Genomic DNA, 72,089 nt, shown 5'->3' with positions numbered 1-72,089 from the left:
AATGGGGAGCATAGCCCAATCCGAGCGTGGATACACAGGCGGGTCAACCGAAAGGTACCCGATCCGTAGCGCGGAAGCATCGCATCTCCACGCAGGCTACCAACAACAAGTAAGTGACTAGTTTGTAGCAATCGAGTACTTTGTTTCGATTTGCATTTCTTGATTTTTTGAGTTTTGCTTTTCAAGTCCTGCGGCTAAGATGCCGCGGATTACCGCATCTGGGGATGATGCTGTGGTGGCAAAGACTGTCCCTTCCACCAAAGCGGACTCGTCAAAGGGGACTGGGACTACTCAGCCACAAAATTCTGCGCCGGCTAGTAGTACCAATGTTAGTGACGCCAGGAACACTGGGGGCAGTGCTGTGATCATCAAACCACCCCCTAAGTTTGGCTTGAAAAAGCCTGCCTTGAAAAGGGCCCCTATGTAAGTTTCTTAAAACTTGTTTGTAGATCTGACTTTGTATCCAGTATAATTTAACTCTGATATGTATTTTTAGTGACGCGCTCTTGGAGGCAAGGGGGACAACTGAAGTCGATTCAGCCCCTAAGCCTATAGCACAGAAGGCCCCGAGTACTCCCGATATGGATGCTCGTGAGGCTGAGGAGATGGCGAATTCCATGAGGCGGAATTCGCCACTCCCAGATGCTGAGAGGAGTGATGAGAAGCTCCCAGAGAAGAAAGGAAGTGCGAAGCTTTCAAAAGAGGGAGGAGGCGAGAAGCTTCCTGAGGTGATCCCCATAGGTAAGCTTGTTATGCCCCTTCTCTAATTTCATTTTTTTCCTGGTTTACTGATTTCTATAACCTAAGTTTGTCCTCTAGATTCCCAGAGTTAGGGGAATACTATGGGAAGAATTGAAGAGGCGCCACGTACAGAAGCGGCTCCTGTGGTACAGGCGAGTACTTCCCTTACTTCACTGGGAAGTATCCAACCACAGGAGGAGAAGCTAAAGCTTGCTCACAAGCTTTTGACAGTAAGTAGTCGAATAATTCGAGTACTTGTGTATTTGTTAGATCGAGTAGTATATACTGATCTTTTGTCCTTACATTTTGGCAGGAGGTGTTAGAGCAGGGGAGCAGTAAACCCCAGGACAACTCAGAGCTAATCGCTCTGAGAGAGCAGGTGAAGAAGCTCTCGTCTAGGAAGGCTGCTCTCCAGGAGAAGAATAAAAAACTTTCCAAAGCCAAGAAAGGTTAGTCTCTGCTTTTGTATTGCAATCAGCTAGTTTGATTTGTCTGGTATTTATAAGTCTTTCTTTTAATCGAGTACACAGCATTCTCAAAATCATTAAAGATTGAGGAAAACTTGGTACTGGATCTAAAGATTCTTATGTACCGAAAAGCAGATGAGATCGAGAAGCTCAAGAAGATCAAGGAGGATTCTGACCAGGAGATGGCAACAGCCCTCCAACAGCTGAAGGATTTGTCAAAATCCCGGGACTTGATGCAACGGGAGCTTGAAGAGCTAAGGGATCTAAAGGATGCTGCTCAAGCTGTGGTGGACATTGTGGAGATCCCGGAGGGGAACGAAGACGAGCCGCTCACATTAGTGGGGAGGCTTCGGAAAGTTCCTAAAAGCTTTGAGAGATATGTCTCCACAACCATCCGACAGTAGTAGGACATGTACTCAGGTTGGTGAAGTCCTACTAGCCACGTACTGAACTTGATCCGCTTGGGGAGGGTACAAAGGCTGATTGCAGCGATGACCAATTTGGTCAGTACCTGGAAGAAACCTCCTCCATAGCGGATAAGATAGTGGAGACTTTGAACAAGTCCTGATCTTCCTTGAGTCTCTGTAAAATGACTGGCTTCTAGTGCCTCAAGTACTCTATATGTACAAATGTTTAAATTTGTGTATCGTCAAGTACTTGTTTATTTTCAAAGTGTTGTAAGATCATCTAATCTGTCGAGTAGTAATACTTAGGAAGTATCAAAGATAGAACTTTACAATTTCTGGCGGCATCGAGCCTACTCGATCTTGATGGTAGATACAAGGTGTTGTATCCACGGTGTTTGCCTTAAGAGGCGAAACGTACTCGAACTGGGTCGAGTATTTTGATTCTATTCAAAAAATTTAGTGCTGACCGGTTAGGATTGAATCCAATTGGATTAACCAAGTGGGAAAAGAACTTTGTGAGAGGATAGTTAGGCTGTAGCCTGATGCAGATTTCATTTGGAGGGAAATATTTGGCTTAGAGCAGTGCTCTATGAATTTGGTTGTCCAAATAAATGGGTGACTCTCATCAACTACTCGGGGTACCAAGAGAAAATGGAACACCCTATGAACTTGACGGCACGAGCAAGCGGGAAAGACTCCCTTCAAATACTCGGGGCAGCAAGTCCTTAGTGTAACACCCTCGGTTGTCCAAGCAAGCGGGAGACTCACGTCGAGTACTCAGAGAACCAGGAGCTTAGATGTTTACTTGGTCACGTAGGTAAATAGGGGACTCTCGTCAACTACTCGTGTTACCAAGAGAAAACAAAACACCCTATGAACTTGATGTCTCAAGCAAGCGGGTGAGTCTCATCAACTAACTCGAGGCAACTAGCCCTTAGTGTAACACACTCGGTGGTCCAAGCAAGCGGGAGACTCGTGTCAACTACTTGGTGTACCAAGTACTTTAATTTTTGTTATGCTTCGTGAGTTGGGGTTAATTTCCAAAGTTGACCAGTTAGGACAGACCTCGTTAGGTCACCCAAGTGGCAAAAACTTTGAAAATATCTCGAAACTTACTCGATGTAACGAGTAAGCTGTCTTCCTTTGAAGACTGGAGTCATCTTTAGAGTTGACCGGTTAGGACCAACCTCGTCAGGTTGCCCAAGTGGGAAGAACTCTAGAGATATCCACGACCTACTCGAGCTAGCAAGTAGGGTGTCCTACCCAAGGACTGGAGTAATTTCTAAAATAGACCTGTTAGGATGAACCCCGCCGGGTTAACCAAGACGAAAATATTTTAGAAATATCCAAAACCTACTCGAGCCAGCGAATAGGGTGTCCTACGCAAGGACTGGAGTAATTTCTAAGATAGACCTATTAGGATGAACCTCGTTGGATTACCCAAGGTGGAACCATTTTATAAATATCCAAAACCTACTTGAGCCAGCAAGTAGGGTGTCCTACACAAGGACTGGAGTAATTTCTAAGATAGACCTGTTAGGATGAAATCTGTCGGGTCACCCAAGATGGAACCATATTAGAAATATCCAAAATCTACTCGAGCCAGCGAGTAGGGTGTCCTACACAAGGACTGGAGTAACTTTTAAGATAGACCTGTTAGGATGAACCCCGTTGGGTTACCCAAGATGGAACTATTTTAGAAATACTCCTGGGGTAAACCATATCTTCGATGGACTACTCGATTGCTCTGTGTCGAACAAGGCTCGTGGAGTAGTGTAAGGGGCAAGGTATTAGTCACATAAGAGAGAGCAAAGTAGTCGATTTGCAAGGAAATCAACTTTATTAAGAATTGTCGTGATTACAAGATTTGTAAAATGACAGACTCTGACTCTTAAGACCTACCCCTTGCTTGTAAGTAATGGTTTTCAAAACTGAATATAGAAAATATTCGGGAGTAACTCTAGTCACAATTATAGTCGACTAGATTTTGGGTAAAGTTTCCTTTACCAAAGGTGCTCCAAGAGCTTTACGGAGTGAGTTGCACTCGAAGATCGTGTGAGAGCTCTTTAGGTGCATGAAGCACTTGCGTAAGAGCATTTTGTTGATTTTGTCACCTCCAAGAGATGTTTCTCCATGATGTTGGGTGCGGGGCTTGCCCTGAGGGAGGTTACTTGCCGGCTTGCATTTCTTGAAGGACGCAGAGGTGTGTGCTGGGATGCGATAGTTGGAAGAAGGGCTGTAAGCCTCTATTTCCTAACGCTCCTTTTTCCTTGAGATGATCACATTGCTTGCATCATGGCCAATGTTAATCACATTGCAGAGATTGCTGTTTGAGTAGTCATAGTTGTTGCTCTGCTATTCTTGAAGACGGTTGGTGACACGTTGATGCCTGAACGCCCTCTTCTGATTGAGAAGGCGACGATGCTCGTAGAGGTCATCCACCACAGGCTCTTCCTCGACTTGGACAGTTACTGTGATGGCTGGAGGAGCTGTAGGCGGGTCTTATTTGATGGAAGCCTTGACTTCTGTGACTGCAGGAGGAGTAGTTTCCATGTTGTCAGAGAGGTACTCGTCGTAGTCATCAGAATTGTAGTTGTCAAGGTTGAGACGCTCCATTGAATCATCCTCTGATTCGTGGAGTTCAGAGATGCGAACCATGAGGACTTCACGGTAGAGATCTTGGAGTTCTTGGTCCTGTTTGCTGCCCAACGGATATATCGGGGTGCTTTCCTCGAATGGGAGATCTGCTGGCTGCGGGCTAGGAGCCTTGAGAGGTTGAGGGCATGTCTCCTTCAAGCGCACTGTCCGTCCTCGTGATGTTGCATATATAACTAAGTTGGGCAAGGAGTCCTGATTAGACTTGGAGTTCTTAATGGAGTTGGATTCGACTTCCTTGCTGTGCTGGATTAGGTCATCTAGTTCATCTTCAGGGTCGTAAGAGTACTCGGAGTCGGAATCGGTTAGACCACAAATTTTGGAATATGTGTGCTTTGGGTGAGCGAGAAGCGGGATACCCATCTCTACACGAAGGGCGTTCTCATTCATCCAAAGTAACCATGAATGGGTGGGAGTCAATCCTTCTGGTTCCTTAATCCAGGGTTTGTCGAAAATTTGACTTGCTGGATTTTTTAGGAGCTTTGGATTTTCCCTTTTTTAGCTTGACTAATTCCCAGAGGGTGTAACATCCCGAAAATTGACTAAAATAAATCATGCGCTAAAATTAGGTTTCGTCGTTGAGCTCGATCCCCTTCTTGGATCATCTCCCGCCTGATCTCCTGATACCCCGAGGAACCGAGCCGATATCCAAATCTCCCGCTGTCCCATCCCTGTTTGGCCCTCGGCCTGCGCGTCACGCACGACCGACGCCACGCGTGGCCGACCGCGGCCGCGATCAGCGCCGACGCGCTCGCCCCTCTCTCTTTCTCTCTTTTCTCTCTCCCCTCCTTTTTCTTTTTCTTTTCTTTTTCCCATTTTCTTTTTCTCTTTCTCTCCTTCCCTCTCCCTTTCCTTTCTCCTACCCCGCGCACTCGGCCCCTCCCGCTCCCGGCTGTTGCCCGCACACGCCGCGCTACGCCACGGCCGCCGCTGCGCGACTCGGCCGTGCCACCCCTCCCCGCTCCCGAGCCGCACGCACACACACGCCCGAGTTCGCCCGGCCCGTTCCCCACTCACGCGCACGCCGCGACGCCGCGGCCTCCCTGTTCGCGCTCGAGCCGCGCACGCACGCACGCTCGGGCTCGCCACGGCACTGGCCCACCAGCCGCGCGCGCCGTTCCCCGGCCTGCCCTGCCCCGCTCCCCCTCGCGCGCACGCGCACACTCGGCCGCAGCCGCTTGGCGCACACGCCCGCTCCGCAGCTGCTCGGCGCACCAGCCCGAGCGCCGCGCCGCTCGCCACCGCCTTGCTCCCTGCCCCGCACTCCGCGCTCCCCCCCGCGAGCACACGGCGCGCCGAACCGCGCCGCCCGTCCCAGCTCCTGTGCGCGCGCATCGACCCGACCACGCGCACACGCCACGGCCGTCTGGCCGCGCTCGCGCGCACCTGTACCGGCCGCGCCACGCCCTGCACCCCCGTGCCCCACGCCGCTTGCAGCCCGCCGTTGACGCCCGAACAGCACCGCCTGCGCCGGTCGCCGCCTCCTCGACGGGTCACATCCCGCCTCGCCGCGCACGCCGTCGCCTGTGCACGTACGACGCCGGCGACCCTAGCACAGCACCTTCGTTGACGCCACCCAGAGCTTGCTCCCCGCTCCACCGCCGTGGCCGCCTATTTAAGGGACCGCGGAGCACCCCCCTGAGCACCACACCCACCACCACGAACCACGCCGCCACCCCACGCCCCCTCTCCTCAGCTGCAACGCCGCCGCTGCTAGCGCCTCCACCCGCCGCTGCTGGCCACCGTGGCTGGACCGCCACGCTCCACCCCGGCACAAGGTGAGGCCGGGGATCGAATCGCCTCCCCACCCTCTCTCTTTTTCCCCTGTCCCGGGCCGCCGTCGAGCCCCTGGCCGCCGGGATTGCCCGGCGCAGAGGCCTCCTCCCCCTCCTCTGTTCCACGCCGACGGGAGGAGGAAGAGGATGGCATTTTTGCCAAGAACCCCCTCCACTTTCCTCTAATCAGTAAAGAAACCCCATCCCTTTAAGCCCTTTTGCAATTAAAACCCCCCTTTTTGTTATATTCCCAAAACAAACCCCCACCATATAAACTTAATTACAAATAAAACCCTGACTCTTTTAGATTAACCCAAGAAACTTCTAAAATGCAAACCAAGCCCCTGCCTTCTTAAACTTAATTACAATTAGGTCCCTGGACCCCTGTTTAGGCCCTAAACACCCTTTTGACCTATCATTTCATGCGCCTAACAACCTCGGATCTACCCAAAACTTTACCACATCTCTTTTAATATAGTTTTGACCATACCATTAGAAGCACACCCAAAAATATCACTCCATGCCCTATATTTTATGTGTCCCCGTTTCGAGCTCGACGACAAATCTTTATTTTCTGTGTGTTGATTGTGTGTTTGTTTGTGTACGCTGTAGACCACGGAGTGAATGAAGGAGAACCCGTCAACGAGCCGTACTATGAGCAGGAGAACGAGGACTAGTTCCGTGACCCCGAGCCCGAAGGACAGGACCTCCCCGAAGGCTACGAAGACGGCAAGTTCAATCCCATCCTTTGATGCATGTTTCTGTCCTAGTTTTTATTAACACAACCCAATGGCCGGATTTATAAAATTGTATATGTTTTGCTTGCATGAAAACACGGTTGGATAGCCACCCCTTGATTTGTGATGACCATTCCTTGACCACATAGATTAATGTCTGATTTTGCTTGAACGTTAATCAATATTAGAATGCTTAGGACTTTACTCATAATACGATTTGATTTTATAAAAGAAAATGCGTGAGTATGTGGGAAGGGATAAAAGTGGTGTTTTTGAAAAGTGAGTTGGACGGGATGGACGGCATTTCTGTGTGAATTGCCGATTGGTGTGCTTATGCCTGTGTGGCAGGGCGAAGAAGGGAGATATCCATCTTGTCGTGTCTAAGGACCGAGTTGGTGTGTCATCTCACCTAACTCCACTATCGTGCAAACCACTCGACCGTTGAATGGGCAACGGCGTAGCATAAATCCCACTAGTTGGTGTGGTAGCCATCAGGAGAGCTGAGAGCAACGGGTGACTAAGGAAAAAGGGATAAGCCCCGAGTGACTTATGCCCGATTATACCTAAGTGAACGGTCAATGACCCCTTGGTGCATCCCGTGATGGCTAGTCAGGCTTAGCTATGGTGGGTAATGGCTATGTTGGGATCTACACCGACACGACGGTGTTCGAGTTGTGGTATCCTACTTGTGGGTAAAGTTGCACACCTCTGCAGAGTTAAGAATCTATTCGAATAGTCCGTGCCCACGGTATTGGGCGAGTTACGGTGTGGTCACATAACTAGTGTTTCATTGGGATGGGCTGGTGTGAGTTGTTTTGAATTTGTGTCCGGCAGATGTGCCGTGTGCTACGACGGACGGGGAGTCCGGTAGCAGTTTAAAACTTGAACTCTGTGTTACTGCAAAAACTGATTTCTAAAAGGTTTTCTATTAAATAAACCCCTGCATAAAATATCATTTTTGCTGCAAATTAAACCGTAACCTTATCCTTGATTTACCTATGCATATTATTCTAATGTAACCCCTCCGTGGGTGTGGTTGGACTTGCTGAGTACGTTTGTACTCACCCCTTTCTTACTTTTTACAGAAGAAGACCCAGACTTCGTGCCAGACGACGCTGAGTAGGGTTTTCGTTCTACACCCAACCTTGCCTGTGGAACCGGCCCTGTTCGTGATGCCTCCGCTGTCGCAGTACTCTGAGCCCGTGATAGACCCCATGTGGTTTGTCGTCTGGTGTTACGTCGTAGCTTGGTTAATTATTATTATCATCTGTATCGAGTGTCCTCCAAGGTTTGTACGGTTTTGAACCATCTGATGTAATAAATATGGCATCAGCCTCCTGGGACTGGTGCTTTGTATCACATTTAAGTCTTCTCTTATGAGGGGACGCTTCAGAGGGCATCTGTCATCTGGGGTGGATAGGCCATAGCATCCATAAACAAGTCAATGTTGTCTGACCAGTCCTCGAGATCATCAAATGGTTCGAGGTTGTCAAGGCTTTCCATGAACTGATTGAAATCCTGATCGAACAAGGGATCAGAGATATCAGTCGGTTCGGGGGTCCACTTGTGAGCAGGTTTCGGTGAAAGGTTCTTGGATTTTCCAGAAGGAGACGGTCCCATCCAAACAAGCCGGGGGTTTGCCTCTTCGGATTTCCCGCGCAACTCTACTCCCGAGTTTTGCTTCTTATTTTGAAGAGTACTTTCGGCCATGTTGATGCAGTCGATGAGCTTAGAATCTACTGGATCAATTCCTGAGAGCATATCGCCCGACCGTTTTTGTGGTGGGTTCAATGTTTCTAGATTCTGCTGTATTTTAGATGAGCCAAGAGCGGATTCTGCAAGCTTGATGCACCCCTCTATCGATCGTGAGACCCGATCTACTCCGTCGAGTAGTTCCGAGTTGACAATCTTAGGGCGTTTGACTGACTTGAGATAGCCACGTATTTTCCAAGGGTTTTGGAAAAGTGTAGATTTTCGGGATCAGAATTTGTGTCGGACTTAGCTAACTCGTTGGCTTGAGTTGGAGTCGACACGTTTTCCATGCTATTCGGGTCGAGCTCGAGCAGAGCTCGTTTTCCGTTGAGTTCTCCAACCTTGCAGGTTTCGGCGGATTGGTTGGTGGTTTTCGGTTCAGGTAGTTTGGGCGTGATGAGGTGGCTAGAGAAGCCGCCCGATCCATCAGCCATGCAGGCCCAGGAACCAAAGACGAGGGTTGTGCCTTCAGGCATGTTGTTGACGTCGCTTGATCCGGCCATCGAATTCGCTGATGAACTCGCCGAATCCCCTATCTGGCGTGCCAGCTGTCGGTGTTTTAATGCCAAGCCTGCTCAGGGATACCCTTAGCAGTAGGGTTGTAGATGGGGATCCACTGCTCTAGAACTCTATGGTACAAGAAATACAAAGATTTAGACAGGTTCGGGCCGCGAGTTGTGTAATACCCTACGTCCTGTGTGGTTGTTTGTATTACCTTAGGTGTTGATGTTGTTTTGAGGGGGTCCCTGCCCGTCCTTATATATCCATGGGGACAGGGTTACATGGAAAGTCCTAGCCAAGTGTAGTTGGAATCTTACTACAACACAATCGGGTAGTTTCCTTGTACTGCAGCTAGTTCTACGCCTATTTGGGTAGTTACAAGAGAGGTAAGGTACATCCATGAGCTATCCCTTGCCTTAGAACATTCTATGCCTATAAGCAGTCCCCCTGCCCCAGGTCTGACAGGCCGGCCTGGCACCTCTGGAGACAGTTCCCCGTCTTCGATCCAGGGGCAATGTGACACACCCACAATGCCTTTGAGTCGTAGATTGGATGTCGGTTTGATCAAGTGGATCGAAAGGCTTGCACAAGTATTAAAGGACCCACAACTCAGTGCAAACTCGTTTCTGAGTCATCAATCCACCACTCAGGCAAGATCACATGCGTACAAGTGAAACGTCAGCGCAATGGAGGGCCGAGGTGGGCTAGAGGGAGGCCGGCCGGCCTCCCCTATGCCGGCCGGCCTAGCACTGCAAGCATTGAAGCCACGCAACGAACACCGACCCCAGGAGAAGATCAGACATGTCCATGCAAAGGCGGTGGCCAGATGGCCACATCCCCAGGACGGCCGGCCTAGGGGAGGCCGGCCAGCCCCACTTTGCAGCCTCTCAGGCTCCGGCTTTGCGTGGAAGACAAGCACACCGACCTTACCTGCTTACAACTAATGCTACGGGTTTTACCGGCCAAGAACCGACCCTGGAAGACTATAAATAGAGACCCCATCCATCACTTGTAACACACACCATTGGAGCTCTTCTCTCTTCACTTTACTTTCTAGAGTAGATTAGTAGCTTGGGAGTTAGAGTCGAGTCGAGCTTGCTCGGGATTCCGGAGTCGTCGGAAGTTTGGTATAGCTCTTGTATCTTTCTTTTGACATTATAAATATAAGTTATCTTTTTTACTTTTCTGAGTCAGTTTTACTTCATGTCTTCCTTTATCTTCTCGAGTCTGAGTGTTCAGCTCGAGCGTGGAAGTTGTACCTCTAGCTTAGGCTAAGTTATCTATCTAGTAATCAGGAATCTTATCTTACGGGTTTTCTTGCCCGGACTAGAGTTACTCAAGTTAGTGCTCTAGGTTGAGGGGGATTTCTCTCAAAGGCCTCGAGAGAAATTCTAACACCGAGTGCAGACGAGGTGTCTAACCTTAGTGATAGTTAGAAAGTGTGTTCCACCCCACGGAACCGTTGTGGTAGGCGGCAGGTGGTGACAGCCCTGTCTGTCCCTTGTAGTCCACCACGTTCCGGTGTTTTCATAGCAGTAGTGTAGGTTGCCGTTCGACTCCCCTCTCATCCCTTTCTAAAGTCCTTCCCCTTCCAACCGCCGAAGTAAGCTCTGCTTTCCCGAAGACTAGTTAGGTGTTTAGTCTGATCTAGAGAGGCTAGCTCGATAGTTCAGAAGTATATCAGGTGTCTTATCTAGCTCGTTGTCCTCCCAGTTGCTTCCTCTCTAAGGAATTGAGCTTCCGTGTATCACTCAGTCATCGACTGGCCATTTATCCTATCTACCTATCTGGCTTACCCCCGTCTAGTTAGTCGATTGATTAAGCTAGTACGGTTATCACTCGATTTATGATACTCTTTACCATAGTGCTTCCCTGAGGAAAAATACGAAATCCTGAAATACTCCAAGGTGAAGTGTTACCGCGGTGATTCTGTGTGCTTATAGAATATATATTCGATTGGGCATAAGAAACACCAACAAGCATTTCTGGTGCCGTTGCCGGGGAGGCAATTGGCTAAAGGTATCGTAAATAGTTTGATAAACTTTACTAGTTTGTCACCGCTAACCTTAGCGGGCTTATCATTGCTCTCTCTATCTTTTGATTGATGCAGAGCAGTGCATGACCGGTTTTGACCTACCAAATAATTTCAATCCGAATCCAGAAAGAATTGGGAGAATTGTGAGACGCTGCGTCGTCCCACCTCTAAAAAGACTCACTTGGCCCCAAAGTTCCCCATCCACTTCAGCCTCAACCATGGCTCAGAAGACTCTTCGTCAGTTCTCTGCCCCGTCCAGTAGCCACAACCCTACTAGATTGCACCAAAACCAAGCCGGCGATGACGACTTTGAGCTGAAGACTGGACTACTAAACATGGTCCAGGCAAGTCCGTTCTGTGGAAATGCATCCGAGGATGCCAACGCCCATCTCCAAAACTTCCTGGAGGTGAGCAACACCATCAACCCCAAGGGAACTACATTGGATATCATCCGCCTTCGGCTGTTTCTGTTCTCACTGCTTGGGAAGGCCAAGACATGGTTTTACTCCAACAAGGAAGCTTTCACTACATGGGAAGCTTGTTCAAATGCATTCCTAGCTAAGTACTTTCCAGTGGGCAAGACCAATGTCCTCCGGAACAGGATCACCAAAATTCAGCAATTACCGGATGAGACTATCCCAGAAGTCTAGGAACATCTCCAAGAATACATGCAAGCATGCCAACACCACGGCATAGAAGAATGGCTGATTATTCAGAACTTCTTCCATGGTCTGAATCAGCAAGATCAGGACCACATCGACGCAGCAGCAGGTGGTTCTTTCCTTTCTCTCGACGTTGCGAGAGCAAAGACGCTAATTGACAAGATAGCTTCGAACCAAAGTTGGAAAGGTGAAAGGCAGCCAGCCCGTCCTAGAGGCGTGCATCAAATCAACAGTGTCAACATGTTGGCTGCCAAGATGGATCTTCTCATAAAGAAGCTGGGAAGTTCGATCATCCCAAGAGGCACCGGGTCGCAGCCACTGTTGCGGGTGGTGCTGCTCCGCCCTTACGCCATCTGCGAGTGGGCGTCGATCGCGAGAGAAGACGCTAGCCCCCGGGGCGTCCAGCCACAGCCCCCGTAGGGAGTCGACGACGGAATTGGCACTGTCGGTGTCGAGAGAACAGTTGGAGGAGCAAATGCGCTCCTGACCACCCTCCATGTTGACGATGAAGCGCAGGCCACCAAAGAGAATGAGTGCGCTCGGGACCCAATCTCCGGCGATGATGACCATCTGCCACCTGGTGGAAAAAATGAACGAAACACGTAAAGTCCCCTACCTGACGCGCCAACTGTCGGTGTTTTTAGCACCGGCTAGTGATTATTCGTGGATGTGCGTTGAGGGGCGGATGGTAGTGTAGGAAGACAAAAGGATTTATACTGGTTCAGGCCACCGGGAGGCGTAATACCGTACGTCCAGTTCGTGTTGCTAGTGTATCTTGCACTAGTTTGTAGTCAGGGGTTACAAACGGTCAAGAGAGGGATGGGCATCCCAAGTCTCTAAGATCGGTGAGAAGATGGAATGTTTGTGGTTCTCATCTGGTCAGGGCAGCTGCTGGCGAGAAGCTGCTTAGAGCTCTGCCTGCCTCTTTCCCAGCGGCGAGAGTGTGCGTGTGTGTTCCGGTCTCGGTCCCTGGCTCGTGTGTTCTCTCCAGGTCTGATCCCCTCCGCGGGGGGGGGGGGGGGGGGGCTGTTTTCTACCCTTTATAAGATAGGGAGAGAGCAGTGTACAATCTTAGAGAGAGAGATTCAGATAGGAGATAGAAGTCCGCGTGGCCCCTCTTTCATCATCCGGGTCTCCGTTGGCCGCTGTGGGCCCTCTTGGCCCTGCTGTCGCCGCCCTCCGCCTCCGCGGCCGGATCCTCCAGACCCCGCAGTCTGGGCAGCGGGATACGTGCTGATATCTTGGTTCTGGTGTAGCACGCCTGGCCCCTACCCTATGTCCTACTATGCCGTAAGACGGAACGGGAAGGGGCGCTCCACTGTGCACTATGGCGGTGCAAGTGGCGCCAGAGCACGTCTGGTCGCTTGTCCGCCTGCACTACTGTTAGACCCGTTCGGCAGGGTCGTGGTGGGCCCCGGCTATAGGCCGGGTGCGTTTCCTCCTCTGTCCATTTCGTCCACCTGACGAGGCGGGCTCACTCGATAGGTCAGGCGGGAGGCGCGCCTCTTCCTTAGGTCGGGCGGAAGGGGTCCGCCCCTTTGGTCGGATGAGGCGGAAAGCCCTCCACATAGGTCGGGGCTTAATCGATGGCGCTATTACGCTGGCTGATGGAATGACTTAGCCCTTAACCCTTAATCTTCGGCTATCCGGTATATTTATACCCGACAGCGGAATGATAAAATAATCAATAATTCGTAGAAACTTAGAAGCATCATTGGTCTAACACTCTAAATAGACTCAACTTGTCTCTTCACTGCCCAACTATGCACAGGCTGCTTTATCTTTGGTCCACCTTAGTTAATTATATTGATTCTTTTAACTACATCTTCGAGGGAATGACACTACGAATGTATACTCGCAACTCGACCTTTAGCGTTGCTAAATATCGTAGAAATCTTTTTAGCGGATGTTTATTACTGCTAAATCTTGTAAAAAATCCCTTTAGTAGATATAGTGTACAAATATTATATAACGTAGCGTGGTAGATCTCTTAAAAAACTAATAGCGGACTATAGCAGGCTATTAACAGGCTATTTTGTACATTGCTCATCTCCTCCCCTTACAAAACCACATGGAGCCAGTGGAGCGGCTCCATCTCGTCTATGCTACAGTGGCGGAGCATTGGAGCTGGAGCCAATGAAGCTCCACCAAATAAAGGAGGCCTCTCCACGCACCTTGCGCCGCTCCACCCCCTCTCATCTAGCACCGCCCCATCCCCTATACCATATGAAGCTACAATATTGAAGGTCATTTGTCAATAGAGCTTGATGCTCATGTTTGGTGGCTTATTACAGATTGGTTTACAAATGTAATTGTGATGTAGACGAGAGAACTTTTAGCTTCATGTTGCAAGCGGAACCTCATGGCGTAATATGGAGTTTGGGCATTGTACCTACAAGCCATTGTTACAGGAAGAGCCGAGAAGAGATCTTGAGTAGTTGGACTGAATGATGTTGCATGATTTTAGCAAATGTATGTGAGCTCGGTCCTGTTGTTTTTCAAGTCCATGTCCTGTATGGGCTCTCTTATATGAAAAACCAATTTTGTTCTCTTTGTTTTTATAGTCCATTGTTATTTGATTGCATAAAGTTGAAGGTACATACTGCAAAAAGATAAAAGTTAATATTTTCGAAGTGTTATGTGTAAGTAAATATGCTGCAATTTGCTATAGAAATTAATTCTCCACACTGCTTCAGTCCTGGAGAATGGTTCAGCAAAGTAGGGTTGTGTACTTGTGTGTGCAATTTGTTTGAGCACTGATAATATCATAAATATAAAAGCCTCCAAGCAAATGCAATGGAAGTAATTTTTGCTGCTCTACCGATACAACCACTCTGTTTGGCTGGCTTGTCAGTCAATCAGGCAATAATACTTTTCTCTCACAATAAATCAATACCAGTCACCTGCCACCAGCCAGCCAGCAGTATTTTTTTTTACAATAAGGTCATGTTTAGTTCCCAAAAAAAATTCTGCAATACTCCTCACATCGAATCTTCGAATACATACATGGAACATTAAATACAGTTGGAAAAAATAACTAATTACATAGTTTAATTATAAATAACGAAACGAATCTTTTAAGTCTAATTAGTTCATAATTGGACTTGAATTGCCAAATAATAACGAAAGTACTACAGTATTAAAATCTAAAAAATTTCGTGAACTAAATATGATCTAAATCAGCATCAGCCGCCCACTACAATCAGTCGATAGTATCCGTTCAGACTCGTGACACATGAATGGAGCAACGGTGATACAGATCGGAGATGAATTCTTGGATTCAAGTTTTATAAATTATAGCAGAACGAATGAAGTCAAAGATTACGGCCGGTGTGATTTCCTTGCCGGAGAAGGGCGCCTATCGTGGGGCCAACCCACCACTAGTGGAGGGCGCCAGGGCGGTGAGTCCCTCGGCGGCCAGCGACTGCACGACGAGGCTCTGCCACCTGGGTAGCGTAAACACTTCCATGCGGCGCTGGGTGTCTGCCATGGACGAACCCCTCCGGCGCTTCGTGCGTGATATCTTGGATCTATTGGCGCGGCAAGGAAAAAGAAGCTCGTTTATAACAAAATGTCCGCTTTTAAGAGCAACGATTTATAATAATAGCTCCTTTCTTCCTAAACTATTAGTTATTTTAATCTTTTATATATATTTTTCTCTCGAATACACAGAAGAGTTGCGTATCATTATATTAAAAAAAAGACGAAACATTTAGCTTACAACCGCAGAACAGAGCTAGCTCACGCCGACACGATAGGACATACAACGCTTCTTGAGCAAGAAACAGACGTGGCCAGTCATGTGAGTGATGTTACAACAGATCTCATAGAAGATGATTTTGAAGAGGATGCTTACTTTGTTTAAGTTGGCATTTGTTTGAAATTCACACTATTCATGTATATATGATACGAGCGTCAAAGGATAGCAATGGAGCATTGGTTGACATTAGCATCACAAGGGAACATGTCGTCAGAGCATATTGGTTGCAGCTACCTTTGTAGATGAAAGATTCTCTAGTTCTTGGTATTAATGTATTTTTCATTGTCTGTACTTATTACGTCTTGGAATTTAGGTTTTGTGGAACGCAATGGTGTCTCTTAGTTATCTCAATTTAAAAATTTTAATGCTCTATGTATCGTGATGTATGGTCCATGAGCCTGTGATAAATATATGGTCTTGTGTAGTATGAACGCAGCAGACAACGCATGCACACAAGAGCTAAAAGCAAGCAGCGCATGTACACAGGAGACGTGGAGGTGCTGACCTATTGGGTCAACTGGTTCCACTGGTTTTAGGATTGAGATCTTATCGGGCCAACCCAGAACCAATTAACAGATAAATGGGTAGTATGGGTTAGTGTTTGGGTCAACCAAAGCCAACCCACTTGCAACCTGAGTAGCCACCATAGCCGCCCATCCAGTGACTACGTATGTTTGAGACAACCACAGGAAACAGCTTCCTGCAGCTCCATCAGGCGTCAATGCCCCAGGATAGGGCAGGAGCCCCAGGAATAGCCTCAAAATGTGAGTCAGCCAAGCTTGCTTGGTGTCAATTGTGAATTTGTGATCGGCGCATCTTCCTGCACCATGTCGAAACGACGCATGAAGATTACCTCAGCCCGCTTAGAAGAAGCTACGGCCAGTGGGTGGTTAACAAGATGTTCACGCTTCGCTTTGGCAGTGCAGGTTTGCCATCCGCCTGCTGCAGAACAGAGGAGGCCCGCCTCACGCACTGGCTTGGGTGCCAATGGGGTGGCGATCTTGCACTAGACGTCCTTCATGAACACTGGTAGTTTGGCAGCCTCCTGGATTGGCCTCCACGTCTTCAGGATTTTATTAGATATACAGCTTTTACTATACATCTAGATATAATCACTCTATTCAGCTGTCTGTGGTTGGTAACTCATGCTGATTTGTTGTAAGAGAAAAGTACTGCTAGGTGATTAGTGGCTGGTGGCTGATGCTGATTTGATGTGAGAGAAAGACACTGCTGACTGGCTGGCTGGCTGACAAGCTGAACAGAGTGAATATATATCCAGATGTATAATAAAAAGCATGCATAGAGGACAATCACCTATGCCCCTTAAACACCTTAATAAACCGTAATAAACCTCAACCAAATAACATTTTAGTTCTTGGACACAGGACCAACAGTGCTAGCTGCCTTTCTGCGGAGTCTCCTAAATCCTAAGGACAATCTCAGTGGGAGTGTTATAAAAGTGTCATGGGCATTAAATTTGCTAACATGTACCAATAGTATGAGGAGAGAGCAGAGAGGAGTGTCATGAAATATGAGAAAATATAAAGAAATCATATGAAGATAACTTATGAACAAATATACGAAAAGAATTTGTAGCATAAATTCAAAATAGAAAATAAGAAATACGCTGTGTTACGCTTTCTAATAAAGCTGGACGATTTCCCTTTGGTCGTAATAGAAAATAAGAAATGCAAAATTAAAATGTTAGGATAAAAAATCCTTTTTAAAGAAAAATGTTGAAACAAAATTTGACAAAAAAAATATTGAACAAAGGATCGTAGACATACGCAGCTCCTGTGCATGAAACTCGACACCACTGTCTCGGTGCAAGAGCCGCTTTCTCACGGTTGGATCTGCAAAGAAAATGAGACAATTATGAGAAAGAATCGAATGGCACCGAGATAATAAACATGCAGCGCTGCACTTTGGATACTAAGAAAAAACAGGTGGGCCCCCGCAAGCAGCGCCAACCAGCGAGCGAGTTTGTTGCCGTTCATCCACGGGAGTGACAAATTCTTAATGTGGATCTTTTTTTATGAATGCTTCTTAATGTGGATCTGTGAGTTAGTCAATGTCCAATATGGACTTATAAAGCGACCGAAAAGATAAGAAATCAAGATAAGAGATCTGACACGCGGCAAGGCTAACGGTCAGGGGAGAAGCGTGAACAAAATGCCACCGGGGTCAGCCGGATTCTTGTTGAAGTTTAAACGGGGTCCAACACGATGAATATCTGTTTGGGTATAAAGGATCTCGTGGAAGTCATCAGTGACTCAGGGTCAGCCGACGCCACCACGCAGCTCCGCCCTGGGCTGACCAAATGGATTTGGCCATTTGGGCGCACCTCCAACGGAGCCTCTGTTCCCTCCCGAGTAACTCTGCAAATGGGTTGAATTGAAATAGTTTTAATGGATTAAGTTTTGATATGAAATATGTTTAGGTGGGTTCAACTAGATTGTATTAGGTAATAGAACGGGACGGAGCGAGTTCTAAGTAAATACGGGTTGGGGTGGACGTGTAGGCTAAAATAGATACTTTATGCAAAATAATAAAATTATATATAAATGTAGGTCCCGCATTAAGAGCCAGAGTGCCTTTGGAAATAAAATCTCACATTCACACTATAAAATTTAATCGAAATTGATTGAAATTTATTGAAGATACTCAGTATGACTAACAGCTACTCTGTGCAAAGTAGTGTGGCTAGAATTATAGGCGACCCCACATTAAGAGCCGGATCCTAGAAATAAAAACTCGCGTTTACACTATAAAATTTTATCGAAATTGACCGAAATTTAATGGAGATGACTCAGTATGACTAGCAGCAACTCTGTGGAAAGCAGTATGACTAGAATTACACGTGAGCCCCACTTCAAAAGTCAGACCCTGAAAATGAAATCTCGCGTTCATATTATAAAATTTTATCGAAATTGATCAAAATTTGTTTAAGATGACTCAATATGACTGACAGCTACTCTGTGCAAAATAGGATGTCAAGACCTGCATTATAAATTTTTTTAAAAAACGAATTCTTATTAGATTGTAATCATAGTTTGGCTAATAATTTATTACATTATGAACTGAAATATTTGGTGTGAATTGCCGCGTGGTGGTGGTGGTGATTTGGAGTGGTGGAGTAATATTAATTTGTCTAGTTTGGTTTCGAACACGGGCCTACTGCAATTGCCGACTCCCGAGGCTTTTTAAAACTCGACCTCGATCAATGACAATGTAGCGAAAATGGCCTCTCATGCCATATTTCAATATATTGTTTTGGCGATTGATGACACACACAACACTTGGACTAATATGATTGTTGAGATGAATCATTCTCAGGCTTTTAGGTTCAAGTGATGACAAAGAGAAAATAGGCAAACTTGGGCCGAAGGGCCGCCCCTACGGGGGTTCCGACGCTTGGCCCGAAGGGCCGCCCCTACGGCTCTTCGGATCAGGAGCACCGGAAGAACCGATGCCTAAGCATCGGTGCATCCGACGCTTGTCGGAAGAACCGACGCTATAGTGTTTGGTGCAGAAGGGAATCGAAGCCAAGTCAGCCTATAGGCACCGGTTGAACCGACGGTCCAAGAAAGGGCATCGGTGCATTGGGCGTACTGTGTACCAGAGACGATGTCAAGTGCCCAGGAGAAGTTTCTTCAGCACCGGTTCAACCGACGGTGCATCGGAGCATTGCGTCGATGCATTGACGTCAGCAGAAGAGAAGAAGGCCAATGGCCGTTTGAGTGCTGTGAGTGACCGGTTTAACCGACGGCAAAGCATCGGTTCAACCGGTGGTAACTGTGTCAGCTGTTAGGAGCTCAACGGCTACTTCGTGACTTAGAGTGATCGGATGAGCCGACGCTACCCATACCAGAGGCATCAGTTCATCCGATGATACGCAGTTTTCTGTTGACCGTTGGAGCAACGGCTACAAGACTTGGTGGCCTATATATATGCCTTACCCCGGCCATTTGAAGTTTGCTGGAGTTGCTGAACATCCCACACACACTCAAGAACATCTCCAAGCCTTCCAAGAGCATCAAGATCATATCCTTAGTGTTAGCACTAGCTTTGCGAGTGTATAGTGCTAAGTTAACTCTTAGTGAGTGAAATTGCAAGGCTTTGAGCCTTTGTGCTGTGGTTCTCTAGTGAACCAAACCAAGAGCTTGGTGCGCCGGCACCTTGGAGTTTGAAGGCTCGCCGGCAACGTCATCAACCCTCCGACTTGGTGTGAAGCGGCGACGACAACCTTTGTGCGGGGACGTGGAGACCCCATCCTTTGTGGAGAAGCTCCTTAGTGGAACCCGGGGCCAAGGTGACCGTGATTGTGTTCACGGAAGAGACTTGGTGGCCGAGTAGCAATACTCTTAGTGAGTGCTACAACAACGTGGATGTAGGTGTGCCTTTGTGGCTAACCGAACCACGGGATAAACACCCGCGTCAAGAGTTTGCTATCTCCTATCCCGCTCTTTAAGCTTCCGCATTTCATACTAACTATTTGTATGCATTTACTTTCATAGAATAGTTTCTTGATAGGAAAGACTATAGGTTGCTAAACTCTTTTGGGATAGGGGTTTCACACTAGAACAAGCTAGTTGCACATTTAGATAGCTTGTTTTAGTTTAAAGTTTTGTGCAAACTAGTTGGAGCCAAAGGTCTAAGTTTTTATTAGTGCCTAATTCACCACCTCCCCCTCTTAAGTTAGAGCACCCGATCACTTTCAGACAACACTGCACAGCCCAGCCCAGCACCTTCCCATCTCTCTTCCGCTGCCGATATGAGCTCGAACCCTGCTAGGGTGATTCCAATCGACGGAGCCCCCTACCTCTCGGGCCGTCTCTCCCAGCACCACCGCGGCGGACAAAGCGGCCTCTCGTTGCTCGGCGGTGTTCTCGTCCTCTCCTTCATCACCGTCAACGCCGGCATGGCGATGTACCGATCACTGGGTGACGTCGGTGGCATCATGTTCGTTGCTTCGGCCTACTTGAGCATCGTCGCGCTGTTTGTCTGCGTCGCGCTCTTCGTGCAACCGCCGCCCCGCCCGGAGTTGTCGCCGGGGAGGAGCAAGCTCAAGGCAGCAGTCTGGTTAGTATCCACCTCGCTGACATTCCAGTTCGTCTACGAGATCATGGGGACGACGAAACCGACGTTGAACGTGGCGGTCCTGCTTTGGACGATGCCCGCAGTTACCGGAGTCGCCGTGTTCTACGTCTTCCTGCACAAAGACAGGTGAGAATGAAGAACACACACGTGCTGCATGCTCTTCTTTTCCCTTATTACGAGCTATGCGAGCTCTGGCATCACGAAATTATCATCTGAGGTACGATGATGGCGACCTTTGGCCGAGAAGAGCACCGTGAGCGCCGTCTTGAGCAGGCGAAGAGCAGGAGCAGGTTGAGGTAGGAGAAGGCGACGAAGGCGCGGCGACCTCGGCAGAGAAGAGCACCGTGAACGCCGTCGTGAGAGCACACGGCCACTTCGAGCTGGGGCCTGATTGCGGGTTGCGGAACTCCGGTTCCCAGCCTCGACGTCCATGGACGAGACCGCGTTGATGAGGGAACAAGCCTAGGTCGTCTTCTCTAGGAAAAACTGACGAACGGACTCACCATCGCGTCCCCTTGCGAAGTTGCGATACATAGCTAGAAACTATATGCCGGATAGTTCTTTTTTTTATTTATACAAAACTGTTATGCCAACATTTCTTTCTACTATGACATAGTCAGCATGTTTTGTCATTTGGATTGGCTTGGCAATTCTTCATCAAACTAATGCTCAAACGATCCATTATACTATTTGCTTGTGACTCATACTTATTGAACTATCTTGGGTTTTATATATAATTGCAGTTTTAATGCACCTGAAGAAGAAATGTTGCGGGTGTAACGGATCAAGAGCAAGCAGATGGAGCATATATATGTTGGCATGTCATCGTATCGTATGTACGCGTGGAAATTAATAAAGGCCTACTCTCGACGTGTTGTGTAATATGATATATTTATCTCGAAAGACCACGAGCATATTATCAGACGAGGTTTCCTTAATTCTTCTCCACAGTATTGTCATGCATATTAATATATTATTTTTTGTACTTTCTCTATCTTGCGTAATCGTTGACTACTTGACTAGGGAAAACAATGTCCTGTCCTGCGTGCTTTCTCTGTCCAGCGTAAACGTTCAACCATCAAGGCTAACTCTCGCCCTTCGCCGCTCTAGTCCCTCTTCCTCCCCATCGTCCTCGACTCCACCTGTTGTTTCGCGTGCTTTGCTACGGCACCACGCTCTTACCCGACGCTCCAAGGACCGTAACCCGACCTCGCAGCCTCGTGTGGTGCGAGACTCGGAGAAGTCACTTCGGCTGCGGTGGACCTGGGCATCTGCGGAGGTGCGTGGCCTCGGCTTCCTGTGGTATCGGCGTGAGTTTTCTCCTCCCCGTTGACTCTGCTCTCGCTGCTGGATCTGGGCGCCCGAATCGCCTCACTGAATCTGTGGGTTCGTGCAAAACATCAACAAGGGCATCGATGCATAGACCTTCTCCAGTCCAGGTAAGTACAGACTTATTCAGTTCTGTGTGGGTGCTTCTTCAGGTTCCCTAGTTGTGACCACGGCCTTCATGAGCTTATGAAGATGGAATCGTCGAGGCTCTAGTGGCAGCCTCAGGTGCACCACGATGAAGCACCTTGCACGCCTCATATTTTCTACTCATGCCCAGCTAATTGTCGTCTCAGAGAAAAGAAATTCAAACATCACTGCATGCACCACAATTAGTAAACCATTTTGGTGTCGATGCTAGTTTTGTGGTTCCATCGATAGGCCTCTCATCAGGAGGCCTTTGGGTCATGTGGAACGACATGGATGTTACTAGCCACTATTTTGTTCTAGCTTCGGTTCTACAGAGGTCCAGTAATGTTACTTTCAATCTAACTTGCATGTATGGAGATCCTCACAACAAGCACACTAGCTCCATTTGGCAGGAGCTAACTCTTTTGTTATGCAAAATCACGATCGACCTACCTTTTGTATGGGGGATTTCAATGATATTATGCATCCTAATGAGAGGTGAGGACCCTATCCCCCTAGGTAATCTCGTAACCGCGCGTAGCTTTTATGTTCTTGTTAAACTATGTGGTTTCATAGATCTTGGTTATAATGGCCCTGCTTACGCTAGATAAACGCTTTACTACAACCCAACCTTTGAACGTTTTGATAGATGTCTTGCAAATCCAGATTGGTGTCAAGTTTTCCCCAATACAGTGGTGTATCATCTCCCCATGTTGTACAGTGAGTACAGTCATTATGCTCCAATCCTTTCAGTCACGAACTCAAACACTCCCAAACCAAAACGAAAATTTAGATTTCAGAACTGGTGGATCACTGAGGATGATTTCCATGAGAGTGTGGCACATGCATGGGCACATATAAGCACAAGACCTGTCCGCCAACGCACACAAAAGCTAGTAGCCACTTACCTCAAAGTTTGGATAAAAAAAGGCCATTGAACCAACAGCTTGCTGATGTTGAGCAAGAGATTCTACAAATCCTGCAAGCACCACCAAACGTAGCCAATCACTCCAAAGAGCAATCATATTAGCCCGGCTGTATAATGCCTTGTTAGATAAAAATAAAAGCAGTGATTATTATAGACAGTAAAAAAAACACGGGGCAACTGAAGGTGACCAGAACACAAAGTTTTTTCAGCTAACATGCACAAAGAGAAGGCAGAAGAACATGATCCTTTTCATTCCCGACAGGCAAAACAATACAATTTCCAATCCTGAGGAAATTGCTCGTAAAATCATCAGCTACTTTTCACATCTTTTTTATTATTCTCTTCTGCCATATAGCCAACGAGTACTTTGCGCGCACTGTGGCGCGCCCTCATTTTTTTAATAAGATAAGCAAAGATTATGAGCATTTATACGTAATAAGCGTCTTAAGCTGTAGTAGTATGAACTTTTTGTGGTGGTCCAAATATGCATGCTTATACATTAAATTTACACTGAAACAATTATGTACAATGGCACTCAAGGTAGTATCTATGTTTTTAGAAAGGGTGAGATGCACATCAGCTTACCTCTTTTCCTCCCTTACTTGCACAACAAAGAATTAACAGACATAAGATACACTGCAATCACACAATAATAAAAAATTTCCTATTTTAGAAAGAGATAAAACAATTTAAATGTATGTATATGGGATGCATCTCAAAATAACATATCCATTGCTTCAGCATGTTGGCTCTACTTCAGTTGACCCATCGAAGTTTACCTAAAGCATGCACATGACGTTCTGTTGACGAACCAGTTGGAGTGCATGCACCAGCCATCATGGGGAAAAATTGTTGTTCATAATTCTCGAGTAAAGTAGTACAACGGCAGAATCATAAGTAACAGATTCATCTTGGAAATCAGCAGTTGCACTGATATTCTAAAATCCGAACACAAACACATCGATGACATATACTTTGCAAGATTGATAGAATGTTAAGCTACATTCCAGCAATAAAATGTGACATGGTCACTGGATCAGGATGAAATCAACGAATTATTTATTTGAGCTATATGAAAAGAGCAATGTAGATAATAGTTAACTGTTTTTTTCAAATGCCCTTTTTTTATGTAGCTAGATCAGAGTAGCATGTCAGCAGCTGTGGACAGATCAAAAGAGGTCGGTGTAGGCACATTTTAAATAATTTGCAATTTATTGGCTAGGATATATAGGTTTAACACAACATTTTGTAAATACAAAACAATATTAATTTTACACAGGTTGACACTTTCACCTTCTCATTGCTGGACTCGACAGGATTACTTCTTGCACCACCGTGTAGATCCTTTTCAAATGGCAACCTCTGCATTTGTATAGGAAAAAATGACATATATATCAAACCCAATTTACTTTGGTGATTGTAATAACAATAAGGAAACCATATTAATAATTCAAGGATATGTTGTTGTACAATAATTTCTTACAGAGAGGATTGACCTCTTTATTGGAGATAATCCATGCTTGTGTGTGAACACATGTACTAGCTGACCTGCACACACTGGAGTGGAAATATGAGGTGCTGCACTTATTTCACTTTGGAAATCAGAATAACCGAGTGAACATAAGTTTTTAAAGAATAAGTATTATATTGTGAAGATGACGCAGCCTTTGCTCTATTTTGAAATAAATGGCAGCTTTCTTGGTCAATTGACCAAACAGGTTGTGATCATTGTCCGTACATGTGAGAAATTTACATATCTAATCAATCGATGAACCTACTTACTATTCTCTGAAGGTTAACAGAAACAGCTGAAACTTTGTAGCACATGAGTCAAGACCGGTGAATTTACTCTTATAGGTAAACACATTTTTCAGAACATTTGATATCACTATTGCAGAGGTGCCATGAAAAGCTTGAGAGCTGTAAAGAATCTTTATCGAAGAGCACTTAAATTAGCAGAGCCTAAACTTACCTTGAAAGAGTCCATTCTGATGCCCATTGACTTTAAAACACTGGACTATAAAGATAGTAAGGGCAGCAGAGGTATGTAAGGATTGTGTCGATTGGCAATGTATCTTGTATATGTAGTTTAGTGGACTAAATTCTTCAAGATAAGCCACGCAACCTGCAAAAACCAAATCAATCATTCAAGGTTTAAATTAATATAAAATTTGCATATAGATGTACAAAATTTAGAGTACATCACTCATACAGTTGTGGAGGTAGTATAATAAAAATTGCAAGAAGCAATAGATCCATCAAATAAATTGTCAGATGAAAGCAATAATTGTTCTCAGGTAAAGAAATGGAATATGTATTTTCTATACTATTTTATATTAAATAATACATTAGAATCAATTAAACCAGAAAGTAAATCATAGAAGCATAAGTCGTCGTATAGGTGGCACACAGTTAGAGATGAATTGGTAATAGAATCAGGGAAATATTTTTTTCCTAAAAATGGGTTCTTCTCCTAGCCTAAGGGTGCGATGCTGCAAAACCTGAACACTACAAGAGTAGTTTCATAACTGTCTCGGCTATTGTTTTGGTACACTATACACATCCGAAAACACTACTTGTATCGTAGTGCATCAGGGAGGTACAGATTATGCTAACTGAAGTAAATAAGAATGAATGAAGTGGTGGGCAAAAAAAACAAAAGAAGAAAACAATGAGCAGGAACTAAATACAATCTTGTTGGCAGGATTTATATTATAATAGAAAGGGTGAGTACAGCAATGCTATAACTGATATATCTCATTAGGCAGTTCCATCAATGTTTCGAGTGAAGCAAGGAAAAACTTTGGCTTAGCAGCTTCATTTCCCAGAAAAGGTCAGGAGGGCCATGGACTCTGCATGTAGCCATTACACCCTAAAATTGAAATATTCATTCTAGGAGTATCGTACAAACTGTATAGGAACAGTAAATATTCAGTCAAAAAATAGATTAGAAAGAAGATAGATGCTGTTATGCAGAAAGCAATATGTCTTAACCATATAAGTGTTAAGAATCAGAGCTTTCAGAAACAGCTCCTTAAATTACATCATCACAAGCACATGGTAAAAACTACCAGCAAAAATATGCAAGCTAGGAGCATTTATATCAGTATCAGCTATAGCAGAAAGAAGGTTTATATTATAATAGAAAGGGTGAGTGCAGCAATCACTTTGCACACTACTGATTTATCTGCAATCTCTCTATCCACCTTGCATTGCTACTTTTGTGCCTCAAGCTGTCAAGCACAAAGACATCTGAAATCAAGAGAACTATGCAAATGAAGGGAATGTGGTTACTGGTATTAGTTAGCAAAAAGTTTTAAAAACAGCTGAAACAAGAACATATGTACCCAACCTTTTGTTTAGGCAATACGTCAAGCAGTTGTAATGCATCAGGACTTAAGCATAAAGAAGAGCATGGAAAGCTCTCTCTCCATTGAAGCCACATCGTGCAAGTGCCCTTTGTCCACTGCGGCTCTGGAATAAGATCCTGTTCATCACCAAGTTGAGCACCTTCGGCGACCAAATTGAACCAAAATCAACAAAAGCGGATTACAGACCCATAAAATCGAACTGCAGATTCACAATATTGAACTATAGACCAACCGAATCTGTATATGTGTGCGTCAAATGGGGGGGGAGTCCGAGCGTGAGAGGGAGAGGTAGAGCAAACCAGTGAGCGGACGGATCGAGGGAAAATGGAGCCGCGCGGACGATGCACAGGAGGCCATGCGGGGGGAGTGGGACATCGAGTAGTCGTGACACCGGCGGCCGTCACCAGGGTTTCGTGGAGCACAGCATCAGGCGTGAAAACTACGGGAGCAGGCAGCGCCGCAGCAACGCCGGTGGCCACCAGCGGGGCCCGTTCGCGCGGTGCAACGGCCGGTGCCGGACACCGCCAGGGCACGCGCTTGGCACCACACCGCAGCCCGTGGCGCGTCGTTGCCCGCCATCGTCTGGCGCGGTGAGGCGGCGGCACGGGGATGCGGTAGCGGCGGGAAGGAGGAGAAAGCCGGTGGAGAGAGAAGGTCGCGCGAGCGCCACGCTGCTCGAGAGCACCGAGGAGGAGAGGGAAAGGAGGACGAGGGCCCGCACGGCGCGAGCAGTGCCGGCGCCGAGCTCGGTTACCCTTGGCGGCGGCGGGGAGGAGGCGGTGGGAAGGAGGAGGAGAAGCCGGGGACGGGGATGGCGAGGAGGAGGAGGGGTGTGTCGGTGGCGGGGAGGAGGAAGAGGGTGGATGGGACGGCGGTGGGGAGGAGGAGAGGGGAAAATGGGACAGCGGTGGGAAGGAGGAGGAGGAGGCGGGGTTGAGGCGGCGGCGGGAAGGAGGAGAGCCGTGAGATGCGCATCGTGCGGGTCAAATCATTTTCGCTGTCGTGGACGAATGGGAGGCCGAGAAAGCGTGGGCCTTTAACATATAGAAAAGCCATACCTTGCACTATGAGGTCACCATTACCAATGTGTTCACAAATTATGTTCCAACTATAGATGAATGTTTTCAGATTATCAAAGATCTGAAATTAAATGCAGCTCCAGGACCTTTTTTTTAGATTATGGTAAGTTCCGGCCTTAATGACTACAGCCAAAGACAAAAGCACAGCACGCAGGCTGTCATAGCAAAGCTAGTATCCGAACTCTGAAGCTACTAACTGATCTGACTCAAAAGAAACCAGAGCAAACCGAAAGATTACATATCAAGCCTGCTCCTAAAATTCCAACCGCCTTCTTCCAATCGTTGGCACAAATTTTTCAGCGACTTCATCGTTTTCTCTTCAGATAGTTGAGACTAGAACCACGCCCAATATGTCCCTCTGAAGATGACTTGTAGAAACGAGTTAGGATACAATTTCTGAAAAGCAGCCTCATTTCGACATAGCCAAGGAGCCTAGCATATAGCAGAAACCCCAATTACCATTTGTTTTTTAAGTTTTGCAGAACCCCAATTACCATTTGTTTTTCAAGTTTTGCAGGATATCCATTGAGCCAAGATCCCAACATATTTGTAATGCTAACAGGTGGAGTAATACCAAAAGTGTAGTGAACAGCCTGCCACACAAACTTTGCTAGATGACATTCAAAAAATAAATGTTGAATGATTTCATCACAGTTGTAGAAGCAGCATTTTCTATCTCCTTTCCATTTTTTATTAAATTATAATTTGTGAGGATCACCCCTTTCTTGAGATACCACAAAAAAATCTTAATTTTCAGTGGTACTCTCAACTCTAGGAAGCACAATTAGCAGGCACACTATTCTCTTGCATGAGACTCATGTACATTGACTTAACTGAGAATCTAGAACTCTGATTCACTTTCCAAACAAATTGATCTTCTGTTTTCCCTAAATTCACATGAGCTACTATAGAAATCAGAACGTTCCATTGCCTTAGTCTATCACCTATTAAGGTTCTTCTAAAATCAATGTTCAAAGGAATTCTGGAGAACACTGAAGGAATTGTTTGGTTCCTTTTTATTACCATATTATATAACCCAGGGTATTGCTTCATCAGGGGCTCATGCCCTACTCACCATTCCTCCCAAAATCTTACCTGTTTTCCATTTTTAACCAAAAACTTTCCTCTGGCCAGTAGAAATTCTTTCATTTCCATTAGGCCAGACCAGAAATGTGAATCTCCAGGTTTTTTAACTGTCTGTATCAGAGGTTTGTTGTTGAAGTATTTCTTTTTAAGTACTTTTTGCCATATTCCATTCTCATTTATAAGTTGAATCAACCATTTACTCAAAAAACAGATATTCTAAGCATCTAGGTTAGTGATCCCCATTCCCCCTACACATTTTGGTGTACATAATACACTACATTTGGCTAACCTTTACTTCTTTTTATGCTCATCACTCTGCCAAAAGAATCTTGATCTATAATGATCTAGCTTCTTAAGAATACTCTTAGGTATCCTAAAGAATGAGAGCATAAACATTGGTAAACTAGATAAAATAGAGTTTATGAGCACTAGTTGTCCTCCTACTAAGAAAGTTTCCCCTTCCAGCTGCTCAGCCTTTTCTGAAACCTTTCTTCAATCTGACCCCAATCTGTGTTGGTTATCCTTGAATGGCTCATTGGGATTCCTAGGTGTTTAAAAGGAAGGGTTCTTTCCTTGCAACCAAACATTTGTACTTAGTCTGCTACCTCACTCCTAGCATCCCCAAACAAAATAATTCACTTTTAAGGCCAGATAATTCCTCAATGGCACACATAAATAATTTTAGGTTCTTGGCCTGCTCCATACCATTCTCTAAGAAGATAATTGTTTTATCTGCATATTGCAAGATGACAGACCTCCATCAATTAAATGTGGTACCAGTCCATCTATTTGACCGTTTTCCCTTGCTCTTGATACCAACACAGCCAACATAGGAGCCACTATATTCAATAAGAGGTCTGACCGGTCCAGCCGTATTTGGCTGTACCATTTGCGATGGTGATGTTTGCCCTGCAAAATAGTTTGTCGGCATGCCATATAGTGGTTCTTGAGTAGATTCTGGCTTAGCCGATGAACTAGCAGTTTGGAAAGCACAATTATCATCTACAGATTTGCCTTTTTTTTCATGACATCCAATTGACCCTTTAAACTATTAAGCAAATCATTCGGGGGCTTATATATATCAGCAACCTTCTGATCCACAATAGATGATACTTGGCTGAGCAAGTCGGAACATGAAGTGCTTACATTGTTTATTACCTTGACTTGCTTATTATTGAGCATGAAAGAGGGCATCACGAAGTCTTGGACCCTCGTGACCTAGCTTTGCTGATCTTTCTTGAATCCCATCAAGAATTGTGCCTTGAAGTGCTCCCTGACCACCAAGTAATCATGACGCTCCTCCTCGCTGAGTTCCTCGATAGATGTGGAGATGTTGCCTTCGTCGAGGTCGGTGATGACGCCCATCTTTTCTAGGGAGTAGATTAAATCGGTTTTGAATAACCAGATTAATTGTTCTCTAGCGGAGTCACCAAAAAGTGTGTTGATGCAAAATCTGGTCACACACTCGAATGCGCTAGAACGCGCGTTGATCGTTGACATGATCTTCACAAACGAGTTCACTGCGCACAGATCGGTCAGACCGGTTAGAGCAACCGGACAGACCGGTTCTACAGAGAACACCGCAAAAACCTAAAACTTCGAGCACGGGAGGGACCCCGTCGGAGCTCGTGGATCTAGGGTTGCTCTGAGGTCGGCAGGCCACTCAGAACATCCTCGAACGCCGTAGAGACGAGTGAAGAACAGTAGATGGGGTTGGAAAAGTTAGGGTTTGGAGATAAAAAGTAAGGTACGAGTTGTTGAGTCGATTGGGATTACCCTTAATCGGCCGTGGCCCTTCAGATATATAGGGTAGGGAGGTCTGTATCCGTTAGGAGTCGAAATCCTATCAAATCTCGTATCAAAATACAACTCCTAACTCGGATTGGGCCTTCCGGACCGGTCTGACCGCCCTGGACCGGACCGGTTCGGTGACCGGACTGGACCGGTTCGGAGACCTGTCAGACCGGGGTGCAGGTCTTCCGGGAAGCATAACTTTCTCATCCGGACTCCAAATTGGACGTTCTTTATATACATTTCGATCGTCTCAACGAGATCTACGTAATGGTGCAATCCAAATGGCAATTCGGCAAACTTATCTAGATCGGTCTGACCAGTTTATATAAGAGGTCTGACCAGTCTTCCCAGATTATCCAAAAAACCTGAATCGTGCCAATTTTTGGTATCAACAGTAATTACCTAGTAGCTCATTTTGCTGATGTGTACAATCTTTACCGCTGGCTACTCTTGGTCCTTGTTTTTCTAGGAAGCAGTGGGGTACGGTGGTTTTCCTTTTCGCCCACATGAACACCTCTGCACGCAATGAGTTATGTCAACAGGAATCCATGAAACATATATATCACTATTACTTTTTTTCGCTTGTCATTGTTCATAGTTTATTCGTAAAATATATACATGTACACCACTGTCGTTGTCTATCAGTATTCGTCCTACAAAAAAAAAATTGGACCAGCGTTACTCCCATTTGCTAAGATGGAGCGAGTAATTTTTTCAACAAAATTATTATTCCTTTGTGCCATGCGCAGATCTATTTTAAAGTGGCGAGGAAAACTCTATAATTTGGACCGCTCGATGAAAAAAAAAACATGACCCGCTGATGTGAACACGGAAAATCAGCTGAATTTTGTGTGTTGAGATGAGACCTGAATCCCGAGGATATGTGACTTCCAATTAACGGTGCCGAAAATGATTCTTTTACCAGTTTTTTTGTTAAGGAAGAATGGAGACGACATCGTATAAGAAAATCTTGTTTTGAATGAAGGGATTCATATAATCCTTGAATTCAAACAGGACCGAGGTGCTAGTATGGTATTAAACACTGGATCCCACACAGTGAGTTATAGTTTAATGAAAATTGAAAGACTAGACCGAATGTTGTGAAGGATATGATGAGTCCGGACAAGGTAGCCATGCGCACACACACACACAGAGAGAGATGACAGACATAAAGAGTTCAGATAATGTAGTAGTTTAGTTTGTCCAAGTAAATTACTAGGACAATCTTTTATTATCTGTTGCTCCCCTAATGATTTTAGCCATTTTAGGTCCCTGGTCACCTAGGACTAACTATTTAGACTGCTAAAATTTAGGTGACTTTTGATGGAAGACCAGGTGGAGACAGGGCCGTCCCGCAAAATATATGGGCCCTGTGCCAAATTTCAATTTAGGCCCTAACTATAGAAATAATATAACTAAGGTTTATTTTATAGCCACTTCAATCAAATAGTTTAATATAATGATTGTGTATGTTGCTTAATTGAATCCATTTGTTCAACGTCTTATGTTAGATAGGCTACTTTTTAAGCTAAAAGAATCTCAAAATCTAAATTTCGGAGTGAGATGAAGATTCTTTAATAATAAACCTACAGCTCCTTTCTGAGATTTAGTCCGCTCCTCTACTATTTTCTTATTTTTACTCTTTTTCTGGAGTAATATTTCCTAATGCGACTAATTAAATACTGGTGAAAAGTATAAAAAAGGTCAAATTAACATGGCCATTTCAAGAAGAAAACCATACTTTACAGTCATATCCATTCTGTACTAGTACGGAGGCCCTGGGATGCTATTGCTCTTGATGGGCCCGATCTAATACAATCTGATCCCTTTGGATTAAATGAGATGTTGGACCAAGACGTAAGAAACAAAAAATAGAGGAAGACTATGCCTAGAGCTCACGCGCATACACACGCACACAAAAAAAAATGCTAGATTGGATTGGCGACGATTTATGGTCCACAGGTCCAGGTGATCTTCTATGGGTGAACTCAGGGATTAATTAGGGGGGAGAATTAGCCGCACGGCTGTTGATCTAAAGCAGATTGTTATGCTGCAGGAAAAACTGGAAGAGATTTAGGAAGAGGAAGGAAAGTTATCAAATGCTAAGGTTGTAGAGTACTAGCACTAGTAGTTTTTTTTTGAGAAACAGCACTAATAGTTAGCACATAGTTTAATTTGGGGGCCCCATATTTTTGGGGGCCCTGTGCAGGTGCACCGGTTGCACGCCCTTGGGGACGGGCCTGGGTGGAGAAGGTCGGGCCGGAGGAGGCTGGGGTGGCGCTATGCGGTGGGTGGGGATTGACGCCCGTGCGGGCGAGCAGGAGGTGTGGCATGCGTGCGGGAGGATGGGGATCAGAGGAGAAGATAGAGGTGGAGTATTTCACGTTTAGCCGGTTGATTTTAGTTCGAACTAGGTGAATTTTATGGATTAATGGATTAATTTTAGCTGGAATGAAACTAATCTTTAATCCACTTTTTTGAATTGCCTAATGGACTAAACATTAGATCTGCAATATATTGAAATAGAAATTCCCCTATGTTGTCGTAATCATCGTCGAATGCGCGGCTTGGATGTTAGCAAGGCCCGCATGGACAGGACAGGGGACCATAGGCCGGCAAGGAAACTACGAGGAAAGCAACATCCAAGTCAGAAAGTTGATAGTCTTCGCTTGCCTGCTGAAAAATAGTGAACACAAAAGTGGAAAGCTCGATCAGCTGATAGTATAAGGGTCTACGTGGGACCGTGGTCTGCAGAAGCGGGTTGCATATAAGCGGAACGCGGCTCTCCCCTTGCTTCTCGTGTTTTAGTTGCTCCCAATTCATTTGCTCGCTTATTGCGTTGAGTGTGGCTGTCGAGCGCGCGTCCACTGTAGGCCGTTTGGCGGGATTTTCTTACCTTTTTCGCTGAAACACATCACAAACGTCATCCCAAACAGGACCTAAGCTGAGGCTGATGGTGGAAGTTGGATGATTAAGGAAGGAAAGCAAGCTAGGTGGTGCGTGGGACACTATTGTACTACAGTAGCTCCGATGTCTACTATGGATACGTACTATCAGCGCGTCATGAGCACGAGAATTAATTCCTGGCACACGTATCACGGTGAGCCGCGTGGCGTACTGGCGTGTAGCGTCTGGTCACATGAAAATGGGCTGCCTGCCGGCCCATCAGACTAAGTGGGCCAGTCTAAAGATGTGAAGAAGGAAATGAAAAATCTTTTAATTTTTACTGATGGATGCAATTTTACGCGACGAATCTAATGAGTTTATTTAATCTATAATTAGCTACAGTAATGCTATAGGAACCATCCTCTAATTATACAGTTAAAGGTCTCATTAGATTCGTCTCGCAAAGTAGCGTATGGGTTGTGGAGTTACTTTTGTAAACTGCTTTTATTTAATACTCCTAATTAATGATCAAAATTTGCTACAGTATCATATGCTACAAAACCAAACAACGCCCTAATCGAACACAGGCACAGCCAAACAGTCCAAACCAGCAGCTAGGCACGTTTAGTTTCCAAAAAGTTTTGGGCACAAATTTTTGAAAACTTTTACAAAACTAATTAGGAGTATTAAACATAAACTAATTATAAAACTAAGGAATAAGTCCAATTTACCCTCTGAATTTGTCAAGAAGTCTGGAATACCCCCTCAAACTACAAAACCAGGCATCATACACCTCTCAACTCTCAAAACCGGGCAAATTACCCCCTTGGCTGGTTTTAGGGTGGTTTCGTTGATGTGGCGGTGGGCCCCACATGTCTGCCTCTCGACCTCTCCTCCCCTACCTCCCTCTCTCTCCCCGCAACGTCGCCGCCTCCCTCTCTGCTTGCTGGTGGGGGGCCGCAGCAGCTCGTCCCCACCCACCCCTGCACCTGCCACCCCCGCCGCCGCCAACCGCCACTGCTGCCGCCCCTATAGCCTCCAGCAGCGCGGCGGAGGTGCGAGTGCAGAGGAGGCGGAGGGCTCCGGGCTCCGGCGGAGCGGAGGCGCCGCGTGCGGCGGCCGGAATGCGGTGGAGGCGCGAGCGCAGGGGGGCGGAGGGCTCCGGGCTCCGACGGGGCGGAGGCGCGACGTGCGGTTGTCGATCCGCGGTGGAGGTGCGCGCAGGGAACAGAGGGCCATCGAGCTCGCTAGCCCCCTCATGTTGCGGCGCCCATGGTGTGAGGCGAGCAGAGGAGCAGAGGCGCCCATGGATGCCGCACTGCGCGGCCGAGCAAGCTCCCGGGGCACCACAGCAAGCTGTCGTGCTAGCCGCCGGTCCACCGCGCCGCGCGAGCCGCCGGGCTGCTGAGGAGGAGGGTGGCTGGCCAGCCATCGTGAGAAGAAGAGCAGAAGTGGAAGGTGGCTGGCGGCGTTGTGGGGAGCGAGAGAGAGAGCTGCTGTGCCCCCACCCCCCCCCCTGAGAGAGGAGGCGGCGGCGTTGCGGGGAGAAGAGGGAGGTAGGAGAGGAGAGGTGGAAAGAGAAAGAGAAAGAGAAAGAAGAGACTGACATATTGGGCCCGCAGGCTGACATGTGGGGTCTGCCACTATGTTAGCAAAACCACCCTGAAAACCAGCCAAGTGGTATTTTGCCCGGTTTTGAGAGTTGAGGGGTGTATGATGCCTGGTTTTATAGTTTGAGGGGGTATTTCAGACTTCTTGACAAGTTCAGGGGGTAAATTGGACTTATTCCTAAAACTAATTACACGGATGGACGGAAAATCGCGAGATAAATCTATTAAGACTAATTAATTCATCATTAGAAGTTATTTACTGTAGCACGATATTGTCTAATCATTTCGTAATTAGATTCATTACATTCGTCTCGCGATTTCACCCAATGGTTATGAAATAAGTTTTGTCAATTATCTATATTTAATATTTAATATTTTTAATTAGTGGTTAAACTTTCAAAGTTCGAAGTTATTGTAGTGTAGAAAAAAAATTTGGAGCTAGACAGGCCTAACTCTCGCCACCGTTTTTAGCGAGGTGGGGCTAGTTTGGGCGGTCGTCATCCATGATGACGACGGCGGCCATCCCGTGGTGCCGTGAAGTGGAGTGCGGGACAACGTGATGGACTGATGGTGATTCCTCCGATGACACACCGAGCCACCAAACGAAAAGGACACGCAAGGAAGCTTCCAGGAAGTTTCATGGAAGCTGCAACCTTGTCATTCTGCAATTTCCAGGAAGCACAAGAAGTCAAGAACCTCCCTCCTATAAAGCTTGGACTAGCGGGATTGTGAATCCAAAAACGCGCGCGAGGACACGCATTCAGACTAGCACAACCGTGTGACGCACCGTCGTCACACGCCCTCACCAGCGCGGTCTTCTGGTCGATGGACGACGCGCAGCAGGCTCGGCAGGACGCCGAGGCTCCGGCTGATGACCCTGGCGCGGCGGCGGAGCCCCTGCTGGCTGCTGGGCGCGGGCGGCGCCGCCGGTGGAGCGTGCCGTGGCTCACCGTCGTTGGGTTCGCGTTCCTCACGTTCAACAGTGGCATGGCCATCTACCGGTCCGGCGGCGAGCGCTGGGCGGTCGCCTTCGTGGCCTTCTCGTACCTGGACCTGGTCCTGCTCTTCGGCTGCCTCCGGCTGTACGAGACCGCGGAGCCCGGCTCCGCCAGGAGGCCCCGGCTCAAAGTGGCCGTGTGGACGCTCACGACGGCGCTCACGGTGCTCTTCTCGGCCAAGGTCGCCGCCGTCATGCCCGCCGCCGTGGCCGTGGTGGTCTGGGTAATGGCGTTCGCCACTATCGCCGGAGGCTTCTATGCTTTCTTCCTATACAGCGACAAGCATGGAGATATATAGTTCGTCGCCGTGTGTTTTCTTTTACGATTTACTCGCTCTGTTTTAAATTATTAGTCACTAGTGCATAACGTGCGCTATCGCGCGCGGACCTGTAAACTCTGTATCACTCCTTGTAAGACAATTTATATCTAAGTTCAATCATTGTGTCAATAGCATCACATTAACAAGCTGCAGCACAATTATGAATTTCGATTGCAAAGAAGAGTGGCATTAGCATCAAATAGTTAGCTAAGTAGTAGTTTCTTAGCATAGTTTACAACACGGTGAAATAGGATGTCCTTATGCTAAAGCAATTTTGGAGTCCTAAGAACATTAATTATTCGACACGTGCGAACATTAACATCAGGTTCCTCACTTGCATAGTGATCCTCTTGGAGCTAATACGACACTAATAATTTACATCGATGAGTATTAACATTGATAGGAACAACTGAATCCAACAGCAAACTTCCGGTAGCGGGCATCCCCAACATCTTCAAAAGATGACCATTTTCGTCAGCCTGTAAAAAGGTACACGAAATTGACTGTTAGAACAATGGCCAGTTTAGGAAAACAAGGGTAGCAGAGATGGAGTAAACATTTACTTTGGTTGAGATTTTGCAACTCAGAGTTGGCAGAGGAAATTTCGGATCATTAGGCAAATAGGTAGACTTCATGGCAGCTGGTGACCATGTTTAGCATCAGCATGGTATACTATGGGAAATGCTGGTTACATAATCTGGCATACTATGGGAAATGTTGGTTACATGGTAATCTTAGTTTTTGAATATGGGGTCCCCCATGCCATTATAAGGAGGTGATGGTTGCTCCTATCATCTGGTTTCTTCCTGCATGAATGAAGTTTCACTAAAATGATCAAGTGCTGAAGAATCATGAGTAAGTCAACAGTTCAGGTGATCAACTCAATTACTTTGGATAGCTACCACCATCATGCACCAGCAAGTGGTAGCTAGGAAATCCCAATTCTTTGTGGATTGTGCCTATTTGTTTGAAATGTGATCTTCTGTAGTAATATTGGTTGCAGTCTTTTTTTTTGGCCATTAATATGTAGAAACAAAATTTAGGCGAAATACATCACGTATAGAAAAAATATTTTTTGCTGATAACTTTGTCCTTTGGATGGTTCGGGGAAAATAGTTATTATCACATATTTTGGTAGTAAAGTTGGGAAAATATTATTACCTCAAAAAATTGTTCCAAGATTGATTCCTATCCTTCAGGTTTTGTCGTCAGCATTCTAGATTGAAAACATGGTGATACCACCATGGTCCTTAGGAATCTTTGTGAAATTCAGAGCAAAATAGGATAACAATTCAGTTTCATGGCAAGGAAAGCAAAGAAACATTTTTAGACATCAATTACTATGAGTTCATGAATTAGAAGATATGAGAATGTATGGAAGGACCTAAATAAACCACAGGACATCTTTTCCAATCTAAAATTGAGAAGATGTGAGTTTCGGGAACAACAATTGAAATGCTAAATTTAATTATTGCAAAAACAAAATTCGCACGCTGCATAGTGTTTTTTTTTTGGATATTGGCAAAACATAAATAGTCCAAGAGTTCTAGTTGCATAGAAGGACTGTGTGTTTAATTCGGGACTCTTGACTGGTCAAGGTTAATTGCCTGGATGATTCAGAACAACAAAGGACTAATTTTACCTGTGCAGCATCTGCTTCTACAGGCTTTCCAATTTATGGGGCTTTAAGATGCAAAAAACGACAGCCGCTTCTAAAGGCTCTCCAATTTAGCCTTCTGCACGAAAGCATGACCAATGCTCCATGCTAATAACACATCCTGAGAAGCACAATAGGACTAGGTAATTGCAAAAGATAGAAAAAGTCCAACATAGGCCAGGTATGCTGGCACCTTGCTATAGTTCCTGCTGGGTCATTGTCCTTTAGTCCCATAGTTGCTATAGTTACATTTTTTTTTTGTTGAGAATCTCAATTAAATTTGTAGCAGCAATCATAGTTGCAAAAATCAAATACAGGGACAGTGAATGTATGTAAAAGTTCAGATAATATGATAATTTAAATATGACTGACAAACCACTTTTCCTTTGAACTAATGTCTAGGTACTTGCAGAGTATAGAAGAATCAAACCAAAGATCAGAGCAAAGAGATATTGCAAGCTAATTGTAGTTCAATTAGATTTGTACTACATATCAGAAAGGTTGCAATAACAACTAACTTAACTGGTATAATAATGTTTCAGTTGTCAGGTTAACACAGAAATTAAATTTTTTGCTTAGCTTCGGCTAGTAACTTTAATTGTGAGATGGAGCTCATTCTGATTATGCCTGTGAGTCTTATAGGAAACAGTCTATTCATTTTAGTATGACAGTAGTTCAGTGTTAACCGTGAGGTTGTTGCTGGATGGAAAGGGAAGCTTCAACTGATTTGTTTACTGAACAAATTTCATTCCCTAATGATGCATCAGCATGGGTAATGTTGGTGGCCTTCTGTAGAAACACTGTTTGGGTATGAGAAAAAAAACGAAATATCCCTTTTGCATTTGCGTAGAAACATCAAGGTCAATCAAATACCTGACTGAAATACAAGCAACTTTCCACCAGTGGACTTCATAGCTAGAAAACTTGGCTGCACACAACATGATGGTTAGAATAAACTGGTCTAATGAAACAGACAAAAGTAACAAAATAATGACGACGATAAAAATTTACAACCAGATTATACTTTAACCACAATCATATAGCTTACTTTGTGAGTAAATGCGTACTAAACTGGTGAAGTAGATGAAATGTCAGTGCAGCCGTTAAACACTGTATGGTCTGAAAACAAATAGTTGTAAAAAAAATAAAGCGTGGGTGCCCATCTCGTCATGAACTATTCTTCCCTGCAATTTACCACCGAAATTAGATGAACATGTATGCAAGGTTGTTTTTCTTTTTGACACAAGGAGAGGGTCGATGGAAGGATTTCTGTAAATACTAAAACAGCTAACATTATTACCTTGTTGCTCTCAGCACTGAAGAATGACAGTTCTTCTATTCCCTCATTCGATCACAGTGCCATCACTTCATAAGACAGACTTCTAATAATGTCTGGTATCCTTCGAAATCATATGACTTTGTGCAGTTGACAGTTATGCCATCTGCTTACTTCATAAATAGCTCGCATTCACTCTTAAAAAAAAAAGGAGTTTCCATTCTTTTGTTCTCCACAATGTTGTTATAATTAAGATCAGACAACCATGACAAGATTGCTAAATTTTATTACAGAAGGAATATTGTAGTATATGTCAACTTTTGACAAGATAGCAGCAAATAAACCAGTTATTTGCTAGGGCCATAAACAGAGGAGCTCAAAAGAGCTCCTGTCCATGGCTGCCGGCGGCACTGGCCGGCCAGCCGGCCGGCGTTCTGGGGCGTGGGAGACTGCAGATAGGGGGGAAAGAGAGAAGGACCAACTCATCTGGGGCATCCCTAGCGGCGGAGGACCACGGGGTCGGGCGGAATCGGAGCCGGCAGCAGCGGCGCCGGTCTGCTCCGTGGCGGGGGCACACCGGTGGCCGATTGAGCTGTCTCGCCGCGCGGCGGCCTAGTGGCGTCCCGCTGTGGGCAGCCTCGCGCGTGCGCCGTCCCGCCGAGGCCGTGCAAGCCGGGGCGCAGCTAGGAAGCGCGGCGAGGGGGCGCGGCAGGGAGGCACGCCCAGCGGAGCTGTCGAGCAAAGTGAGGAGGACAGAGGAAGGAGGCCGTGGAGCTCGAGCTCCAGATCCGCCGCCGGAGAGTGCCGGTCGGAGCAGGAGGCGCGTCCGGAGGAGCAGGGCGTGGCTGGAAGGAGGAGGACCGCGGATCCGGCCGCCGCCGCCGCCGGGCTTTTCCTCCTACCGTGCCGCCAAGAGCAACAGCCGGGGAGGCACCAGTCGGGGCCGAGCTCCACCCGGCGCGCCGCGGGTGAGGTCGGGCCGCCGTTGGAGGCCGGCCGCGCCAAGAACCGTTGCTGAGCTCCGCCTCGCCGCACGGAGGGCAGCGGCGGTGCGGGACGGAGGACCGGTGGCGATGGCGGCAGCGCGTGGTGGAGGGGACGGGCGGCGGCAGTGCGGGGATGGGGGGAGGGGAGGATTAGTGGCGACGCGATGGACGAGCGTGAGGATCCAACCTCATCTTTCTCTGGTCTAGTCAGTAGGAAGTTTCCCGAGCACGTCAAGTTTCCCGAGCATCGGTGTGAAATAGAGAAAGATGAAGACAGCATTGAAAAAAACTGAAACAGCAGTGGGAAAGTGGGAAAGGAGCTCACGGAGACAGACGAGACGGTGGGTCAGCGAGAGCTATAAGCGCCGTAGATGCTTGATTAGATGGTAGTCTGAATTCGGGACGACGTGGATACCGTGGTCTTGCCCGAAATCCAGCTCATTTGTTATATAGAAATTTTGTTTTTTTAGGTACATAGATTCTGTTATGTATCTAGATATATATTATATCTAGGTGTATAACAAAATTTATATATTTAGAAAAACTAAAATAATTAATAATTTGAGATGGAGAAAATAGTATGCATCACGTGCCTACGGTCATGTGTATGTTAGTGTGCCCCGTCCGAAATAAATTGGATTCAGTCCAGTGCCCAAACTTACCCATAATGGATAAGTGGAAACCCAGAACTGTCAACTCTCCACTTGTGCATTTGATATTTCCCCTAAAAATAACACCCAATGTACATTAAGCTTAACCAAGAGCCAAGAGCCATTAGCCGGCATATAAAATGTCTGAAATTGTCTACATGACAACCACAATACATATTACTTCTAAAATTAGTTAGTTTAACAAAATTATAGGTAAACAGATGTTATTTTCGGGTGCAGAATCCAAATACCTAGGGCTTCATCAGGTTCCAAGGACGTGCCTTCAAAATTGCTACATTCAAGTTACTTTGTGACCGGGAAGAAATAAGATGCAGTACCGTGCTCACAAAAAAAATATATATTGGTCGACCTCTCGAACATGGAGATCTGACCTATGAGAAACTTAAAAGAGTTAATTCTCTGTATGGCATCCAAAAATTAGATTCATCCCTTATGTGCCATTGAAAATATAGTCATCCCTTCAATGCCATTGGTTTCTAATTTTCCATCCCTTCTATACCATTCCGTTAGTCTCAGCCGTTAGTTGTGCCTCACGCTACTGTGAGCCTGCGCATCAATGGGGCGATGCCATCTTCTCTAACCAATCCGGCCACCTCCCTGCTTGTGCTTCGCCATGGCCGGCCGTGCAAAGCCGTCTGGGACGAGCTGACGCGTGGAGGGCCAGGTGGCCAGCCAGCCATGGCGTGCGAGCTAGCTGGCCTCGCCGTGGTCTCGGCCGCCGGCCTGCGCAGCGCTCCCACAGGCCGCCGCCCCCGATGCCCGCCGTGCTTGCGCAGCACCCCCGCCCACCCACCGTGCCTGCACTACCTCGACACTCGCCGACGCTCGAGGAGAGGGACGAGCAAGAGAAAAGGGGCTCGATCCCTGGAATCCCCCGCTCGCGGCCCTCCTCCCGGTGCTCCTCCTCCCCTTCGCCTTCGCCTCCATCCACCTCCGCACCACCTCCGCCTTCTTCCTTGTCTGGATCTGCGGCTTCAAGCTCCCCCTCCTCACCACCGGCCACGGGCCACTCCCCGCTCCTCCTTGCCGCCGGCCACGGGCCGCTCCTCTCCGCACCATCTCCGCGTTCTTCCTCATCTGGATCTGCGGCTTCAAGCTCCTCCTCCTCACCGCCAACCAAGGGCCACTCCCCGCTCCTCCTCGCCGCCGGCCACGGGCCCCTCCTCCTCCTCGCCGCCAGGCACGGGCCCCTCCTCCTCCTCGCCACCGGCCACGGGCCTCTCCATCCCCTTGCGCACCCTCTCCTGAAGCCCCGGTCGCCGGAGCTCCGGCAAGGGGAGCAAGCCGCCGCCGCCCAAGGTCCTGTGCAGGTGCAGCCATAGCCCATGGTGTCAGGACTTTTGCGCCTAAGCCCTCGCAAAAAATGTGAAATCCAAACTCAAGAACATCTGTGTCTTGGCGCTTTTGTAGAAAACTCTCTAGGAAGAAGTAAAATGCGAGAGATAGACAACATCAGGCACACCTAACGGTTGAAATTGACGGAATAGCATAGAAGGGATGAAAAATTAGAAATCAATGGCATTAAAGGGATGGCTATATTTCCAATGGCATATAAGCGATGGATCTAATTTTTTGATGGCATATAAGGAATTCTCTCAAACTTAAATGTTGCCTCCACAAAGTAGAACGAACACTGAGTTGTTCAAGTAGAACACAGAGTTGAACAAGTGGCTGCTTATATGGTACTTGTCGTGGAAGAGCCTGAGGCTCCAAGCCTCAAATGAGACGGAGCAAACAAACCTGTCCATAGTGTTGTTCGCATGTACCATGGTATGGAGTTATGCGATTGCAGGTTTCGTTGTTGAAAAAATAGACTCTAATGATCTCAATTCACACAGGACGCGCGCATTAGGTTGTGTGGCTAAGCTATCAAAGGCCTTCGTAAAGTGACTGTCCGTTCACATCGCTTCTTGTGGTAGGGGCAAAGACAGAGTCAGAGATGCTCTGCTAAGAACAAAATCTGAACTTCCGGTCGGTCCGTGGCAATCTAATCTTCATCTATCCAGGGTCCCCAACTTCTGAACTTCATCTCGCCATTTTCCGTAGCCACTCTGCTTCGCCTTGCCACGCCGCCGCGCTCCCCCTGTCCCCGGTAGCTATCTTGTTGCCCTGTCCTAGCCAACCGCCGTTTGTTACGTTACTTCCTCAGCCACCGGTGCTGTGCTGCCCTTGTCTAGCAGCTCTAGTCTACCTCTAACCTCCCGGGATCCCATTGGAGGTGCTAGTCCCCACCGGCAGCCCGGGACTAAAAATGGTAGAGTTTTCCGGTTGCCTGGTGCCTAGGAGAAGTGAGAAGCCGCGGCCAGGCCGCCGGCGCTTTCACCCCGGGGGCGGAGCTACACATGACCAGGCGACCCCGATGAATGTGTGAAAATTCAGTAGAAATTACTTACTGGTCAATACTGTTTTCTAAAGGCATGCGATAGGAAAGACCGTACCCCGTCGTCCCCATTTTCGGCTGGCTTCTTCCCTTCAGCCGGTACCTGAGCAGCGAGCCGGGCTTCCCGCTCTCGTACCGCCTGAGGCAGGCGGAGAAGAAGAGATCAAGGGAGGTGGGGGCGTGAGAGACATGGAAATTCTTAGGCCGCCGCCAGCTGCGGCAGCAGGACGGAAAGGGGGCGTTCAACGGCGAGCTCACGAACCAATCAAGACGCCACGAATTGCATCGCCCCGGGAGCGATATGCTCTGTCTGTCGCGCACGCGTTTGTTTGGTTGGACTCGCGATGACGCCTGTGGAGGGCCTTATTTATAGCGGCGGCCTCGCCTCGACGGAGCAACCGCGAAACTTCCTGGAAGCTGCCTGCGCCCCCATCTCCGTCTCTCGCCTGGGGATGGAGTGTGGACACCCGGTTCCGTAACTTCCGTTTCGATGCTACGACGTCGAACAAGCAATTTCTTCCGGATGATGATGACGACGACGACAAAAATTAACCCTTTTTTTTGTCAAACACGATGCCGACAAAAGAGCTGCGGCAAGTGGTTCAACGCTTCGGGCCTTGTACACCTCGCTCTAGTTTTTGCGGAAAAGTACGTTTGAGAAAATTATTTATATGGCCCTACAAAAAGTTGGTCTTAAATTTTTGGCTCCTTTCAACTTTCGTTTGCTTTTTTAGCCTACTTTCAACTTTCGTTTGCTTTCTTGGCCCTTCCGTCGACTCCCGTCAGTGGCTTCGTTAGCTGCCACCCGGCCCGACGAGTCAGCGTCAGGAGGTGGAAGAGGCCCGGCCGAGCCTCCGCCTCGCCCTCGCCGCACGTCGTGCCGCGCCAGCCCTCCGCGCTCGGCGTCCCCATCCTTCCCTGGTGGCTGGTGCCTCGCCTGCCTCCTGCTGTGCTGCAGCTGCCGCCGCCGCACACTACCGATGGCGCCGCTGCCTTTTTGCCGTGGTGCCCCACATCTCCCGTGCGCGCTCCGCCACCGAAAGCTGCAGTGGGGCCGCCCGCGCCGCTCGCGCGCGAGCACCTTGGCCGCGGTCACGCCGCCTCGCGCCCGGGCCAGCCGTGGCTGGAGCCCCTCCCCGCCGGCCTTCTTCCCCGCAGGGAGCTCCACCCCGTCCCCAAATTCTCCCTACACAAGCCAAATCGATCCAATTCCTTCCACCCACACGAGCTCCGCAGCCCCCTCTGCAGTTTCCCCCTCTCAGCTAGCCACACCCCTCGCCAGAGTAGCCCCTCCTCGAGCCGCTCTCAACCTCCCATCTGGGTGCACGAGACCAAGGCGCCTCGGGCTGTCCCGCGCCGAGCTCCGGCCACCGGCGAGTTCGCCTAGTCGCCCTCGTGTTTCCCCGCCCCCTCCTCGTAGCTGAGAAGCCCCACCCCAGCCGGCCCCCAAGCTCCCTGCCTCCCCTGTCTAGAGGTAGAAGGGCCTGGTTGTATGAATGTTTTCCGCCCAGGGGTGTAAATGTAAGATCCAGGGATTCTTTTGTTAGATTCAACGGCTGGCGCGTGGAACCGAGGTGGCAGTAACGGAAGATCCTGACAGCAGTCGACGGAAGGGCCAAGAAAGCAAATAAAAGTTGAAAGTACGCCAAGAAAGCAAATGACAGTTGAAAAAGGGACCAAGAATCTAAGACCAACTTTTTGTAGGGCCAAATAAATAATTTTCTCTTGTTCATTCTCTTCCTCTATTATGGGGCCGTTTAGTTGCAAACACAAAAAATTTTGGTTGTCACGTCAACCGTTTGATCAGATGTCGGGAGGGTTTTTCGGACACTAATTAAAAAACTAATTACAGAACTCACTTGGAAACCACGAGACGAATCTTTTGAGGCCTTTGACCGTATCATTAGCACATGTGGGTTACTGTAGCACTTATGGCTAATCATACACTAATTAGACTTAAAAGATTCGTCTCGTCGTGTACATCCAAACTGTGTAATTAGTTTTGTTATTTAATTACATTTAGTGCTTCATATATGTGTTTAAAAGAGAGGTGAAAATTTTTGGGTGGAAATTTTAGAAACTAAACGGGCTCTATGTGCCGGTATCTCGTGCTAGTCCCGTGGGTTCCTGCGTGTGCGTGAGGTGTGAACTGAGAGCGATGGGCACTGAAAACTGACAAGATCAGTCGAACTCTGAACCTGCGATCGTGGCTTGCTTTGACCGTTCGCGCTTCATGTTTGCTTTCTTCTTGAGGAAGTTTGGGCGGCCGAGAGGATAAGGGCGCATGTAGTTCTCAATTTTTTTTGGAAAATTACTGTAGCACTTTTTAATCCAAGATTAGAAGAACTAAATATAATCTAATTATAAAACTAATTATACGGATGGACGGGAAATCGCGAGACGAATCTTAACCCTAATTAATCCATCATTAGAGATTGTTTATTGTAGCACGACATTATCTAATCATTGCATAATTAGGTTCATTAGATTCGTCTCGTGATTTTGCCCGATGGTTGTGAAATGTGTTTTTGTCAATTATCTACATTTAATACTCTAAATTAATGATCAAATGTTACAAACGCGTGAAATTTTTGAAGGCTCTAAGATTTGCACCAAACTGTACGATTCGACCAACCAAACCAGGGATGGATGCAATGCAAGTTTACTTTTGCTCCGGGTCCATCTAATCCGGACTTCAAAATGGGAAAAAGTAAAAATAAAGATGGATTAACTACTCTATATAATCCACTGATTAGCCATTGGTAAATCGCTTAGGCTGTGTTTAGATAAAAAAACTCCCCTCCAATTCCAAACTTTTCATCACATCAACATCACATCCAAATATTAAATATAGCAAATAACGCATGTATGGAGCATTAAATGTAGGTAAATAAAAAAACTATGTAACTAATTACATAGTTTTGATGTACACGACGAGACGAATCTTTTGAGCCTAGTTAGGTCATGGTAGGACAACAATTACCACAAATAAACAAAAAATACTACAGTATACTACAATATGTGATGTGACTTTTCACATCTACTTTTTACACTCTTTTTACGGAACTAAACACACCCTTAGATTTTTTTCCCCTTCCACGATTGGACACCTCTACGATTAGAAATACAGCCGGCTGGGCTGCTGCTTGCTAGCTGCAGCCAGCTGACCGAGACTTCCCGGGGCCGGGAGTCAGCGCGAAGCTTCCCGGAAGCTCCCACATCCCACGCACCATTGCGCTGCGCCTCGGCCGGTGGCGGTGGGGTATAAAAATGGCCGGGAGTCGCCCATACCCTGCCACATCATTTGGGTGGAGAGCTCCGATCCGCTTCCCCTCCGTACCCCGGTAGTAGGTGGCGCCTCGTCTATTTGCCTGGTGATGACTACTAGCATTCCCCCTCTCCTAGATATCTTCCTACGTTCGACATGTTGGAGCTGGAGGTTGGAGCTGGAGTGGTATAAAAAAAAATACTATTATCTGACTGGTGGCTAGTGCTGGAGCGATGTGAGAGAAAAATACTGTAGAGTTGGAGGCTGGAACTGGAGCAATATGTTTAAGCCATTTTGTATTTTATAAGGGGGAAGATCATACTCCATACAATGCCCACAATAGCACTGGATGGATAATGAAACTCTAGAGATTAAACAAGTCAATTAGCCACATGAAAACCTAATTCGAAGATTGTGCTTCCCAAGCGTAGCTAGACCTTGTTCGGCTGGCTAAGTACTGTAGCAGCTGATTTTGAGAGAGAATATATACTGCAGCGGCTGTTTACAGTAGCGGAGTGGCCACTGTTTTTTGAAAACTACGGTACTGTAGCGAATGGTTACTGTAGCTCCGCCAGCCGCGCGCCAGCAAGCCGAACACGGTACTAGTGTACAACCAGTGGCTAAACCTAGTTTGGTAGAGAACGGCCGTGCGCAGCTTGTGATGCGGACTGCAGAGGATGGGCACAATTTTACTTTATTCTTTGATGTCAAAACTTGGATTTACAACCAGCGATCAAATCAAATAATAACATTCTCTTCTTCCGTTCCTGTAAAAAAGATAGCATTCCGGGGCAAAAACCATACCCAGACAAGTTTTCTGTGTCTCAGATTTCAGTACAAGAACCTGAACTACAGAGCAGCAGCGGCAAAAAAAAAAAAAAAGAGCAGCAGCGGCAGCAGAAGAGAGGCGGCATGGACGAAGAAGGGGCATCCCTATATGTCTCACGGAAGATAGTTAAGCGATGCATCGCACGGCCCACGATGGCCCATCTGCTCTATGCTGTGTTTCGTTGGCCCATGTGGAAACTAACACCTCAGCAGAATAAGGAGCGAGAGGGGGCAGCAGCCCATGGACAAATCACGGATAGCACAGACATGTCACAGCGTAGCAAAGGTGGCAAGTATTTTTCATTTAAACTATACCAATACTATTTTTCTAAATATCTTGCGACCTAGTATACGTGGAACAATCAATCAGATTTAGTTCAACAAATCCAATAAACTCATTCAACATTTTATGTTGAGATGGTGAAGTTGTATATAAAAAATGTTGAATTTATATATTCTAAATGTTTATTTTAATTTTTTTTAAATGTATACATATGATATTTTATTTTGTTGCATTAATTCTAAACAGCACGATGGTTCAATCGGAATAAAAAACGGACTTACGGTTTGAGAGAAAAATACATTTTAAGGTAGCAAATCAATTAAACCTCCACCCGACCAACCATATCGCGACAACTGTCACCCTACGTTGAAACAATGCACTCCTCTCTTCCGCTGCAGGAATCACAACCATTCATTTTTATTCTGCACGAATCTTAAAGCGGAAGTTCAATAGCAAAACTAAATTCCGGTTTTCCGACAAAGAAGCCCCCCTCCTCGAGCAGCCCGTGGCCCAGCCAGCAGCGCCCGGGTACAGCCCATCGCTGCTCACGATCGTGGGCTCCGCCTTCCTCGCCTTCAACGCTGCCACGGCCGTCTACTCGGCCCACAGGGGCCTGGGAGCCATCGCCTTCGCGGCCTTCTCCTTCCTGGACCTCCTCCTCATCTACTGCCTGCGCCTGCACGAGACGGCGGCGCCGCCCCGCCGGGAGCACCTCAAGGTGGCGGTGTGGCTGCTCGCCACCATGCTCACCTTCGCCTTCTGGCCGTTGCTGGACTTCTGGTTCCCGATCGTGGCAAACGCGCCTGAGAATTCGAGCGTGGCTTCTCAGAATCACTCCTCGTGCGCTCCGTATCTGCCATCAGTCCCATGACCATTCATGTCCCTGAAGATCTTTGTTTCATCAGAGAGGAGACGCGTGCAGCTACAGCAGATATTAGTAGTAGTAGTTATCTCTATAGGTGACTAGGTTAATTTTGCTGTTCATTTGTATGTTTGTGTTGTGTCGGCTGGCTCCCTCTAGTTTCGGCTCAAGGCTCAATCCAAGCTGTCCTCCAACAGCAATGGCAATTTGGGCCTTTGATCTGACGAGTAGCTAGCTAATGAGCCGTCTATATCTCCTTTAATTTTGTCATGTAGAAGTATTACCTCTTTTTTGTCACTATTCAGATTCATTCAGGAAATAGTGTGATGACAAAGAAAAAGAGGTAAAATCCCTTCCTCGCAAAAAAAAAGTACTACCGCTACATAAACAGTAATGCACGGGAATCCATGACTCACCGTTTGCATTGCCATATCCATGATTTGGGTTCGTAATTAATTTGAAGGCTTTTTTATTATTGTTGTTTATAAAAACGTACAGTACTTGGAAAAAGTTAAATGATGGCGGGATTATATCGATGCCCAATTTGTCTTTATACATTGACGAGTACAGAAAGTAGTACCAGCAATAGCGTGGAAGCAACAAGTAAAGGCCTGAAACGTCAAGGCAATCCTCGTCTCGTCTTTGGACAGGTGCGAGCTGCAGTAGACGTACGATCATTTAAAACAAAAGCTGCAGTAGACGAACAACAAAAGTGAAGGTTAAAAGCAGAGGCTGTGTTTTTTTCAAAGAATCTTACTATTTCTATTTCGGAGTACTAAATAAAATTTATTTATAAATTTTTTTATATAAATGAGTTGTAAATTGCAAGACGAATCTAATGAGCCTACTTAATCCATGATTAATTCATAATTAGCGGAGAGTTACTGTATCATTACTGTTGCAAATCATGAATTAAGTAGACTCATTAGATTCGTCTCGCGATTTACAACACATCCATATAAAAAGTTTTATAAATAGACTTCATTTAGTAATAGATCTAGAGGGTTTGACACAGGCAGGCTACAGAAGAGTGGGCCCACCTGTAATAGGTATCAGCCTGTCAGGTGTGTTCCCGTGAATGAGGCTCTGTCAGAACGGGACATTAGAAACGGAGCAATGTGAAGTCCAGCGAGTGGAATTTTTATGCGTGTTTATAAGCTTTTGGCCGCACCCACGCCAGTGTCCCCACACCGCAGCTCCGGCTCACGAGAGCATATGCACGAGAGCTGTTGCTTCCCGGAAGTTCTCAAAAAATCCCCCGCCCCTTAAATTCCAAATTTTCCATCGCATCGACATCGCATCGAAATATTAAATATAGCAAATGACGCATGCCTGGAGCATTAAATGTAGGTAAATAAAAAACTAATTGCATAGTTTTGATGTACACGACGAGACAAATCTTTTGAGTCTAGTTAGGTCATAATAGGACAACAATTACCACAAACAAACGAAAAATACTACAGTGTCAGATATGGCTTTTCGCGTTCTCTTTTTACCACCTTTTCGCGGAGTGCAACTTCGCTGCGGGCTCAGTCGTTATCGGGCGAATATTCCGACGATCAAAGTCTTCCTCGCCGCTTGCTATAAAATGTCGATTCGCCATTGCTGCCCGGGCATGCATGCAGCGCACACTGCACACTACTACATCCATATCCCAAGCAAGCACGAGATCTGTCGTCCACGCGGCCGATGCTGGCATCCGCGACGCCTGCCGCCGCGCCCGTCGCGCGAGAGCAGAGATGGGCGCCCCGGGAGCCGCCGGCCTGCGGTACCGCCGCCGGGACAGGGAGCGGGAGCGGGAGCGGGAGCTTACCGTGGCTGGCTGGCGACGGCCGCCGGGTTCGGCTGCCTCACGTTCAGCTTCGGGATGGCCCTGCACCGCTCGCGCGGCGACCCCGTCGCCGCCGCGTACGCCGACCTCGCCCTGCTCCTCTACTGCCTCAGGGTGTACGAGCGCGCGGGGCCCGGGTCGGCGCGCAGGGGCCGGCTAAAGCTCGCCGTGTGGCTGCTCACCGCCGCGCTCACGCTCCTCTTCTCGTGCAAGGTCGCCGCCGTCGTGCCGCCCGCAGCCGCCGCGCTCGTCTGGGTCGTGGGGCTCGCCACGGTCGCCGGAGGCTTCGCCGAGCTCTTCTGCTTCTAGCGCGCGGGCCAAGGATTACATTACCGGCGATACAACATGTATCAGTGAGCTCCGGTAACGATAATCGGTTGAAAATCGGTAAAAAATCGCCAAAACCGATTGATAAAGGGACCCAAATTAAAAAAAAACGAAAATCGACAATTTATCGTCGATAATCGATGCAAGCCGAATGATTTATCGCTTCACCTACTGAAAATATGTTTTGGCAGTGGAAAAAATATAAAAGTTTGATAGCATTTAATTTTTTAGGTTATGTATTGTATTATATTAGATAAATTACACATATATGCACAATTTTGCATATGGAATTGCCTAAAAAATAAACATGTTTACATATTTTACTCATGAAATTGCATAACACATGAATTTGCACATATATACAAACCATAAAGTGTATAGTCCATATAAACAAACGAGTGCATAAAGTAAAGATATGCACCTTGTTTTCCTATTTAACATAGCATATTGTACAACAATAAATTTTTCTCCAGGACTAATATCTAAAACTGTAGCATAGATTTTAGATCTGTGATACAACCAACCATCCAAGGAATATTGTATACCAATGTAGTATATTTGGCCAAATCGGTGAGTAGAAATACAAAAGAAGCTGACCTGAACTGAAAATCATCCGATACAAATCGATAATCAACAATTTACCTCGATTATCGACGGGTTAGTGGATGGTAACGGGTAGTTAGATAAAAATATTTTTCCCTAAGCAAACAATTGTTGCTTTCAACATGTGACAACACTCTGGAATTAAGAGAATGTCTAGTTTTTTTATAAAAATAAGTTCTCTACTTTTTATGAATTTTTTTAAAATTTTGAATTTTCCATTGAAATCCACCGAAATTCCAGTCGGTTTACGTTTTCAGGTAGCATCGATAATAATAAATTTCACCGATAATCGCGATTATCGAGCGGTTTTGTATTCCATGCGCGGGGCACGGAATGGCCGTCGCCGACGACATGTTAATTGCGCGCACCGTCGATCCTCAACGTTCACACACCAAGGTCCAAGGGTGTGCGGTGCCATCTCTCCCTGAATTCTGGCGCGGTCGACGGAGACGGCCCTCACGACCTTGCGGTCGACAGAGCTGCCGCCGCTGCCACCGGCTTCACTCAGCTACGACTGTGGCAATAAGCCCGCGGCGACATTTTTTTTGCAATAAAGAAGTACTATGTGGCATCTGACGTGTCATTGCAGCACGGAACATTATTATTTCTCATAAGCATCTTGCACTCTCCTGATTGTGGTAATCGTGTCCTTTTTAGTGCTCTTTCTTGAAAATAGTATGTATGCTGTCAATAACATCCTTTTCTGTAAGGGACACTTTTAGTTGAGATTAAGTTACCTTTCTGTTTGTGAGGGAAGCTTAATTACTCGTGTGTGTGGGGGGGGGGGGGGGGGTACGTGTTTAAGTTGTTAAAGTATAAAAAAGGATTTCCATGGAACTTGTGGTTTAACTTAGAATTATAAGACTACTCCCCAACCAATGTATGACTTGTTTTTGCCATGTAACCTCACGGAACTTTTTCCATCCACAAATTATTATGCTAAAAAACAATACACTCTAGAATTTGTTTGAAGTTTACGTGCCAATGCATCATACTATTATTAATAAACGACACGTGAGCAACAAGACACTCTCATCCCAGTGTTCCTCACGTGTCACCAATACGTTCTTACACAATTTACCTGTAAATCTATTTGAGCCTCAGATCTTAAAATAGATGGTAAAGGAAAAGAAAAGAAAGCAAATATATATTAGAAGCTCCTAAAATACCAAAATGTCATATACACGTACGGGACGCACCTAGGGCACTTCAAACGGGGCCTCCTATGTATCTTCTGTAGGATATATAGTTTGCTAAGAATCGCAAGGCCCATTAACGGCTCATCAATACCAAGGGCCTTGATCTCAGCAGCAGCGGCGGTAGGTAGGGTCATGACGGTATGTTCTAATTACCCTAGCTATTAGCTAATTATGCACTAAGATGTGCAACGCTGTGAATTTCAAGTTCATCAAGAGTATAGTGAAGATTCCAGAAAAAATAATTCAACATTTTCATTGTACTATTTTAGAATTTTTCACATAAAAATCGAACTAATATATTTAAAGTGTTGAATAATGTACTCAGCATTTTCAAATACTGGAATCAACATTTTCTCAAATTTACTTCAATAATTCAGATAAACTGTAGATCAATATTTTGTGTAGAATTGTTGAAGCAATTCATCCAAAATGTTGAAGTATTATTCAAAATATTGAAATAGTACATAGCAAATGTTGATTTTACTTGTATTGGATCTTATTTTGTTGCATTAATTTCAAACCACATGTAGTTCAAAAGAATTTCAAAATCAAGTAGCAGTTTATGCAAAAATCGTATTTCAAGTTTGAAACTCTAATTAGATCTTCATCCACCTCCTACAATTGGCTGCTGACAGCTGTGCACCTATGCTGTGAGCCCCGCTTCGGCTCCCACTGCAACTCGCAATCTCAGTTGCACGAATCTCCAACAATAAAAGGTGTAAAAGAAAAAAAATCCCAGAAGATAGATAGGTTTTCTGCTTCAAGCTGCTAGAAGAGAAATGACGGAGCTTAGATGTCCCAAGGTCCACTGTAATTTATAACCGAGCTTGGACAACCACTTTAAGGCTCTGTTTGGATGTTGACATTGGAAGCCTTGGCATTGAATTGAGTTCAATACTAAATCAGGCCAAGTATTGAAATGAGTTCAATACAAAGCAATCGTTTGGATATACATGACATTCGTAGATGGAATTGGACTGGGAGTGAATGCCAATTCATGTTTGCATGTGCTTATGCAAAACTGAGCATTGACCATCCTCGTCCTCTCTCCACTGCTCCTTCTCGTGCCGGATTCCGCTTCCGTGGCGGCGTGGGCGCCGGCGGGAAGCTGACACGCTTGCCACCGCTGGCGGAGCTGGGTGAAGTAGGGGGTACGGGGGAGCAGAGCAGGACACAGCGGAGGGGCGTGGTGGAGTGGAGCGGCGCACTGAGGGGTGGAGCAGAGCAGCAAGGAGGAGGGGGCAGCGCCAGCGAGGAAGAAGGAGAAGGAGGCCACGCCGGCAAGGAAGGAGGAGGAGGGGGCCACGACGGCGATGAAAGAGGGGGGGGGGGTGCGCATAGACGAGGTAGGAGGAGGAGGAGGCTGTGCCGGCAAGGAAGGAGGAGGAGGGGGTACGGCCACGGCCAGTGAAGGAGGAGGGCCGAGGGGCGCGGCGGAGTGAGGGATGCGGGAAAGCAGAGTGTCGGAGGGAGGGGTGCATGGACCAGAGCGGCGGAGGAGGGAGGAGCACGGCGGAGCGAGCGGCGTGGGTTGCAAAGCGGTGGAGGAACGCGGGGGAAGAAGAAGAGCGTGAATGCCTCCCAATAAAGAGGGGTATGGGTCGGAATCGAGGGAGGAACTGGCTCAGTACCAAGCGGTATTGGAGGAGGTTTCTAATGCTAATTCTAAAGACATCCAAACAGCTGATATTTAGTCCCCACAATACCAATCCCAAATTCTAACTTTCAATGTCTACATCCAAACGCTACCTAAGGCCCATTAGAGTACTTGTTGGACACATTCGAGGGAGTCAACGACAACCCGAGTTTTATTATATTTACTTTTTATGAAAGATAGTATAGACGCAGACGCTCTCATATACTCCGGTCTGAAAATTATTATTATTATTATTATTATTATTATTATTATTATTGTTGTTGTTGTTGTTGTTGTTGTTGTTGTTGTTGTTGTTGTTGTTGTTGTTGTTGTTGTTGTTGTTGTTGTTGTTGTTGTTGTTGTTGTTGTTGTTGTCCAGACCCGGCGGCCCGGCACCAACGAGTGATGATGCTACGTGGTCCCTAACCCTAGATGGTTGATGTAAGAGGCAACACAGGAACGCACGGGTTTATCCTGGTTCCGGCCGCGGGGCCGTACGTCCAGCAAGGGTGTGCGAGTGCACTGTATTATCTTGCATCGGAGTGCCTGTAGTAGGGGGTTACAAGCAAGACGAGAGAGGGAGGGAAGGTCCCAAGTCTCTGCTAGTGATGATTGAGGCGAATGACAATGTGTTCTACAAGTTGCGTTCAATGTGAGCGATAAGGAGCCCGCCTCCTCCTTTTATAGACACAAGGAGGGGCGGTGTACAAGTACGGGGGTTCAGGAGTCATCGCTTTCTCCCCGAATCGGGGGTGAGCAGTGGTCAATCACTGTGGGAAGTACACTGTGACGCACTGGAGAGTAAGGTGCCGGACGTGGCAGTTGTCGAACTCTCGTCGGGCCCTGACTCTGGCGATCTGGGGCGCCTGTCGAACTCTCGTCGGGCTAGGCTTCGAACCCCTGATTAGTAAGGCCACGGAATAAAGTTCCTTCGACCGTAAAGAACCCCCGGAGGGAATATTCCGTCACAATCCGCGCGCGGGGTGGAGTCATGGGTCGTGCGCGGGTCTCCCACTGATCGTGGGCTATGTGGCCCGACGCGTGCGGTGCGGCCGTGCGGGAGCGCCTTTTCAGACGGCTGCCTCGGGTAGACGGAGCGGCGTGGGCGGCGACTGGCCGATGGGACGGCGCTACAGTGCCGCTGCGCCCCATCGGTTACCGCACCGCGGTAATTACTACGTGTGCGCATGGGGAGTTTTTCAGACGTGGGGCCCAGCTATCAGCGACGGCGAAACCTACCGCATTTAATGTGGCGGATCCGGGGCCGCTGCTGAGAATCTGCCCGGCGCAGCGATAAAAGAGAAAGAGAGGGGGTCGGTTCGGCTTACCTTGCCATTGCCTTTGCTTCCCCTTCTTTCTCGACCTCCCCTGCATCAGAGCCTAGAGCCAAGAAGCTAGAGGAAGAAGACAAAGAGGAGAAGCGCGCGCACCTTCCCCTTCGTTCGAGCCCACTCTTCGTGTTTCCCTTCGGCCGAATCGATGGTGCAGCTTGCGGATCCGGCATCGTGGGGATGGTCCACGGCCGACGCGACGTTCCTGGAGTCACTGGTCACCGATGGGCTCCTGCCACCAAACGCCGCCCCGTCGCGGCTGGTGTGGATCGCTCCGAAGGCGGAGGAGAGGGAGCCGAAGCCCCCGAGTGGCTACGTCGTGAGTCTCGCACGGCTACATGAGCGGGGATTCGACGTTCCCGCCGGCCAGTTCATCCGTGCGCTCTGCTATCACTACAAGGTAGAGCTGCACAACTTCGCCCCCAACTCCATCTTGCAGGCGGCGGTCTTCGTCACCGTTTGTGAGGGCTACTTGGGGGTGGAGGCACACTGGGAGCTGTGGCAGCACCTATTCCGTGGGGAGCTCTACATCGAGCATGTCCAAGGCCATCCGAGGAGAGCTGCCTGCGCCAGTGGCCTCACGCTTCAAATGTGCAAGAAGAGGGGGAGTCCGTACATCCCCTGCAAGATGACAACGAACAACACCGGGTGGAGCCGAGGGTGGTTCTACCTGCACAACAATGACGAGCGGCTTCCAACATTCGCCGACAAGATCCTGCGGGAGAAGTGGGACGAATGGGGGGAGGGGGGTGTCACCCCCCGAGCAGCAGGCCAAGCTGACGGTGTTCACCGATGCGCTGCGGCACCTGGCGAAGAAGGGGCTGACGGCGGCCGCAGTCATCGTAAATTTCCACCGGCAGAGGGTGCTCCCCCTCATGGAGAGGAGGCTGGCGATCTTCCAGCTGACCAAGGAGGCCCCAGTCGAGGGTTCGCGGATGGCGATCAGGTCGCTTTCCCGAGACGCCGCCTCCCAGAGGGCGAAGAGCGCAGTGGCTAACTTCCCCTCCGACCCCTCTGATATCTGGAGGATCAAGATGCGCCCCAAGGAGGGGTACATCAGTCTGGTGAGTTTGACTTTCGATTTTTGTGAGTTTTGCGTTGTTTCCCCTTCCCCTTCCTTATCCCTATCGCGTTCGCAGGGACTAACCCGCATCGAGTATGTGTCCAAGCCCCCGCTGCTTGAGATCCGCAAAAGAAACCGCCTGCACGCAGAGGAGGAGAAGAAGAGGAAGGACGAGGCGAAGGCGATCGCCTGCAGGAAGAGGCTGTGGAAGGAGAACCATGAGAAGGAGAACATGAAGAGGGGGCAGGAGGATCTCCCACCGCTGCCCACTCCCGAGTCCACCCCGAAGCAGAGCTCCTCGTCCGGCAGGGTGGACTTCTCGGAGTCCAATGACTTCGAGGTGGTGACGACCGGAAGCCCTCCGCCGGTCCAGCAATGGGCCGGCGTCGAGGCCTCAGCGTCGGTGGTGGGCGAGAAGGAACCCGCACTGGCGACGCATGAGAAGGCGCCTGCGACGAGGGCGGACAGGAGGTCGCCCACGCTGGCGGCGAGCAGATGTCTGCATCCACGATTCCGGAGGGCGGCTGGACGTCCGCGGCGAGCACGGAGACCCTGAGGTACAGACTGGCCCGAGGGCGACACCCCTAGGCCAGTCATTGGGGAGCGGCAGAGTGCCACAAGGCCTGAGGAGCGACTCGGGCAAGCGCAAGCTCGGCGGCCTGTTGGGGTGAGTAATACTAATCTCACTTTTCATGTCCATCGTTCGTTCCCTCGGCCTTCGCTGATCTTAGCTTTCTCCCCTGTTCGGCCCAGTCATAAGGCCGCTACCCGGGACATGGCCCCACTCGCGCCGTCCAAGACCCTCAAGTCGGGGGAAAGTGCTACGCCACACTCGGCGGCACAGCCCTCGACCGGAGGACCCCAGGTGCTAGAGGAGGCCGCCGCGAAGCTCCGGGAGGCACTGGCCCGGGGATCCCAGGGGTTCCGGGTGCAGATGGGCACGAGCGATGCCGGCCTGAGCAGCACTGTAGTGTCTGCTCTGACGGGCACCGAAGAGGAGGCCGGCCGGGGCAGCACGGAGGGTGCTGCCCGGCCGGATGCTGAAGACAAAACCGACCGAGGCGGCACAGAAGATGTCGCCCGGCCGGAAGCTGCGGACGATTCCGGTCGAGGCGACGCAGATGACGCCGCCCGGCCAGGAGCTGGAGGAGGAGAGACTAGCAGGGACGCGTCGGAGCGCCCCGCCTGCCAGACAGAGGGGGAGGTCCTAGCCCCCGAGCCCACGAGGGCTGGGGTCGAGGGTGCCGTGGCAGCGGCAGCAGCGCAGTCGGCGCCGGAGAATGTGGTGCCGATCGTGGAGATGCCGATAGAGGAGATGCCAGAGATGAGGGCACCGGGGCAGCTTGGGGAACCGAGAGGGGTCGACCTGGATGCTGTACTCGGTGCCGCCGGCATCGCCTCCACTTCCGAGGGTGGCTTCGGCGCCGGATCATCCGAGGCAGCCCCCATGAGTGTCGATTGGGCGATGATCCAGTCCGGGGCCCCCTTGGATTTCGTCCGCAACGAGCAGGAGGAGGAGGCGGTCTGGAAGGCGCAGTACGAGGTCGGCTCTGAGATCCAAGCCGCCCTCACTCATGCCCTCCAGCTTCATCAGACGACAGACTTCAACATCTGCTGCGTAAGTGCCTTTTCCCGAGACTCGTTCGCTTCCGATCATGTTTATGCGTCTTTTGCTCATGTTCTTCCGTTCGCAGCGGCTGAGGCAGATTTCGCGTGACAAGAGCGCCGATCTGGCCCAGCAATACTCCAAGGTGCACTGGCTCGAGCAGTGCAACACCAGTCTGGTTGCATGGCTAGGCGAATTCAACACCCTAGTGGCCGACCTGGGGGCGCGGGACTGACGGAGGTAGATCTATGTACCTCCCTGCCGAGTGGGGTCCCCGAACCTGGAGACTACCTTTCTCGGTGACTCGACTACAACTACTCGGCGCGCGGGACTCGGCCGTGCACGGAAAGGATTCTCAGAGGATCAGGACGAGAGGCTCCAACTAGAGATCCGGATATCTAGGGATCTTAACCGACCTCCTTCCTTGTAAAACAACCCGAGTATATCATTCCTTGTTCCCCTACACCTCCTGGTCTATATAAAGGAGACATAGGCTGACCCATAGACTCTCTCCACATTTCGCAGCATCCTGCAAACCCTAATATAACCCCAAACACAGAACGTAGGGTATTACGCTCATTGCGGGCCGAACCTGTCTAAGTCCCTGCATCTTCGTGTTATCATCGAGCTCTTGGTCCTGAGATCCCCATCCTAAAACTCTACAACCGGGTACACCCCTGGCGGACTAGCCGGAATAACAATCTGACAGTTGGCGTGCCAGGTAGGGGACTCAGGGCTCACGTGTCGAGTTCAATGGTAGCCAACACCGGCGTCGTCTTCTCCGCCAGCATCACCGCCCAGATAGAGGTGACGGTCGGCTTCTCATGTACCTTCGAAAGCTTCTCGGAGGCTACGGTTCTGTTGTCAGTCGAAACCCACCTGCGAGCAGCGATGGGCAACACGAAGAGCCGGGAGGTTGCCGGGGCGCTGGCAGGCACTGCTCCCTCGTCGACGGCCCGCAATTCCGTCACGCGCCCGGAGGATGTGTGAAAGCCGGGCGTGCCACATGACCTATACCCGATCAGGAGGGTGCAGACGTGCTCCTAACAGTTTCCTGCGTACAAAGACATTTGTAAATGTAAGTCCGAGCCGTGGTCGGCTCCCCGGGACGACTCTTGCATCGGCTTTAAAGAGCCGATCGAGTCCCGGTGTCAGGTCGGATCTGCATGTATTCAGATATTGATGAATAAAGCAAATAACTGTAAAGCTGCTTCAATTAAATCTAACTAATCTAATCCACGATGGTAAAAGCTTCACTACTAGATCGGAACATCGTACACGTGACTAGGCCTAATGATCATAACAGATAACTAAACCGTAACCCAAAACAGAGGCCTGAGAACTAGCAAGAGCCGATTCCCGGAACAATCCCTATCAAGGCCAAGATAAAACATCTACTACACCACCGGATCATCCAATCCGTTTGCAAGGCCTAACCTAGCAGATATTGCACAAACTCTTAAGATAAGAGCAAACCATAACGGATCAAATCTACTAAACATAAAAGAAGCAGGGTGTTGCCTCCGTGCAACTAATTCTATGCGACGAGAACTAGCATAAGATTGAAAATGTGATTGCACAGAGACAACATGATATTCGTAGATGATAAACAACGAAGCATAACAAATCTACTAAAAGCCATGCTACGAACATCAGGATAACTAGCATTACTCGCCATAAAAAACGCTTCAGTACGAGTAATACCAAGATAAAAGCAAGAACTACGCTGCCCTGATCGCAAGAAGTGATCAGGGCAGCATGGCGCTTACTTGGATGAAACCCTAGATTTAGGGGTGGCGATGCGCCGAGAGTTGTTGTTTGCGAGACGTGATGACGCTCTCCTTCATGAATAACAAATGATACATATTTATAGTCCGGAGACTTGGGAAACAATCTAAACTAATCTTGTCCCGATTGGACTCTATCTCTAATCTTAAACTAAATCTAAGGATACATGGCCCATGTGGCCGAGATGCTCACGCAGAAGCCGATTTACAAGTCTTCTTCCGTCTTTTGCTTTAAGCCCATCTTGCTTTCGGCCTATAAATTAATCCTATTAATTTATCTCGATAACACATGCCCCCTGGTTTTGGCAATGATAGTTCCAAAACCAATCCGTCACTTCATCTTCCCATTAATGCTCATTAAACACACTGCAACCACCAAGGAAGACGCAAAGTCTCTGCAACTGGCTCCTCGTAGAATGTGAAAACTGCCGATTCATCTTCCATCTTTTCACTATTTAACCTCGCCCCGAATCGGCTCTTCTCCACAGCAAACTCCTTCTTCCTCCCAAAGCCAGTAGCGCAGAAACCCCAATCCTCCAGCACCAGCAATGGCCATCTCTTCTTCCTCCGGCTCCAACTCTTTTGGAGATTCCTCTTCTTCCTCCTCCTCTCCTCCTTCTTCTTCCTCCCTCTCGGCCTCCTCCATCGACTCTATCCCAGAGAGCCGAGAGCCGACCCCTGAATGGGACCCAACAGCAGCCTATGAGGCGCTGGCTCCTCTGCACTGGGACGCAGAGGAGTTCGACTTCGGGGTCGCCTCCGAGGTGGACGATCCCGCGACTGAGGGAGAGGAGGACCTCCAGTTCCTGTTCCAAGAGGAACTGGAGAGCAGTGAAGACGACGCCTTCTCCTGGGAAGGAGCCGACTCCTCCGAAGAGATTGGCTCTTCCTCCAGTGACGACATAGCGGTAGGAGGAAACCCCCATCAATTCCTCAAGGCTCCCTCGGAGGGGAGCGAAGAAGGAAGCAGCAGCAGCGGCGGCGGACGAAGCAGCAGCAGCGCCGATGACAGCGGCGATGGTAGCAGTGACGACGACGACGACGACGACGATGGAGGGGACGCACTATCGCGAAGCCCGAAGCGCCGTAGGTGTTTAGATACCTACGACTGGTAGATGTAGGGAGCATCGTAGGAATAGGATCACAAAGCTGAAGGATTGATTCCTTTGTAGAAATTGGCTTTCCTTGTAATAAACTTTCTTTTAATGAAAATCGAGTTTCCCCAATTTCGTGTGTGCGATTACCTTCCAAAAAGCCGATGGCAACGCATCAGGCTTCCATAAATATCCAAGAGCCGACGGAATTCAAACTAGAAGCAACCCGCAGAAGAATAGAATAATACTTCCAGCCTGAACCAAACTCGACAAACTCTCGAACCCGAGTGCAATTCGAAAACCAAGCTCTATAAATTCGAGCAAAGAACTCTCCAAGCAGCCGGAATCCGAATCAGAACCCACAACATCCAAACTTTAAGTCAACGGATCTTGGACATGGCGGATTCTACAGCTCATACGACAAGCTCTGCAATCAATGATGCGGAATCCACGGCCTGAAGGTAATATTCGGCCTAAACCTTCAGTTTTCTTCAGTTTACCAAACCTCTGAAACCGAAACTCTGAAACATGACACCATATGCATATTTCTGAACTTCTGAACTTCAGGTGTCAGACATCCTTCTGCCGCATCCCTCCAATCCAAAATCTTTCTGTCTTGGCCCACAAACCCATGAAAACCCCATAGATTTGATCTCTTGTGAAGCAAATAGGATTCTTTTTGTGAATCAAAACATCGATTTGAACCTCTGGGCCGACTGCTTAAGAGGCTGGCCTAATCCACCTGAGGGCTGGATTACATGGTACAACAGAGTAGCAAAAGCTCACATGCCCTTGTGGCAAGATTTAAACATAGCCGATGCACTTAATTTATCACTGTCACCCCTTGACAATGATGAAAATCTTCTGAAAACCATCGGCTACTTCTGGTCTGATGCTTTGAATTGTTTCCTCTTTGGTCATGGACCCATGACCCCTACTCTACTGGATGTTACTATGATCACTGGACTAGACATTAGTTCTCCCAATCCTGCTGCCCACAAAATGGCAGAAGTCCCCTTGAAACTTTCTTCCAAAGTTAACTGCACAAACTGGGGTACTTACATGAATCAGCAGATGAAAACAAAAGGTCCAGTGATTGAGAAGGAACACACAGCCTTCTTAAATCTTTGGCTAGAGCACTTCATCTTCTGTGGTCCTTCTTTAGCTCCAACTAAAAACTATCTTCCCTTGGCCTACCACCTGGCCCATGGTAACCACACCGGCCTAGGCAAACTCTTTCTTGGAGAAACATACAGATATCTCCATTTAATGACATCTAATCTGCTTAACCACAAGAAACTGAGAACTGGAGGCCCTTGGTGGTTTATTCAGTTGTGGGCACAACTGTACTTCCAGCACCACATCCTCAACTTCCAAGGCCTGACCAAGAACTCCTTCCCTGATGAGAGTGGCAAACCAATTAGATGTACCAGCTACGGCCAGGCTTTGTTCAGTCTCCCTGGCAATAAACTGAATTCATCAGATGCAGCAAACTGGTTCAGAGTCTTTTACAAAGGACTAGATAATCCCCTCTACTTTCCATTTACTGAATCTGAATCCTTTGATGATTCGACCTAGCTTCCTTCTTGTTGGCATCAGCACTTCTAATAGAATTATCAAGCCAGGTTATGAATCTTACCAACCAGTCATAGCAGCTCGGCAATTTGGCCTAGGACAGGTCCCTCCCCACTTCCATATTCACCACTTGGTGGAGAGCAGAGTCGATCTGCCTGATGGTCTCACCAGCTCGAGATGCTACAGCATGTTTAATAACCTCCACTTTCCAATACCAGTCGATCTGCCCTTCATCTCTTCATCAATCGGCTTTGATACTTGGTGGAACATGTGGAAAACTCATGTCTGCAGAAAAGCTCTAGGTCCTCGACTGCAGCAAATCGATCCTGAATATGTAATCCCCGAGGAAGAGGTACTGAATTTATGCATTTTATTTCTCCCAAAACCTCTATTCCTTTATCTTGGCTAAACCTGCTCATCCTGTTAGCAGCAACAAGATGGTCCAGAACCTACGACCAGCACTGGGGAGCCATTTCACTTTCTTCCAACTGCTCCTGATGTACTGTTCTGCAAAGGGTCACCACCAATGAAGAAAGTGATAATAACTGTTCAGCCAGACTTACTCCAGTCGGCTTCCAAGCGAAGACAAACTTCTACAAGCGTTGCCCCCCCGAGTCTTGACCATGAAAAGGAAGATGATCACGAGGTGTGTCATCAAGAAACCAGTACCATCTTCTCCGAGTCCATCAGAGTCCAATACCAACCAGGTAACTCATCTTTCAAAAACCTTCTTCTTTATTTCATACATATGTACTCTGGTTGACTGTAATTCTATTTTCAAGATGCAGCTGAAGACATCCCCAATACAGAAAGCCAAGTACAACATGGGATGACTGCTACTCCTGATGTACTGACGGAGACAAACAAAGAACAAACCGATGCAATAGATGTTCTTGACGTCAGCACCTGCTCTGGCAGGACGATTGCTCCTGAACCGCCCAACACTTCTTCTCCAGAACAGGTAACATTACAAAACCAATCCTGAACCAGCCGATAACTCCATAAATGCGTCTTGCTCTAACTCCAGATACGCCCATAGGGCTTTGATATTTCAGGTTTGCTTTCCTTCGACCCGGCATCAATGGGTCTGACTGTCCCTGAATCAGAAACATCATCTCTACAGCAATCGGCTAACTTGGCACATCAGCTTCAACTCATCAAGGATCTTCTATCTGCTCCAATCACTGCTCTAGTTGATGATTCCAGCAAGATAAAGAACATCTTCGAGCAAATAGAATCCCAACTCCCGGAGGCATTGCAAATCAAGCTCTGGTCAGCCAGCAACCTTCCATTCTTTCGGATAGAAGTCGGTAAAGCACAACAAAGGATGGAAGCACGTCGCTCCCAAGCTTCTCTGAAAGCTGACATTACCCAAAAGTGCAAGGCCCTCAACCAGAAGAAGGCAACTCTAGATATCAAAGCCGACGTGTCTGCCAACATGAGCCGACTCGACCTCCTGAAGACAGAACTGGCGGAACTCGAAGAAAAGGTCCGCACCACCAAGGAACTCATCCAGGCCGAGGAAACTTCCATCGCAAACTCCAAACAAGAAACCCAGGAAATAGCTGAGCAGATACAAGCGGAGTTTGCAGAGATCAGCACCTTGAGTCGGCAGATAGTTACAGGCGATGACAAGGATGACGAAGCGATTGTAGCACGAGCAGACGCCGTCCGTACTGAAGCCATCCATGTCATAGAAGAATTCCTGAACCAGCAGATAGACTCAAGAGACGATTAGCATTGCCTGTTAACCTAAAACTCGCAACTGTTTTAAAAATGTCTTAAGTCGATGGTTGACATCGGCTGTTCGCTTCTCATATATATTTTACTAGCCAACTCAAAGTGTTGGCCTACCATGATTTTTTTTGCTGGCCAACTCAATGTAGCACCAGGTTTATAAAAGAACATAAACCGAGCAATCATATACGTGCCAGGATCAAGTCACACGTATATACAACAGAATGAACAATATATCATAGCACATATCACGTAAAAAGATATAATAAAGTGAATACGAATATTATTTATTACATTAATGACAAAATGTCTGATACAGCGGAAGCGAAGTACAAATACGATAAAAGAACTCTCCGAAGCTGAGCAGGGCGCCACAGGGACGTCGACTGGGAGACGAACGCCTAGAAGTCCTCGTAGTCCTGGTAGCACTGAGCGAACTCCCTCGCGTCGGCAGGAACTGAGCAGCAGTAGAGTATCCAAAAGGAAAAAGTAGAGAAGAGGCAAGAATGAGTACACAACTTGTAATCAACAAGTATAACACAAACTATGAGGCTCTAAGGTTGGCTGACTCAACTGCATTAGCTTTTAAGTCTTGGCAAAATTTTATCAAAGCTATTTACTACAAATTGATGAATTACCATTAACCCAGTTACATAGTAATTAATCAGAATTAAGTATGTGAAAACTGAGAACCATTCCAAAACTACCAAGGTAACCCCGAGAGGCACCTCCCTCGTTGGAAGGAGACAACCCCACTAATCAAAAGGAGGATCTGGGCCGCTCATAACCGTGAGCACGGCTAGTATACCAGTTTTACACTCTGCAGAGGTTGCACATCTTTACCCACAAGTCGTGAGCTACGCTAGTTGTTCATCACACTTCCTTAGGTGAGATGACTAGCAAACTCACTACGAGGCCGTTACAAAGGACACGTTGGTAAGGTGTAACCGCTAAGGATTCAGTCAATGCAACGATGGTACCCACCTCGAGGAGGTACAAGACACACAGACCAGCCTTGTAGCCTGACCACCATTGAAGCTCGACTCCCCTGTTGCCCCGTCGGTAAGTTACTCCCGAACCAAAATGGCCTAATTAGTAAGCCAAGACCGTCCCATTCCAGTCTTGTGGTAGCGCTGTTGTCCCAGGTTGTCGCTCTATGAACCGGTCCTTATGGAGAGTGGCCAACCAAGCACTAAGCACCGTGCTGGCCCCCTAAACCATGTTTCTAACAAAACCAATTTTAACGAGAAGTGAGCCACTCAAGCCACACAGAGTGCCACTCTCAGAATTAAATTCAAGTAAACCATTAATCAAATTAATTAAAAAGGACTAGATTATGTTGTAGCGCAGCAACCTAGCACAACTAACCAAAATGCAACCCAAGGTATATATAAAGGATATAAAGTGGCTAGGAAAGTCCTTACAGGTGTACAATATTAAAATGCAGTATGAAATTGTATTTAAAAGTGATAGGTTGTTCATGTTATACTTGCCTTCCTCGTACTGCTCCTGCTGCTGCTCAAAGTGCTCGGAAGACTATTGCTCCGGGTACTGGTACTGGGGCTCCTCCGGTAACTCAGCGTCTACTCACGAACACATGGCCAAAACAATGCACAATAATAAGCATACAAGTAATCACTAACAAAAGCTAAGAAACTATACATCAACACATAGAAACAGCACACTAAACTAGTCTAAAACTATTCTACGCGTTACAACGATCGCATGGATATAAAGAACGCTAAAAACGGAGCTAAAACGCATAAACTAGGCCTAAAACAAGGTTCAGGGGCTTATTTGTAATAAAAACAGGGTTCCAGGGACTTTTCTGCTAAAACCGAGGGCCTAAACGTAAATAAAGGTTAGTTCTGGGGTCTATCGCGTGAAAAAGCCCTGGAAGGACGGCGGGTTCTATTTCTAAAGAACTCAGGGGGCTAAGTGATAAAAACAGGGCCTCTGCGTAAATATTTTTGAATAAGATCGGACTGCGGGTTGATATTAACAAAAGGAAGGGGCTCTTATGCAAAATGGACAGGCGAACCGGTATCCAGCGATGTGGATCGTTGGATCACGATCCTGTGGCCCAGGGCGAAGCGGGGTTCGGATCTAATCTACGCCGTCCACCCCAGATCTAACGGCTCAGAGCAGAAGGGGGGAAAAGTCGCCGGCGGCGACCCTTGGCTGCGGCGGAGCTTCGCCGGCGTGGCTCAAATCGGCGATTCGGGCTCGGTTTTGGGCTACGGGTTGGTGGAAAGGGACACGAGCGGTGTGCATAACCCACTGGGGTCTCGAGCGCGGGTCAGGGATGGCCGTAGTAGGGTAAGCGGCGGTGGGGGCGGCTCGGCGTGGCAGAGCATCGCCGGCGACGGCGGTTGAGCCGCGAAGTTGGCCCACGGGCTAAGCTAGCGCGACAAAAAGGAAGAGTGGACGTAGGGGGTCCTCACCGAGGGGTTGGATCGAAGAACGAGCCCGGCGCAGGGGGTCGACGGCGATGTCCTGCGGCGGAGCTCGACGGAACTCGCGGAGGAGGGTGCTGGGGTTGCGTCTGGCTCCTGGTTCTCCACGGGCAAGTGCGGAGATGCTCTGCGATCCCAGGAGAAGGGTTAGCACGGCTGGAGGATCACCGGAGTTGGGCAAAGGCATGGAGCCGGGCTCACCTGTGGCGGGGTTCGGGCCGAAATTCGGCGCGCACACGGGTCGGGATCGGACAAGGAGACTCCGGGGAGTTTCCAGGCGTCGAGGCAGAGCTATCGTGCCGCTTGGCTGGGGCTCTGGTGCAACGGGACGGCGTGGCCGCAGCGGCGCAGAGGAGCGGCGCGGGGCGGAGCCGGTGGAGGCGGCTGCTAGGGTTTACGGCGGCGCGTGGGGTGGAGTAGGGTCTAGGGCTGCCGCGCGGGTGATTAAAAGGCAGGGCGAAGTGGGGATTGCGGCGGGTCGCAGCGGGATAAGGATCCCGGTGAACTCGCTGGTGATAGCGGGCGTCGATTTCGCGGAGGGGGAAGAGAAGGAGCTGACTGGTGGGCGCCATCGGTCAGCGACGGAAAGCGCGGGTGCGGGGTGACGCGGGCCGGCCTGGGAGAGAGGGAGCGCGGGGGCGCTGGGCCGCGCGGACTGAGGGAGGCGGGCGCGCGTGCGGGTCGCTTGTGCGGAGGGAGCGTGCGGGCTGGGCCGTTAGGGAAGGAAGATTTTGGGCCGGGGAAGGCCGGCCGGATTGGGTTGGGTTGGTTTGGTTTCCTGGGCCGGGTTTGGTTGGCTTGTTGGGTTTGGATTCCTTTTCTAATTTCTTTTGCATTTCTAAATCTAATCCTAATTCAAACTCAAGGCAAATGAATTCAAATCTAAATTTGAATTCACACAAGCACTCAACAATTAAAACAATGCTCCAGCATGATGCAACAACAAAAAATTAAACCTATGATAAATTTTAATTACTTATAGAACAAAATTGAATTAAATGCCCTACCAAACACAATAAACCTTAGAAATTTAAATAAAGCCAATTAAATTTATTAATAAATGCTGAAATTTAAATTAGGGTGTTACATACCCTACCCCCTTAAAGAAATCTCGTCCCCGAGATTTAGCTGGGCTGGCTAGCAAAGAGATCTGGATATGTCTTCTTCAACTCATCTTCTCGCTCCCATGTAGCCTCAGCTTCACTGTGATGACTCCACTGAACTCTGCACATCTTGATGCGCTTGTTCCGAGTAACCCTCTCTGATGTCTCCAGAATTTTCACCGGATGCTCAGTATATGTCAGATCTTCCTGCACATCTACTCCATCCAGTGGTGCCTGCTCCTCGGGTACTCGCAAACACCTCTTCAGCTGAGATATATGGAAGACATCATGAACTCCTGAGAGGCTGAGAGGTAACTCCAGGCGATAAGCAACTTCGCCTTTCCACTCTAGCACCTTGAACGGCCCCACATACCGAGGTGCTAACTTCCCCTTGACATTAAATCTGCGGATTCCTCTCATCGGAGACACCTTCAGGTACACATAATCACCGACACTGAAAGTCAGGTCTCTCCGTTTGCCATCTGCATAGCTCTTTTGCCTGCTCTGTGCAATCCTCAGATTTTCTCGCACAGCCTGAACCATCTGCTCTGCATCATCTATGATCTCAGGGCCAAAGAGCTGCTTCTCACCAATCTGATCCCAATAAAGAGGAGTCCTGCACTTTCTGCCATACAATGCCTCGAAGGGGGACTTCTTCAGACTAGCCTGATAGCTGTTGTTATATGAAAACTCAGCATATGACAGGCACTTATCCCAACTAGTACCGTACTGAATGGCACAAGCTCTCAGCATATCCTCCAACACTTGGTTGGTTCTCTCTGTCTGCCCATCTGTCTGAGGGTGATAAGCCGTACTGAAACGCAGCTTCGTATCCAACGAATCATGGAGCTGCTCCCAGAACCAAGAAGTGAACTGAGACCCTCTGTCAGATATAATCTTCTTGGGCACACCATGCAGGCAGACAATCCGAGAGATGTACAACTCTGCAAGTCTAGCACCGGAGTAAGTAGTGTTCACTGGAATGAAGTGAGCAACCTTCGTCAGACGATCCACTACTACCCAAATGGAGTTGTACCCTTTCTGAGTACGAGGCAATCCAACAATGAAGTCCATCGTGATTTCTTCCCATTTCCACTCTGGAATCTTCAAAGGCTGTAATAGACCTGCTGGCCTCTGATGCTCAGCCTTGACACGCTGACAGGTGTCACAAATAGCCACGTACTCTGCCACTGAACGCTTCATCCCATACCACCAGAAACATTCCTTCAGATCATAATACATCTTCGTGCTGCCCGATGAATAGAGTAAGCTGTATCATGGGCCTCACTCAGAATCAATTTCCGGAGATCCTTCACATCAGGCACACAGATCCGGTTCTTGTACCACAAGGTACCCTGATCATCCTCTCTGAAATGTGGGGCCTTGCCCTTCTTGAGCAACTCACGGATCTCTTGCAGCTTCTCGTCATCTTTCTGATGCTGCCTGATCTCTGACTCTAGAGTCGGTACTGCCTCAAACGCTGCACTGGAGGTATGATGCAAGAAGCCCAGACTCAACTGCTCGAATTCCTCACATAACTCTGGGGGCATCTGGAAAGCCATGGCCATGTTGACATAACTTCTTCTGCTCAAAGCATCTGCTACAACATTGGCCTTGCCCGGATGATAGTGAATCTCCAGGTCATAATCCTTGACTAACTCTAGCCATCTTCTCTGCCGCATGTTCAGCTCATTCTGCGTGAAAATGTACTTGAGGCTCTTGTGATCAGTATAGATATCACAACGCTGCCCATACAAGTAGTGCCTCCAAATCTTCAGAGCATGCACAACTGCGGCTAACTCAAGATCATGTGTGGGATAATTCAGCTCATGCCGACGTAACTGCCGTGAAGCATAAGCTATCACTCTGCCCTCCTGCATCAGAACACACCCAAGACCATCCTTCGAAGCATCACAATATACCGTGAACCTCTTTGTCTGGTCTGGCAGAGTCAGGACTGGCGCCGTAGTCAACCTTTTCTTCAGCTCATCAAAGGCCCTCTGACGCTCATCCGTCCATATGAATGCCACATTCTTCTCTAGCAAGGAAGTCAAAGGCTTCGCGATCTTGGAGAAATTCTCAATGAACCTCCGATAATATCCAGCTAAGCCCAAGAAAGACCTGACTTCCTTTACTGTCTGCGGTGTCTCCCACTCGAGTACATCCTTCACCTTGCTCGGATCAATAGCAATGCCTCCCTGAGAGATAACATGACCGAGGAATGGAACCTCGTCAATCCAGAACTCGCACTTGCTGAACTTAGCATATAGCTGATGCTCTCTCAATCTCTGCAACACGAGCCTCAGATGCTCTTCATGCTCTTCCTCTGTCTTGAGAAGATCAGAATATCATCAATGAAAATCACCACAAAGACATCCAGATAATCCATGAAGACCATGTTCATCAGATGCATGAAGAAAGCCGGGGCATTAGTCAAGCCGAAGGACATGACCGTATACTCATATAGCCCGTACTTGCAGGTGAATGCCGTCTTCAGAATATCCCCAGGACGGATCCTCAGCTGAAAATAACCCGAACGAAGATCAATCTTCGAGAATATACGAGCACCTCGAAGCAAATCAAAGAGATCCTCAATACGGGGCAGTGGATGCTTGTTCTTGATAGTAACTGCATTCAGCTCCCGATAATCCACACACATCCTCTTCGAGCCATCCTTCTTATCTACCAGCAACAATGGAAAAGCCCAAGGAGAGAAGCTGCGACGGATATAGCCCTTGGCTAGCAACTCATCAATAGTTTTCTTGACTTCTTCATGCTCTATTGGTGCCATACGGTAGGGCCGCTTTGCAATAGGAGCTGTGCCAGGCAAGAGATCAATACAAAACTCAATGGCGCGTTTAGGCGGCATACCTGGCAGATCGTCCGGAAAGACATTCAGGAAATCAGACACCACGCGAATACCGTCCGTGGGTCTAGCCTCCATCTGATGAAGAAATCCAGAAGGCTCTGAAGCACTGACTGTCACCTCCTGTCCATCAGATGCTGTCAGGTGAACTGCCCGATGAGCACAATCAATTCTGACTCCCCACTTGGCGAGAGTATCCATCCCCAGAATGACATCGATACCCTTGGTGTCTAGCACCCTCAGATCAGCACTGAATGTTGCCCCCCTTATGGCTACACTGACTTGGGGGCAAATAATATGGGATCTCATCTCCCCTCCCGGTGAAGAGACTAGCAGACACTTCCTTAATGCAGTGGTAAAGAAACTATGCTCCTCAACATATGACTTGGTGATGAAAGAATGAGTAGCACCAGTATCGAAAAGCACCGTAGCTGGATGGGAGTTGACCATGAACGTACCAATAACCACGTTAGGAGCCTCGGCCGCTGACTCGGCCGTCACGTGGTTCACTCTGCCCTGTGCTGGCGCCCTGGGCTGAGCTGGGCGCCCCTGCTGTCCTGCATGCGCCTTCCGGGGGCAAGTGTTGGCGTAGTGCCCCGGCTGGCCGCAGTGATAGCACACGCGAGGAGGTGCTGGAGCCTGCTGTCCGGCAGGAGGAGCTGCCTGCCGTGGAGCCTGCGGTGCTGGCGGAGCTGGTGGAGCACGAGCCGGAGGCGCCGGTAGCCTCGGGCCCTGACCTGCCTGCTGCTGTCGAGGCAGGTACTGCTGCGGTGGCCTCTGCTGGTACTGCTGAGGAGGCCGGTACTGCTGCTGGTACTGCTGAGGCTGCTGGAGCCGAGGACGAGTATTGCTGCCGGAAGCAACGGGGACAATCTTCCTCTTCTTGACCTCCATCTCCAGGTGCTTGCGCTTCGTGTTGAGCGCGCTGTCAACCAGATGGTTGAAGTCATTGAAGCGGAGGTTGAGCAGCGCGTACTAGAGGTAGTCCTCAAGGCCCTCCATGAAGTGCTCCTGCTTCTTGCGGTCATCCGCAACATCGGCAGGGGCGTAGCGAGCGAGCTGCAGAAAGCGATCACGATACTCCGTTACCGACATAGTCCCCTGAAGTGACAAAGACAGATAGATACCGAAAGATTAACTCAAGATTCATAAGGATAGAACAAGGGGCATTAGCTCAAAAGAAACCGCTGAATGATTATATCTAAGATTACCTGCTTCAGTGCAAGGAACTCCTTCTGCTTCATCTTCATAACGCCCGCGGGGACGTTGTGGCTGCGGAAACGCTCCCTGAACTGGAGCCAAGTGAGAGCCTCGCGGTCCTGAACTGGGTGGGACTCCCACCAGTCCAAAGTTGCCCCTCGCAGCTGTCCTGCTGCGTACAAGACGCGCTCACGATCATCACACTGGGTGATGTCCAGCTGACGCTCCACTGCACGGAGCCAGTCGTCAGCCTGAAGAGGGTCGGACGTATGAGAGAACGTCGGCGGGTGACCCCTCAGAAACTCAGCACGCCTGTCGCGAGGCTGCGGCGGTGGAGGAGGCGGAG

The 72,089-nt window shown here is 48.0% G+C and overlaps 2 protein-coding genes and 2 long non-coding RNA genes across 4 annotated transcripts; 2 read left to right on the top strand and 2 right to left on the bottom strand.

Annotated features, from left to right (window-relative positions):
- Positions 1-24,150: 24,150 nt before the first annotated feature.
- On the bottom strand, positions 24,151-24,501 carry LOC120653946. Its single transcript, XR_005666907.1, has 2 exons — positions 24,472-24,501; positions 24,151-24,337 (listed from the first exon to the last, which is right to left on the bottom strand). It is a non-coding gene; the product is annotated as an uncharacterized LOC120653946 (long non-coding RNA).
- An 11,019-nt stretch (positions 24,502-35,520) lies between these two features.
- On the top strand, positions 35,521-36,270 carry LOC120655097. The gene has a single exon (XM_039932822.1). The coding sequence runs from the start codon at positions 35,627-35,629 to the stop codon at positions 36,095-36,097; it is 471 nt and encodes a 156-aa protein (XP_039788756.1). The 5' UTR covers positions 35,521-35,626; the 3' UTR covers positions 36,098-36,270.
- Positions 36,271-37,278: 1,008 nt separating this feature from the next.
- Positions 37,279-41,448, bottom strand: LOC120655099. The gene is made up of 6 exons (XR_005667323.1): positions 39,076-41,448; positions 38,824-38,959; positions 38,649-38,703; positions 38,462-38,575; positions 37,761-37,896; positions 37,279-37,376 (listed from the first exon to the last, which is right to left on the bottom strand). It is a non-coding gene; the product is annotated as an uncharacterized LOC120655099 (long non-coding RNA).
- Positions 41,449-50,196: 8,748 nt separating this feature from the next.
- LOC120653288 lies at positions 50,197-50,469 on the top strand. The gene has a single exon (XM_039931055.1). It carries the CDS (start codon positions 50,197-50,199, stop codon positions 50,467-50,469), a length of 273 nt encoding a protein of 90 aa, XP_039786989.1.
- Positions 50,470-72,089: the final 21,620 nt, after the last annotated feature.

This window comes from Panicum virgatum, chromosome 1N (genome assembly GCF_016808335.1).
Source record: "Panicum virgatum strain AP13 chromosome 1N, P.virgatum_v5, whole genome shotgun sequence".
Classification (NCBI taxonomy): domain Eukaryota; kingdom Viridiplantae; phylum Streptophyta; class Magnoliopsida; order Poales; family Poaceae; genus Panicum; species Panicum virgatum.
The sequence above is the reverse complement of the archived record's forward strand: the minus strand, read 5'-3'. Positions and strand labels throughout refer to the sequence as shown.

Excerpts from the sequence above, each read along its gene's own strand:
- LOC120655097 (XM_039932822.1), top strand. The coding sequence starts at position 35,627 with ATGGACGACGCGCAGCAGGCTCGGCAGGACGCCGAGGCTCCGGCTGAT.
- LOC120653288 (XM_039931055.1), top strand. The coding sequence starts at position 50,197 with ATGGCCCTGCACCGCTCGCGCGGCGACCCCGTCGCCGCCGCGTACGCC.